The sequence below is a fragment of the Tinamus guttatus genome, unplaced genomic scaffold, assembly GCF_059628265.1.
Source record: "Tinamus guttatus ecotype Peru unplaced genomic scaffold, ASM5962826v1 Tinamus_guttatus_pri_ptg000915l, whole genome shotgun sequence".
Taxonomy (NCBI): domain Eukaryota; kingdom Metazoa; phylum Chordata; class Aves; order Tinamiformes; family Tinamidae; genus Tinamus; species Tinamus guttatus.
Genome location: NW_028289449.1, coordinates 158,598 through 230,104, shown reverse-complemented (window position 1 = coordinate 230,104; position 71,507 = coordinate 158,598). Strand labels below are relative to the sequence as shown.

Genomic DNA, 71,507 nt, shown 5'->3' with positions numbered 1-71,507 from the left:
CCACGCGAAGGGCAAGCGTTGATGAGGTCTTACAGTGCTTCCTCCTCCCGAGCAGAGGCTGTGCCCTCCCGCTGGCACAGGTGGTGAAGTACACGGAGTGGTGTCAGCATCTCTGATTCGGGCAGAGAGGTTTTCTGTTTTACATCATGGAGTGAGGTGGAAAAATAATGCCAACCAACAATATCTATCGTTATAGTTTTTATACATGTATGTGTATCCCTAGTAATTAACAGATTTCTCAAGAGTTGAGATCAGTAAAGAATGTGCAAGTCACCCTCCTTTGCCCCGGGCATCCTGCACAGCTCATTGTATTATCTGGTCCTGGCTGAATCAATTATGATTAATAATTCTGGAGTAAAATGGTAAATTGCTCTTGCTAATATCCTGTTCAAACATTCCCTCTGCGAGTCTTTAGCATTTGAGATGCATATCCATTCCCCTGCTAGATAAGAAACATCAGCTGCCCCCTTCTAAGCTGTCTCTAAAGTGACTGCTAACGTGCACATTACAGCAAGGAGGGTGGAGCTGGTGCTCTTTACTCCAAGAAGTCTGGCAATTCTTAGTCTTAACTAGAGAGAAGCAAAACCCTCCTTGCCAGATAGGTTTTTTCTAAACTCTACCTCTCTGTGAATCCACCAGTGAGTCCACTGTTTCTGTACAATAGTTTTTAAAATTGACTGTTCAGTCTTAATTGTTATAGGGAATGAATCAGAAAAGGGCTGGACTTATTTTGCAAGTTATTGCATACATGAGTCTCTAAATGCAAAGTGCTGTGCAAGCGTGTGCTTGAGGGCAAGCTGCAGACTAGCACGGGGCTGCTGTAAGCAGGCAGCTCTCCCTGCTCTCTATCGGGAAGTAACCGCTGTTAGTGACTCTATCAGGGTTGCAACACAACTTAAACGCAGTGGCGTTTCCCCTTATCAGCACAGTGTGTACAGCTCCGTAGGCTGCTAGTTGGGAGTGTGTTTTTAGTTAGAGACTGTAAGGTCCTTAAGAAGACAGAGGCTGCCAGTTCCCTGCAAGCGTTCCGTCCTTCGAGCCTGCTCTCTGTTAGCCCAAGTTTGCATCTCCTCTGCAGGTCAAGGACTGCCTGGATCACACTGTGCTCCCGATGGATGGGGCTACCTTGGCAGAGGCCATGCACCAGCGGGGCATCAACATGCGCTACCTGGGCAAAGTGATCAGCTTCATCGCCAAGACTCCTGGCCATGCTCAGCTGGATCACATTTATGTAAGCATCACCTTTAGCTTCAGACTGTCACTCAGAATTGTCTCTGAATCATTGTTCTGCATAGATCCCAGCTTAGCTAATTGTTTCCTCTACGTAAAAATAAGCAGCTTCAAGAAGGAGGAGGAGGAGAAGGAACTCTAAGTAGCAAATACAAAATTTCACTCTCAGTCCTTAGTGTTTTTCATTATATTAGGGAGTCCAAGTGTCCTTTGGGATATCAAAGTGTTTTAGGGGTTCCCAAGCTCTTCTGACATGAAGAGCACTGTCAAATAAAGTACGACGCTGGTGATGGGCAGGATCCTCTGCAAATGTTGCTCAAAGTCCATTTCAAAAGCAAAGTGTATCTGTCACTGATGTTATTGACTTACTCTTGGCTTCTTTCTCCCTTGCATAGAAAATAGGAATCAGTGAATTGATCACTCGATCAGCGAAGCACATCTTCAAGACATACCTGCAGGTAGGAGCTGCGGTCTGGCCGCTGGCCCGGTGCCTGCTCTTGCGCCCCAGTGGCTGTTGAGTCCGTCCTCTTGTTAAGACAGCTCGTGGGCACTGCCTAGGAACCCAACTGCAGTCCCAGTGCAACTACAGCAGTGCAGACCTAGGTGTGAGGGAAAACGGGTTCCCACTTGAAGATCACTTTCCCAGAGAATACGCCTTCATACTTTGCTTCCCCGGATTCTCAATCATTGTGTTTAAATCTTCTAGAAATGAAATCACAGCTTGCTTTCCTTGTAATACTTTTTCCTCTTAACGAGGAAGCTTCCTAAGAAGCTCTTTTATAGCGTGACCATCCGGGCATCTGTATACTTGCATGCATGCAGCACAGTAAATGCCCAGTGTGGTGCCTGTGCATCTTGCCCAGCGCAGCACACCCTGCCTCGCTTGCTGTGTCTCCCTCCTGGTGATTCCCGGTTCCTGGGGGCACGGGGGTTGTGTGAGGCTCAGTCAGAGCAGCGCCTGTTCGATGGAGGGTGTCATCCTTGACGGATTTCTGTGTCTTGCTGCAGGGTGTGGAGCTGTCGGGTTTATCAGCAGCCATCAGCCACTTCCTCAATTGCTTTCTAAGCTCCTTTCCAAACCCCATTGCCCATCTTCCAGCTGATGAGCTGGTCTCCAAGAAGAAGAATAAGAAAAGGAAAAACAGGAACCTTGGAAATGCTGATAACACTGCGTGGGCCAGCATGACCCCTCAGGAGCTTTGGAAGAATATTTGTTCGGAAGCAAAGAACTACTTTGATTTTGATCTTGAATGGTAAGGAGAACAAATGACTCTTGTGCATGAACTCGCACCAAACTTCTGTAGCTTTTATTGTTCTGAGGCAGGATGTGCCCTTTAGGTTTGTTTTCTGTTTAAAAGAATTTTTTTTACTCTTCAGGGAATGTTACACATTTAAAATGGAAAGAAATCAGGCAAGGAGCAGAAGGGGGATGTGTAGGGAAATCTGAATGAGGATGAAACTCGGGAGGCAAAGCAGCTAGGAAAGCTGAACAAGGAGGCTGTATGGATGTGCAGTTCTGTAAACTGTAACAGACCATTAGCATGGGATACTGCTTTCTAGCACATGGCTATAGCTTGCTAGCTATAGCTAGTGCATAGTTGCAGAGAGACCTGTGCTTCAAACAGGCCGTGGAGAAGGGATGTGGTTGTGAGCTCACCGTGTGCTTTTGCAGTGAGAATGCTGACCAAGCAGCTGAAGTATATAATCTACAGAAAATCACCCTCCTTCGTGAAATCTCCCTCAAAACTGGAGTCCAAGTAAGATCTGCATCTCTTCTCCCTCTGCATCATGGGTCTGTATTGAGGAACTTGAAGATGAAGTGCTGTTTGTTCAAAGCTTTGCAGGGCACAGCCTTTCAGAAGGGCAGTGCCTGCACCAAGGTCTTCCTGGGGCATTAATGCTGGGATACAGGTGTCTCCTGCCAGGGTTTCTAGTGAAGTGCCCATAGAGGGTGGCTTATGGTGCATGTCTCTGGGAAGATTTGTGTGCCCCGGTACAGCTCCTGTGTCTGTTCTGTCGGACAAACCAGCCTGCTGTGTCTAGTGCTCGTGCACAGGCACCCACAGCCCCGTCCACGCAAACACGAGCGGCTGGTTGGTGAATTCAGCAGGACCTGCTTGTCTTCATTAGGAAAGCGGCTGGTTTCCTCCCCTCCCCGCCGCCTCCTCGCTCCTCCGGAGCGCGCGGGATCTCGGCGCGACGCGCTCTCCCTGTCGTGGGTGCTGCCGTGGCTCTGTGGTGCTCTTCCCTCTGCAGCACGGGGTGCACGTGGGCTCCTGACCTTCCTCTGCGCTGTCCCCAGTAGTGACACAGGAAGGTGCGGGCTGTGAAGCCAGGAGCAGAATTAAAGGCTCCTTTTCCCCTCTGTTCTTGATAAGACCTATGGAGGTCGTCACTGTGACTGCTCTTTTTGGTTCCTGCAGATACTGCTGAAAGAGTACAACTTCGACAACCGGCACAAACCCACCTTCACAGAAGAGGATATTCTCAACATCTTCCCTGTAGTGAAGCACGTAAACCCCAAAGCCTCAGATGCTTTCCACTTCTTCCAGAGCGGGCAAGCAAAAGTTCAGCAAGGTACAGACCCGAAATGCTCTTGGCTCTTGAGGTCAAGGGGCTGCTTCGAGCAGGGGGTATGTGGCCTCCTGCCCGTCCAGTGTAGTCCTGCCCAGCTAGTGGAGAGAAGTGGCATCTCCAAGACAGGTTTGCTGTAAAGTCATCAGCTATGAACAAGGATGGATATAGGAGAGTTGTTTTTTTTTTTTTTTTTTTTCTTTTTTTTTCTTCCCAAGTTTTAGTCCTTATACAAGGCAGTGACCTGAAGCTACTTATCCCACTGCTGTTTTTTTGAGCCATATAGATTTCACTGCATGCATAACACATTACCCTGTAGCATTAGGGGTAATTATTCTTGTGGCTGAAGACTTCGGTGAAGCAAATCTGCTGATTTTTTTGATGGTAATTTCCTTCTCAGGAGGTCGCAAGTGAATGCTTAACAAAGTCTAATTTTCTTGGTGTGGGTTTTCTTTTTTTTTTTCCCCCTCAGGTTTCTTGAAGGAGGGCTGTGAGCTCATCAATGAAGCCTTAAACTTGTTTAATAATGTGTATGGTGCTATGCATGTAGAAATCTGTGCCTGCCTGAGGCTGCTAGCTCGTCTCAACTATATCATGGGAGACTATTCAGAGGTAGGCAAGCACACACAAGGGCTCCGTTTGGTCCTTCAGTCCTTTCCCCTGTGCTCCCTTGTTCATGTGCATGGCTTCTGCATGACTTGCCCCTTGGGTCTTCTGTTCTGTTTAGGCCTTAAGTAATCAGCAGAAAGCGGTGCTAATGAGTGAGAGGGTCCTGGGTATTGAACATCCCAACACGATTCAAGAATATGTAAGTACACGGTGCTGGGGGAGCAGCAGCATCTCATGGATGCACCTGGCATCTGCAAGCCTGAATTGATGTCTGAACCTAGCAAATACCTGCAGTTCTCCTTCCTTTTTAGCATTCTTCCCAGAAGCCTCTGTTTTTATCATAAGCTCACAATTTTTCTCTGAATGCCCATGGTATCCAGGTGACTGCTTTATTAGGAATATGTGAAGCCACCAGAGTATGTGGTCAAAAGAGCTTCTGCAAGCCTGAGACTTTGTGGGTTCTTAGGAGTTAAGGAAATGGTTTCAAGTATGGGTTTTAATAGTGTATTTGAAAGAAGAGCCCAGATAGACAATCAGATATGTACAGAACAACTTTGAAATATTCCTGGAGGTGTCTAAGAAACACTGAAATGAAATATTTCAACAGTTTCTCAATACTCTATCTTGTGTAGATACCTCAGTAGAGCTGTAAAATAATTAACGGGTTAGTATAGTTTCTGAGCAGTTGAAATCCTTTATCACATTAAAGAAAGTTGTAGGTGGTGTGGGTTTTTTTTTTTTTTTTGGTGAGACTGTGGGAGTGAAATGGAGAGATCACTTGGCTCTAGAAAAGTGGTGAACAGCATTAATGCTTGGTTATTTCTTATGTTATAGATGCACCTTGCTCTGTACTGCTTTGCAAACAGCCAGCTCTCTACAGCATTAAACTTACTGTACCGTGCACGCTACCTCATGCTGTTGGTGTTCGGGGAAGATCACCCAGAAATGGCGCTCTTAGATGTAAGTAATCACTTGAAGTCCTCAGGAAGCCTCTTGGCCTTATCAGAGAGCTGTTTAAAACATCCTCATAGGCATTGCTCTCTTCCTTGTGTTTGTTACCACTTAGTACCATCATAAGAATGGAAAAATGGAGTTTATAACTATTCAGCTAGGAAGGCCAGCAGCCTTCTGTGGCCAGACTTGTGCACTGGGACATGAGTCCTGTAATCCTCAAGGGGAGTCCTGCATTCAGCCAGGTCTTGGTTCCCTGCTGTTCCTTACCTGTGTCCTGCCTGTTTCGTGTGCTCTGAACTGCAAAGGGGGAGCCTCATCTCCTGCCGTGTGCCAGGCTGTGGAGACGCCTTTCTGCAGGCACCTCCAGGCCTCACCTGAAGCTCTAGGCAGCCTTTCCCTGCAGTGAAATACCTGCCAGTGGTCTTGTTTACAAAGCCACAGATGCTGGATTGCTAGTTGGATTTTGCCTTTCTGAATGTCTGTTTGCCTTTTCTTGTGGGGTGGCTCCCTGCAGAACAACATCGGCTTGGTGCTCCATGGAGTTATGGAGTACGACCTGTCTCTCCGGTTCCTGGAGAATGCCCTGGCCATCAGCTCCAAGTATCACGGCTCCAAGTCCTTGAAAGTTGCACTAAGGTGAGGCAGGGCAGAGCGCTGGGTTGGGGCACGGGGCCGCTGGAGAGTGACTTCATTCAGCCTTTGCTCACGTGGGAGGGCTCCGCTCTGGCCGTGTCCGGCCGTATCCTCGGGACTTAGGGACTGTGCCTGGTCCCAGCCGCAGTGCCGGGCTCCTTGGCTGCATGTGTTCAAGGGGCCCTAGAAAGGTCTGGTGCCAGTCGGGCCTGAGCATCCAGCTTGCTGGGAAGGATGGAGATCCCTTGCTTCCTTGTAACACTGTTTGCCCCAAAACATGACAAAATGACCCTGGTCCTTGTGGACCACTGGTAGAAAAATGCACATAATCAATCTAGGAGCCTGGGGAGATAGATAGGGAACGTCTGTATTGGTTTTGGCCCTCAGGGATGTGTCTTTGAGGTGCATATCATTTGTGCTTTATTATTACGGGCCTATGTTCGAGTTAAGATACTGAGCAGCTCCGTGGTGTTTCCAAGGGAGCGGTGAGTGGTCGGCACCTTTAGCATCAGCTCCAAGTACCCAGCGCTCGTCAGGGCTGTACGGCCTGTCCTTGAATGCAAAACTGGCTCACAAACAACCATAGCAGCCCCCTCCTAATTACTACTGCCACGTTGTCACCCATCTGTTCTTTGTCAGAGTGAAAATAAGTCTTACTAGGCACACCTGAGAGTCCCATTTGTTTCCAAGGAGCTGATTGATTTGCCTTCTGCAAAAAGCATCTCCTTCCCTCTGTAGCATTAGGAGACTTGATGAGATCCAGCACCTTCCATGGAGTAATGTTGCCAAAAATAGAAATCTTTGTTCATTCCAAAACCATTAAAGATGCAAAATCTAAGTCAAATCAATGCTCCTGCCTGGAGAAACACCAGGTGACTTGGATCCCGGCTTTGTCACTCTTGCTAGTTGTTCCGGTAGCAAAAGGTTTATGACTTTTGGCTGAACTAATCAAGTTATTCAGGCGTTTGCTTTCCAAGAAACTAAAAACCCTTTTCCTCTGGGAATGGCTCGTGGCTGCCTGCTTCTCTCCCACTTAACAAGCGGAGGCTGCGGGGATGTTCCTGTGGACGGGCTGCAGCCGCTCAGTGTTGCACTGGTGCCTTCATTCCTGCAGCACCCAGAAAATGTGGTTGGCTGTCGAAACCCCCAGTTTATCTCTTCCATAGATCATTTATCGCTATTTCATAAAAGCCAAGTCCAAATCATTGTAGTATATTAATCGCAAAATGGGAAGTGGAAGGAACTGCCAATATACTGCATTCAGAGTCCAGTATTGGTGCGAGTAGTGGGATTTCCAGACTCCGTTCTGCTAAAACTGTGTTCTGTGTAATGGAGAAATGTGTCTGCTCTCATCATGGTCCCTCTCCTCGCCCTTGCAGTCATCACTTGGTCGCCCGAGTGTACGAGAGCAAAGCAGAATTCCGCTCGGCTCTGCAGCACGAGAAGGAAGGCTACACGATCTACAAAAACCAGGTGACGCGCGGGCTGCTCGCGTTTGTCTTGGCGCTTTCTGGTGAGAAGTGAACGCTGGCATCGCAAAATAAGCACACAGCTTACAGCTCAAGGAGGCAGAATTGCTGCCCTGTGGCATAAGTGACAGGTTTTTTTACACCAAAGCAGTTTTTGAATGGAGTTTGTCTGCTCTTGCTGTGCCCTTGTCATGGGACAGAAGCTTCTGCTGGGGGCTCAGCCCTGGGGGGAGCACGAGACACTTCTGCCCTGAAAGGCAGCACGTTCTGGCAGGGCACTAAAGAGCTGGGGTTTCCTTTCCTGTTTTTCGCCACCTGCCTCAAACGCAGAGCGAAGCCAGGGCAGAGGCTGGGCTGCTCCGAGAAGCAGCGCCCGCCGCGCGCAGCCCTCGCGCTGCCCGGACTTGCCCGCGACGGCCCGGCCGTGGCCGCGGCGTGCGGAGGGAGCGCAGCGGCCCCGCGACGTGCTCCTGCCTGACGGAAACGTGTGACTGGCAGCGAGGCTCCCGCAGCAGCAGGGGTGGGGTTGGTGGTTGCTTCTGTTTGTTTGTTTTATTAATGTCAAGGCAGGTAAAATCCAGTTCCAATAGGTTTCTCTGAGGATGTTAAAGCAGCAGCAACTAGGAGCGCACACGGGTTTGGGTCCTCTCCTGACCTGTAAAGTGACTTCTGCTCTTTTCTGATTAGCTTGGAGAACACCATGAAAAGACCAAAGAGAGCTCCGAGTACTTGAAATACCTGACTCAGCAAGCAGTCGCTCTGCAACGCACAATGAACGAGATCTACAAGAATGGATCCAACGCGAACATTATGCCACTGAAGGTAACCTCGTGCTTTGAGAGCCATTGAGAGCACTTGTTGCGGTGGCAGAGGTTGTGGAGAGCACACACGTGTCAGTGTGCAGACTTGGGCCGGTGCAGGAAACGGGGACAGCCACAACAGCAGCTGCAGCCACCTCGCAGGCAGGAGGTTCCTGCAAGGACAGGGGCTCAGACACACACAGGGAGCCTTTGCTCTCTGGGCCTTTGAATGTCCCGGGCTCCAGCTCTTTCTCCTGAGCTCAAGCAGCCGATGGTGCTGCAGGACAGCTAGAGAAAGGGGGCGACTGAGCGGGCAGCCGCTCTGCAGGCCCTGCAGCACCCGCTGCTCAACCTGCCCCTGCTGCTGACTCACCAGCTGCAGGCAGGTTGCTCAACCCAAAAGTGCCGGGGTTTCCTCATCTTAGAAAGTGTTTGTTCTCCTTCCAAGAGCGGTGCGGGGCCGGCCCCGTGCTGCCCGCCCGGCTGCGCCGGGACTCGCCGGCCGAGCGCCGCGCTCTGACCTGCGCGCGCAGCTGCTGCCCTGCCAGGCTGCCCGCAGCGCTCCCACCGTCCCCGGCAGCGCGGGGAGCAGGGCCGCTCGCGTGGGGCGAGCTCGGGCTCTCCTCTCGCTGCCGAGTAACGTCAGCGCGAGGACTTCAGACGAACATCAAGATCAGCAGAGGGACTCAAACCCTCACAATAGCACTGAAGCATCTGACCTCGGCTTTACAATGCTCAGTGGAATAGTGGCTAGATTTGGGCCAATGTCACACTTCATACTGTTACTCCTGGCACTGTCATGCTCTGGCCCTAGGAGCCCATCTGTCTTTGGAACCCCTTTTGCACTGTGATCAGAGCACAGTTAGCACCATGCCCCGTGCACATGGGGATAGGGGTGCTTGTAACCATGTATGTGAACACCCAAAACCAAGACAAGGGGAGTCTTCCTCATCTCTGCACATGGGATAATGCATGTGCAGAAATATGTTAGTGTGTAGTGTTTGAAATCAGTGTGTTTGAGGTCTGGTTCTTCTCATGCATACGTGGAATTCAACTCAAGTGCTATGGAGTGCAGGGGAGAGGTTGCCCAAGGGGACTGGGGCCATTCAGATTTATTTCTTTTTTATCTTAGAGTAAGGAGGTGGAAAATGAGTGATGCTGTCTTGCAACTAATAAAATTAGTGACTAATGTGAGTTGTAACTGTTAGTAACAGCTATGCCTTTCAGCATAGGAGGCACAGGTGCAGGGGAACAGCCGTTGCTTGGTCTAGATTTGCTTACGAGCTCTTACTTTTCTGTGGGTTTTTTGTTTTGCCTTGTAGTTCACAGCTCCCAGTATGGCCAGCGTCCTGGAGCAGCTCAACATCATCAATGGGATTCTCTTCATTCCACTAAGGTAGCGTGATGCTGTGGCCTAACGCCCGGTTTGCTCAGCTCCGGTCCCGAGAACGGTAACGCCCGGAGCTGGAGCAGCCCTGCAGGCAGGCAGGGAGCAGAGGGCCCTGCCCGGCCGCGGCGGCCAACGCGGGGCTGCAGCTCGGGCTGCTGGGCTCCGGGCGGGAGAAACGGAGTTAGGAGCCCCGTGCTAGCCCTTGAAGAAGGGCGCTCGCTCTGACCCGCGTGTTGAGGAGCGTCCTTCCCCGCAGCCCAGGCCTTGGCTACAGAGAGCACGGGGTGAGACCAGAGTAATGACCTTGATCATTACTGGCTTTTAATGACCGCTGCGTAACTGCAATGGTCTCTTCTAAATTTATATTTCACTTGAGAATCTTCCTCTCTCACACGGTAGCGGGGGCACTGAGAAGAGGGCTGAGCTGGGACCCCGCTCTTCAGACCTAGAAGCAATGGACGAAAGTCCAGCTGGGGGCTGGTGCTACAGGCAGGATTAGCGCCCGTCTTGGCGGCCCACGGGGCAAGGGCTGCTCTGTCCCCGTCACTGCAGGCTGGTGCTGAGCAGCCAAGGGCCAGAAACGCGTCCTCATGCTCCAGACGCTGCCTCGTCCTTGGGCTCTGCTCCATTCCTCACGCCCGTCTAACACCTGCTCCCCTTCCTGGTTTCCCCTTCAGCCAAAAAGACTTGGAGAACCTTAAAGCAGAGGTGCAGCGGCGCCAGCAGCTCCAAGAAAGCATAAAGAGCGGTGAACAGCTGGAGCCTGAGGACAAAGCCCTGGAGGAGAAAGAGGCTGCGCCCAGCATGCCTTCTGCTGCCATCCCCCTAACACAGAGCTCTGCTTAATGTACCTCGCTTAAACAAAAAAAAACAAAAAAACAAAAAAAAGTTTAAACCACCCTTTTCTGAACCTGAACTAGGGTCTTGGACTCCCCTGGAGCAGCTCCTCCTTTTTTTGACAATGTTATTGCACTGGTACAATTAATACACAATGCAAAGAACTAATCTGAGAAATGTAATGTGTCTGAGTGAGCGTGTGTCTGCCCCGCGCCGGGGGCGGCCCCGCGGGGTGCGCGTAGCATCACGGCCCTCCTTTGTACATACCAATTCCAAGCAACCTGGCTGGAGGTAGAACATTTCTCAGGTCATTTTATGTTGACTAAGGACACTGCTTTGCTAAAACCAGTACACCCTCCCTGCCCCTCCGCTGCTCGGTCACCTTGTGAGACATGGATTTGAAGCCAAAAGATTTTTTTTTTCCCCCCTATCCCTCTTCTAATTTGTGCTAAGAAAAACTAAGCAGCCATATTTGTAGTGCTCAGATGATTTAAGCCTGTAATGTGTGTGTGTATGTGTATGTAAGTGGGGGAATGTACAGCATTTTCTACATCAGGATATAGCCATTGGATTCCTTTAACCATTTTTTTTCTACTTTTGGTTGGCAGGTTGGCTATTTAGTAGGGTTTTTGTAACATTCACATTCTAATTTTCAAGAGATATATATATATAGATATATATATATACTTATTATATAACTTGCAGTTCCACCTCTCTGCTCTGCTTGCAGCTGAGTAACTTCGGATACTGTATCCAAAGAGTGAGGGCTTGATGTCAGAAAATAAAATAAAATAAAGCGCACAAACTTGCATTGCAAGGGAAACCCCAGTGCCTGGGAGAGGGTGACCATAAGGGACTGACCCTGAGTCAGAAGGGAGAGCGGCCCTATGGAAGCAGGGGAAGGAGATCAGAAGTAGGGATGTGAGCGGATGGGAAAAAGCACCTGTACTACCCAGCTAATCAACTCTAACAGGACTAGCAAAATTTACCTGATTTAAATAACTAGTTTCACACAGTCTAAAACGACTAGGCCTTGGGGAAGGTTCCCTAGCATTGAACTGTGTCTAACATCTTCCGAACTCTTAATGTTTTGCACGGGGGGTTGCAATGTTCCCGGGGAGCTTCCATTGCTGGCAATGGAGGGCACTGAAGCGGCTGATGCCACTGGGCGAGCAGTGACCCCCTCTCCCACCGCGTCCTTCCACCGTGGTTTGGAAGCAGAGCATGCTCTTTACCTTGACAAAGTGAGTCAGATGTAGCCACCGCAGACCATGGTATGCCGACAGAGTTGAATGTTCCTTTTTTCCAACATGATCAAGCTGCAGAGCAAGTTAACGATTGCTAGCTGAAACCGTGCTGTGCTGACGAAGGAGTCCAGGCTCTCTCTTTATTTGTCTGTCACGGGTAGTACTCTGCTAATTTGCATTGCTTCTTTTACTGACCTTCTGGAGAAACAAGTGCTGTCACTGTGCTCTGTACCCTTGGGCTCCTGTACTACGTTACAGGCGGTTGTAACTTGCTGGGGGGGAAGGGAAAAGGGGAGCTGCCTCCGAGGTGTTGGAGGTGACAACACAGGAGGAGTCTTTACTGCAAAAGAACTTGCTCCTATCAGAAAAATTGAATTTCCTGGAAAGCAATCAATAAATGACTACAGTGCATCTTTCCTACAAGATTTTTCTTTTGCTAGTGTCTTTCAGTCCTTTAAGAGCCCTTTAACATATTGGAGGCAGTTTCACCATTTCTTTAACACTTAAGAGAAATTTTAAGATACGTTAACCCAAGCACCATCATCTTCATCACATCTACCTTTAAGCAAGAGCCATTAGGAAAGCCCAGACACTGGTGAGTGCCACCGTTCCTTCCCTTTGCACAGGATTTAATGACCTTACACTCCTACAACTGCAAATTTGTGTCAGGATTAGGGTGATGTGGGTGAAACTGGCCCCTGGTGCAGGGGCAGCAGGAGCGGTGCTGTGGCCCTCTGCACTGCTAAAGCTCCTGCACTGTTTCTCAAGGGGGCAGTAACCTGTGCAGCACTTCAGTAAGCTGCATGGCAGACACTGACCTTTCACAGGCTTGTGTAGTTTAATCCTGCCTCCTTCCTCCACACTACTCTTCTTGTCCGCTGCGCTGTCCTTGTGCACAGACTGTGGGCCAGAAATGTGCAAGTTGTGGCTAACAGAAAACAGCACAACCAAAAGCAACCTGAACAGTAGCATTTGTTAAACGCAATAATTTAACAACATAAGTTGCACAGTTCTCTGCCCCTCTCTGACTTTGAATCGAGCACGTGGCAGCAGCCCCAGCTTCGACAGGAGAGCTAACGCCGAGGGCTCCGGCTCCAGCGCGCTCTGAGCAGCTACCGGGTCCAGAAACCCAACGCAGCTCTCCTGCACGTGGGCTAACTGACATCTGCTGGGCAGCTAACTTAGTAATAATTGACATAATTAAGTTTAATCCACCTTCTCATGAGATTACATCTATTCATATCTGGGCCAAACAGGATTTAACATGCCATATATATGTATCAGGCAGAACTACTGACCTTATCTACTCACATAACTAGCAGGTAACCGTATGGCAATTCTGCAGCAAAATGAAGTAATCACATCAGAGGAAGATTAAAACCAGCAGCAATCCTGAAGGAAGCATAAAGAAAAACATGGTTATTTTTAATCTTCCTTGCTTTCTTTCCCAACAAAGCAATTCCCAGGAATTGAAATCATCAGGCACCACATGACATTAAAGACAGTTCTGTTTTTGGAAGAGTCACCAGGTAAACTTGTGGACAACAAGGTGACCATGAGGCAGCAGTTGCCCTCGTGGCCAAGAAGGCCAATGGGATCCTGGGCTGCATTAAGAAGAGCATCTGCAGCAGGTCGAGGGAGGTGATCCTGCCCCTCTACTCAGCCCTGGTGAGGCCACATCTGGAGTATTGTGTCCAGTTCTGGGCTCCACAGGACAAGAGGGATGTGGAGCTGCTGGAGAGAGTCCAGCGCAGGGCCACAAGGATGATCAGGGGCCTGGAACATCTGCCCTATGAGGAGAGGCTGAGGGAGCTGGGCCTGTTCAGCTGGAGAAGAGAAGGCTGAGAGGGGACCTGAGCAGTGTCTAGAAGTACCTCAAGGGAGGCAGTGAGGAGGATGGGGCCGGCCTCTTTGCACTGGTGGCCACCGACAGAACTAGAGGAAACGGCTGAAAACTGAAACACCGAAAGTTCCACAGGAACTTAAGGAAAAATTTCTTACCAGTGAGGGTGACAGAGCCCTGGAACAGGCTGCCCAGAGAGGCTGTGGAGTCTCCTTCTCTGGACGTCTTCAAAACCCACTTGGACACAGTCCTGTGCCACATGCTCTAGTGACCCTGCGTTCTATGGAAAACTGCATTTTCCATTTGTACCATATTGAGAAATGTCTACTCACTTGAATAAATTACCTTCCTGACAAGGAACAAAATTCCTATATCTGAAATTCCTTTTCCCATTCAATCCTGCCATCTACTGAAAAATGCTTTAAGATCCTTCAGCCTCCTATGCAAATAAGCAAATGATGGAAATGTGTCTCGTACACTTAGAAAAGCTCCCTTGAAGCCTAATTGACATAAATCACAGAACTGAAGCAGAAAATGAAATTCCTCAGCTGGTCAGAGCCCTCTCAGCATTCCCGGCCCTGCTGGTGATACCCTCGTTTTCCTCTAAAGCCTTTGCTCAAAGGCAGCAGGTCACCTCCCTGCTCCTGCACCAGCGAGGACAGGGGTATCCCGGAGGGAGAGGCTGCTCCTGGCTCCAGGACAGGGGTATCCCGGAGGGAGAGGCTGCTCCTGGCTCGGAGCGGGCAGGGCTGTCCTGGCGCCGCCCGCTCCGCTTCCACACTCGCTTCACAAAGCGGCTCCTCCACCGCCACTCCGGAGCAAGCAGTTCTTCAGAACCGCACGCTCGTTTGCGCCCAACGCGCTGGATAAACCATGCCCTAAGGCTACTGCCAAGAACCTCAAGGATATGAAATATTTACATGGCCAGTCTCGAAGAAAAGCAAACGTCTACCGCGGAACTAGTTCCCATGCACACAGACCGCTCCAGGACCCCCTGCCGCACGCGGAGGATCTGAATTCCCACAGACTGCAGGGAAGGCGGGTGGGTGCACAACCGCCGCGGCACACAGACAACCGCCGCGGCGCGCACACAACCACCGCCACAGCACGCACAACCGCCGCCACAGCACGCACAACCGCCGCAGCGCGCACAACCGCCCCGCCGCGTGCACTGCTGCCGCTCTCCTTCAGCGAGACAGGCGCCAGAACACACGGGGTAGGGCAGCGAGGACAGCCCTCTAGACCACACACAAAACTCTGCCTTATTGAACCTGCAGTCAAACAAACACTCCTTTTATCGTATTCACAAACACAACTGTACAGCATTCTAACTGTAACTAACTGCCTTAAAAAGCCTTTCTATTTCTTAGTCAAGCATATTTGGAATGAAAGCCAGCTAAAACCCAGGTGTGGAGCAAAAGCTGAAGGGGGAAACACCAATAGCTTTTTTTTTTTTTCAAAATAGTTTTAATTCTTGCATCCAAGGAAACAAAAACACATCTAGTTTTATATGCATTTAATAGTTTACCAATTGGTACAATAAGATTTTTTTAATATGCAGAAAACATGGATAAATTTTGTTTTACACAGTCTGAGAGCAACAAATCTTACTGTAAAACACAGAGCAGTATTATATACATTCCTTTACTGATTTTTTTTTAATTGTGTCAATATCTTTAGTTAACTCCTACAGTCTGGGAACTGTTTTCTCCAATTGCAGCCTCTAACATCGTTCTTACAAAAAAGATCCGACGTTTGCCTTCATGCCAATGTCAGGATCAACTTCTAAGACGTGACGATTTTGCTAACTCATCTTCCGAATGAACCTGGGAAGCCTGAGGAATAGGTGGGACAGGAAAGCAGCTACTTACATGACACAGTGGAAAGATAAAAAGGCCAGTTAAATCCAGTTGTGACTTGCAAATCCAACTCAACCTTCCCCACACCTAATGTTTTTTTTCTACCATTTTATACATATATTTTACTTGCTAAAATATTCCTGGTATTGACTTTTTAAATACACTGGACTTTATGCACAGCTGGACAGCAAATAACTCAATTCTAAGTGCATTTTTCCTCCACTCAACTCAGCATTTTTATATTCAAATCATTAAAAGGATTATCAAGCCACCACTGTCTACAAAAACAAAGTATAATCTTTTTCTTTTAAATAGCTTTCATGCGAGTCAAAAGCTATTTAAGAGTGGTATTATCAGGCAGTTCACAGAAAAACAGGAGGAGGCAAACAGGAGAAGCAGGGTACTGACAGCATAAGTAGACTGGGCTTGGTGAGTCTATAGCCAAAGCTTTCAAAATACTACAGTGCTCCTCAGCCCTTGGACAACTTGCTAGCAACTATTTTTTTTTCCTTTTTTTATTTTTTTTCTCCTTTTTAATTAGTGCCCCGGGCACATCATTGGTCACACCATACACAAAAGCAGGACGGTTTTTTAGTCTTCTAAAGTGCAAGATGCTGTAAAAGATCAACTTCCAGATTATGCCTAAACCACAATAAATGTTGCACTTTTCAGAATGCACCTAAGACTTCCTGGGCACGTTACACTTGTGTGGCACTGGAATGTCTGTCTGGTTTTACACCAAAACAACAACAACAAAACTGTATTGTCTATTAAGTAATGGTTTCTATAGTTGTGTTTGTTTTTTCAAAGCAATGCCAATTTTTTAGGGAAAGTGACAAAGCAGCAGTGAACCTCTTAAACCCTCCAATAATTTATTTTGTAATCCAAACCAGTAAGATCATTACTGTATTTATCACAGGAAAGGCACAGGATTAGACAGCTGACAGAAAACATTGCAAATAGTGGAGAAGTTCAACAGTGTAGGATCAAGGAGCAACACTGCAGGAAACATCCAACTCCTGTGTTGTGGCTTTTGCTTTTTTTTTCTTTTTTTCTTAAACAGGGCTTTAACTTTTGATCCGTTCAGGACCATCCCTGAGATTATTCACTGCTTAATAAAGGAGAAGGTTGCAAATTGTAATGGAGAAGTACTCGGCAGGGTGCTTCCTACAAGCAATTAAAATGCTGTTACGTGACTTTACTTAGCTGTTTGTCCCCGTAAACAGCTGTACGCTAAAGGGAGAAAAATGCAGTGGACAATTTCCACTTAATAGGTACCTGTAACTTCGCATTCATGTCTAATGAATTATGTACACAGTGCGGTTTGCTCTACACGCAGTGTTCCTAGGTCGTATCTGGAATTCGGGTGACGTACAGGTTACGACGCAGATGCACTGAGGAATTGGGATGCACCATTATCTGGAATCCTCAGATAGGACAGAGAGCAGCAAACTGTTCCAGTCCCAACAGCTAGCAAAGCAAAAGACACTTCATCTGTGCATGCTGAACTGCAGAACACACCCCTCAGACCACACGAGCCACCGGATTTGAGAGCCCAGCCTGAATCTTGCTGCGCCGGCTCCAAACGCGGCCCGCGCCAGAGCCCCGTTCCCGGCCCCGCGGAGCGGAGCCTCCTGCGCGCGCCCGGGAACAAACCTGCCCTCGCGCTTCCCGCGGGCGCCCGGCCCGCTCCGTGCCGGCCAAGGAGAATCGCTTCTAAAAGGGACAGTTTTAAAAGCCATGTATTAAACAAAACAAATAAAACAAAGCACAAATTCACCTGTTAAAAATGTCAGACTGGTACTTCATTATACTGGAAATTTTAAGTGGATTTTTAAAAAGACCTGGTTAGTTCAGTAAGTACTGGAACTCTTAATTATCTACAATGGAATTTGTCACAAAGATGCTGATTAAAATATTCACTTATATCTTCATTCACTTCAGGTCAAAATAGGTAGCTTTAGGGATAGGCAAATTAAAAACTGTATACACCAACAATGCAAATACTAATTACCAATTCAAGCTTTGTTTTTCTTTTTTAATGTTTACTTGATAGCATCATTCCCACACATGGATTGTTCAGGTGTTTTTTAAAAGCTTGTTATCAATTTGAATCTGCCATTATAATCTGATGTACAAGGTTTTTAGTACTTTTCTTTAAAGCATTTAAATACTGTATCCCAAGATATTTCTCAATATGCAAATCAAAGTAAGTTTTTATTCAAGCCACATTACGTCTTCAAGGTATATATAACCTCATTTTCCAAAGGGTTTCCAAGGAGGCACTAAAATAAAGAAACGTTTGTATACCCCAACCTCCTGCATGTGAATACGAGGGAAATGTACTTTATACTGTTGTGTAATGAGAATTGCACATTTCTAACGAACATTGAAAGCAAACAAGTTGTACCATGGCAGTCATTTGGGAGATTCAGCTCTACTGGAAATCAGGTCACTAAATTCTAGTGTGATGGACAACTCCTCCTGGAAGTTTGTCCAGCATTAAGAGAAGAAAAAAAAAAAAAAAAAAAAGGTTTAAACTTAGTTCAACAGCACAGCTTAACCATTGCATGACCAAATAAAAAATAAATACATTTATCACATCAGCTGCTACTAAGATTTGTTGTCTTATTTCAGTTTTACAGTTAGTTATATAAATATACCAACCCTTGTGTGATAGGAGGCCAAAACAAGTGTATTCCGTTGATTTGGCAAATGTTTCATGACAAATATTCCAAAGTTTAATTAATTTCCATTAATTATATATAAGGTTCAGAAGATTCTGAATTGCAGCCTTATTATCTAGTATCCTTAGAGAAGATTTATTAAGCACACTTAAGTGATGTTACATAGATACACATTTCTGAAAGAGCCCTACAAAACTTTTCCCAAATGAGGTCACCAATTCAGGCACCAACAGACAGCAGAAAGAAAAACAGGTATAATTATCCGACATAGAACGACACTGTCAACTATTCAGTTAAGTGCCCTATTTCAGTTATCCAACTTCTGCCTTCTTAGGTCTGATGTGACCAATGCCAGCCCATGTTCTTAAACCTATGGTACTTCTAGACAACGTATGTAAATTTACAGTATACAATTTGGATTCACCATGCATGAATACTTTGTGTGTAACATTTAATAAGCTCAATCTACATCCAGAATAATTTACATGAAAGGACAATATTTATTTAAACAGAGCTCAATGGGTAACCATGGTATCTGAGTGCATCCAGAGGAAAAGGGGGTCAAATGTGAATTCAATCAACGGCACTCCCACACTTTTACTGTTTGATCTACACTTCCAGTAACCACATATGGTGCCGTCTTGTGGAAATCTGTGGGGAGAGAAAAGCTGATGTTAAGGAGGATTCCAACAATTTACTGTTTTCCCAATCTCATTGAAGCAGTAGTTGATGTTACACATGTTCTTTAACTTGGAACTTTTCCTAGTCTCTTATTAAACTGGCTTCAGTGATTTAAGAGTAAAGTTAATTCAGAAGAATTTGATTGAAAAAAAACCTTAGCAGCCCATGTCAAGTGCACTGCTAACTTAAGTTCACTGAAGAAACTCCCAGTGGAGAATAAAGAAACAAAGAGGGTTCCCAAGTAAAACCAGTGTTATTGAGTGGCGGCTTTTTTGTGCATTTTTGCTGTCTGGGATTTTGTTTCACTTTGATGGGGCAGAAGGAAACCAACATCTATGAATCTCTAGTAATACTGAGGAGAAATAGCCATGAATTTGCAGTAAGAATTTTTCTGACTTTTTGCCCCTGCCTTCCCCCTCCCTCTTCCTGTGGGCTGACAAGCATTCCTAACACGGCATTCCTGCACATCCCCACACACGCCATGGTGAAAGGCTGTAGACCACTCTTGCAGTTCATTTCTTTATCCTCTGTACAACACTGGCAACAAAGTCAAAGCACGTGAGATTCCACCCTATCCTTATTTGAATAAAATACAGATAGCACAGAAACTTAACAGGTTCCCAAATGCAAGTATCTAGCCTGGTGCTCAGCCTAAGTTGGTGAAGATGTGGAAAGGAAACGCACCCCTAGTTCTGTTTTGCAGTGAGCACTGCAGAGCAATACGTACCCAAAGAGGTAACAAAGTGTTCGTGCGCATTGAGGGTTTTCATGCACCGCTTGTTCTTGAAGTCCCACACACGTAGGGTCTTGTCATCAGCACAGCTCAAAATAAACTTTCCCCCAGAATGGAACAGAACGCCACGTACCCAGTTATCATGGCCCACCTTATATACAAAGGGAAAATTGGTGAAGGGAAGCATGTTTTAAGGATTAGATCCTCTACATTTATACTAGGGCAGACTGAGTAACAACATTCTCCTTTCTGCAACAATAATATTTAGTTTTCTAAACCCTATTAAATTCCAAAGTTTATCTTCACTTTCTATTATTACATTCTAACTGTGCTAGCAATAGTGCAAGTTCCTGTCCTTGAAGGCAAGCAAACAGGCGTCCCCCTGGGCTGTGCACCACGTTCTGCTCCCCCCCAGCAGCTCTTCTCCAGCCTGAATCCAGGTGGGAACACCACAGCCCAACGACAACACCAGCACACTGCATGCACAGGACAGCTTTTAAGGCAGAAATCTGAATGTTAGGACCATCTAGGTTCCAAACAAAACAAGTTATTCATCCCCTAACCACACCATAGTATGCCAGCATCTATCATATACACATAGAGATTACGGAGCATTTCCTAGCAACGACGAAAGCTGAAACACGGAAACCATCAGAACTGCCTGCTTATAGTATTTGTAGTATTTGAGACTGGCAGCTCTTCAAAATGCAAAGAACACATAAGAGAGCTCATTCCTTTTGCTGGTGTTACATATGCAGTACAGCCACCGAAAAGGCCCAATACACTTACAAGGGTCATAAGGCACATGCCAGTGCTAATGTCCCACATCTTAATGGTCTTGTCTCTGGATCCAGACAACAGAAAAGGCCCAGGCTTGCCGCTCTTCTTAGTCTACAGAAAAACAGGATTTAAATTATGGCATTTACCATTAAAAAAAGAGAGAGAGAAAAAAAAAAAAGCGCAGATTTATTAGTAAGAAAATTAGGTCGCATAATACCATAGCTAATAAAAACATAATGCCCAAGTGGAGATTCAAAGATCGTTATCAACACTAGAAGAAAAAGGTAAACAATGAAGACAGTTAAACAATTAATTCAAAGAGTGGCTCCATTTCCTGCTAGCAGGACCAAGCCAAACCTGACTTTGAAACCAAACTTGTCTATTGCAAGACAGTTTTTTAATGTGCTTTGTTTGTTTATTCTTCTTAAAACATGGGAGGTACAGTTCAGGTAGATTCAGACAACTCAGAACAAAGAACATGAACTCAGAACTTTTGCATGTTCATTCTTCACAAAAATTAAGAATTTTTGAAAACTCCCTACTCTGAACCTATTTCTGCTTGTAATCATAAAAAAAAAAAGTATGAATTAAAGATTTAATTCACAGAACTTGAAATGTTTCAGTTAGGAAGCTAGTGTAACTTGCTCCAGGCTCAACGCTAAATACTGCAGTGTGATGTGTGGAGGTGATCAGACCAGCAGAGGGCAGGGGAGACACCACTCCCGATAATTAGCACTGCAAGAGGAAGCGAAGATTTGGAATTTCATTATTTTTAATTAAAAGGTTGGAAGGATTTTTTCAGTCAAGTTTTGCTTGCCTAAATAACCTGTAAAATCTACCACTTGGCAAGTTACAGATTGTCTTCAATGAATCTACTTTTCCTCTTTAGTTCACATTCACTTATAGCAGGTTTCCATAAAGCTTTTTCTTCTTAAATCTGAGACAGGTCTTTGAAAATACTTTCAACATAAAACATATAATGACAAAGCAATATTAGCATAGTTAATTGGGTAAAAATGACCACTGCCTATATGAATTCAATTCTAAGGCCTGGCTGGGACTTCAAACTCAAAGAGTTTATTTGCTTTGAAGCTTAGGTTTTGGACAGAGGTGGGGAGGCAGTAAAGGGGTGGAAGAAATGCCTTTTTAAAATGTTTTTAAATTGATTTTTTTTTCTATGTACTTTTGTCTTGTCCTTTTTTCTGCTCCCTTCGTCATCCATGAAAGGAATTTTTTGCTGACCCTTATAAGCCTTCCTTAAAGATCTAGTAACAGAACCAGAAAATATTGTACACATGATCATACAAACAGGGATTTTAGAGAATGCATTCTCTTGTCATTAACTTGGTACAGAAGAAATGTGTGGTCAAAGCTTAATTCAATCACAATAACATTCTGTATAACACCCACAGTCTCTCATGTCTGCATTTCTGTCTCACTACTAACCCCAACCTTCATCTGCTGTGCACCCTTACCATAATCTTCAAGTTATGTCAAATAAACTACCCCCATCCTTCTTTGAGGAAATATGTGAAAGTGAGCTCATGCTTCCCCTCCTCAGACACAGGGCATCCCTCTAAACTTCACTTCCACCAGTCAAAGCAAGCTCCCCCCGCTAAACCAGGAAAGCACGGATCCCATAAAGCCAAGACACGGGGTTAAGAGTACTCAGGAGAGGACCACACACCTGCTCTACCGTCTGCCAAGTACTTTGAAAGCAGAGCTTACTAATTTCAGCACTATCCAGTAAGCTATGTTTACAGCGCAGACTAAATGTGACTGGTGTGTACAGAGTTATAAGCACCGGAAACCTTACCTCTGATCCCGTAGCTTCTGATATGGTGGAGTATGAGCTCTCGGGAGCCCAAGAAATGCACTCTACCACGTGCTCATGCTCTCGGAGCTCAGCTTTGCATTCCTTTGTCGCTACCACCCAAACACGCACTGTCTGGTCATTAGAACAGCTGGCAATTAAGGTGCCATCCTGGTTAGGCCGCACCATGCGCACCCATTCTCTGTGTCCCGTAAAAGTCTTCACACAATAACTATTTAAAAGGAGAAATACAGCATGACCCAATCAACACTGCAGTTAAACTACTACATATGTGCCTTTGAAATGTAAGGACACTGGGATTTCTTCTCAGACATAAAGACAGGCTATTTTCGAAAGGATATATTGATTCTGGCTGATGTACAAGACCATAAAGCCACGAATTCATGGATAGGGAACTCATAGGATAAGGAAAAATGAGGAAGTTAAAAACAAGTAAACCCTTGATAAGATATAAAACAGTATGTGGGCAGCAGGGTGAAAAAGACAGCTTGCATTAAGTAGGTATTTAAGAACAAGTCGGAATTTACAAACAATTTGGTATTTAACAACAACTCTAAACAAACAAATGGATCAAAGATACTACTGAAGAATGAAACAAACAATAAGGCAAAAAGCAGAGGCAGCACCTTGATTTGTACCAAGAAAGGTAACATCTCTTCCCTCCTTTCATGTCCCCTTAAACTTGTGGTTATTCATGGCATTTACACTCATACCCAGTCTTCAGTCATGTGCTATACCTTTGTAGCTCCCATAAAGATAAAGCCAGGTACTTCTAATTAGTGGCTATCAAGGGCCTAAGCTTAATGATTTAAAGCAGAATCCTTCAGCTGTTGATTGCGAAGGACATGATATTGCATCTCAATTCTTGAATGTCAGCAAGACATTTTTGTTGTATGTCATTCCACTCCCTATTAAGAAGTGGGCTATGTTTGTTTTCTTTAGATGGTGTTGTTTAACTTGGACTGCACTTACCCTGTTTGAACTTCCCACATTTTGATAGTTTTATCCCTTGAAGCAGAAACTATATGATCTCCATTGGGCATGATGGCTACTGAAGAAACATTATGATCATGACCTAAAAACAAAATCAGATTTTTAGTAAGCGATACTCTAATACTGTTTTACACAAAAAACAGGACATACTATTTATTTTTTCTAGACAACTATCTATAGCAGTAGCCTGTAATGCATATTCTATAGGATAATCATTACATGTAAACTTGAAGATTTCTGAAAGAATCATCTACATTTTTAGAAACACATGGCTCCAGTCACTGACCATCATCTGGGATCACTCAAAAATTTCTTCTGAAGCTGTTGTAAAATCAGCTACTTGCCATTACGCAAGTGACATTTTTACAGTTACAAAAGCCGGCATAGTTTAGAAGATACAGCTACTACCAGCAGTTCAGGGAATTAAAGCACGTTCTTTAAAGAAAATTCATTTCCAAAATTATATAACTTGCAAATAATTAAAACTTCATTTTCCAAGTGGCAAGCATTAGAATCAACTCTTCTGGAAAATTATTTTATAAATGAATAAGTTTGTTTCTGCTTTTCGGGGGGGGTGGGGGGCAGTATTGGTGGTAGTTGCAGTAGTTTTACTTTCTCTCCCATTTTTCCTACCTCTTTTGAGTCTAATGCAAAGGGCTTGTTCATTTGATGTCAGACAAACATGAAGCAGAAGGCTGAACATGTATTGCTTCCTCCTTGGCAAGTACATTAGAATGGTGTGGAAGAAGGTAATTTAACTTGTTTGAGCATTTAATTTTTAGTGCTAAACCCATCTAACTGCCATTTCACTTCCAGATCATTATGGAGTACTACACAGAGTATCAGGTATAACAAATCTGAGATGCTATTTCCCTCTACAGGCACTAAGTATATACTTTCAGAGTACTAAAAGCATGAAGATATTCCCCTTTCCTTTAGGGTAATACTCTGGTTTATATCACCTTTCCACACCAGCAGTTTCCCTGCAACAAACAAACAAATGAAGGAACAACAATAAAAAACAAAACACAAAACCCTCTTCATTTAACAGACTGCTAAATCAACCCCCTTTATACCTTACCATGCATAGTTCTGATGCACTCAAAGCCCTGGAAATCCCATAGCTTAATGGTCATATCAGCAGAACAGGAGGCCAACAGTTTGCCAGTGTGGTCAAAGGAAATATCTTGCACAGAGTCTGTATGCCCCTTAAGGGTTCGTTCAAAGTCTCCTGTCTCATAATCCCACACCTGACAAGCAAACAAATTCTGTTAATAGCAGCATATTACTTGTTGTTTTCTTCAGTCTTACATTTGCACGCTGCAGGCTAGTCTGGCACCTTATTGAATAATTAAGAGACAAAGAAAGACTGCCCTAGAAAAGCTTTACAACATAGAAAAATAAGCACTATATTTTATACAATTGTTACTTACACATTAATTGAATTTGTATATCTTAAACTCCTGTTTCAGCTAACATTATAAATATAGCAGGAAAAGTAAGTTTTATTATATTTTTCAGGTTTTAACACCCCAAACCCTTACAAATAAAGGATACCAATTCAGAAACCACTGGATAGAATGAAAACCACTTTGTGCAGCTTGTTTCTATACATCCCTTTCTATACCAGCTCACCAATTCCCACAATGCAGCTAGGTTTCAGCAATGAAAATATTTGTGAGTAACTCCCTTCCTTCCCCCTCACAAGCTTTACTGTGGCTCCAGAATTTTTTTCTGCCCTAGAACCAAACAGCAAATATTCTACCTACTGCAAATATTCGGAACATGCTAGTTTAGAAATGATAAACCAAATCAATTCTAAAAGTTAGTATCTGACATGCAGACATTAGCTAGATTACAGATTTTGTTGGAGATTAAACAAACATTTGTCATTAAAAACTACAAGAAGGCGTGAAGTCCCCATTCTCACCTCCTAATTAAGTCAGTCTCCTATCATTTAACCACAGACAAAAGCTTTTGAAACAGCATGTTCCTACAGATTTAGTGGGGGTCTCACATAAAATCAGACATTTCATTTTAAAGACGGAAAAAGAAGAAAAAAAGAAATTGATCCCTCAATAGATTTCACTGGCAAAACAAAGCTGACACTACTGGGGACGCCAGAGTGAGAAATGGGGGGTACAAAGCTCAAGCTCGAGAATAAGGCAATTTATCCTGTGTTTCCATAAGAGGCAGCAAAGAATAAACAACGCTAATTAGGCTCCTCTGTAACCTCTAACACATGCACATTTGCACACACACTTTTCTAGTCATTACTGCAGATTACCTCAAGTATTTTTCTCCAGCTAAAAGATAGTAAAAGTACCTTGAAGCTATTAATGGGACCAACACAAAATTAAAATTTGTCTATGGCACAGGGAATCACACTTTTAAGCTGGAGCAACCTGTTATCAATAGTGAGCATGTCTAGTTTCAAATGCTGATGTTACATATTAAAGTAAGAGGATGTGCAATTTTCTTTGGCAAGCACATACCTTTATTGTGGCATCCTCTGAAGCAGAGACCATAACACTGAAAACTGGATGGAAAATTACTCGAGTGACAGGACTCCTATGTCCGCTCAACGCGTACTTCTCTGGAGGGCGGGGAATCCACTCTTTAGGGTCTCGTTTCTGACCGAGAGGTCCACCTGATGTAAATTCTTCCTTAGCTTCATTCAGCTTCGATTCTAATTCCATAACCTAAGTTTATGATTTTTCAAAGAGATTGTTTATTTTTCAGTCTTAAAACAAGGTCCAACTCACCTTCAGTCATTAACAGTCTAAATACCAACAGGCTCCCCAAAACCACAGCAGAGCAGAGACTGCAAAGATGCAAACCAGTTACTGAGATTCGGTAGCACTGTTATTTCTAAAAATTAAAGCTAAATTAATCATAGAATTTATTCTCCTCCAACTCCCCAAAGTGCACACAGATGTTTGAGTAACCAGACCAAAAGTTTGTTAGAAATTTTGACAAACTATTGAGAGGTCTTGCTAACAAAAGAAATCCTATTACTGCAATCAATTTGTGTATCCCGGAGAAAGCATGCATGTTAACCAACAGTAGATAGACTAAGGGCATAATAAAATCCGAGATATGTTAGCATGCTGTGATTCTTTTTAGTGCTATTAATGCACTGCAGACCTATTGAAGCATTTTAATCAGAGTTTTGTATTGTCCACTTACAGTAGAGTCACTTGCTCTAGGGCACTACAGTTAATGGTTTATTCCCTTTAAAGTAATGGCCAAAGACACTAGCAGAAAAGGTTTTTACCTTTTTCTAAACCAGCTAAGCCTTCTGGAGACAATTCAACCTTCCTATTCACAAACTGCCCTAGGGCACCTCTTCCCAGCTTCATAAATTGCACAAACAGTTCAGAACATCAAATCAAGAAATGTTTATAAAAAAAGCTGGGAGGAAGTTATGTCTTTGCTAGTACTGAGGCAGATGGAACAGTTTCTAAAGCAAGGATTGTGCTATTTTCTCCTACTCAAGACAGTGAAATTTATCTTTGGGGCATCGTTCACCAATTTCTGCATTTGTCTGACAATAAAAGAAGCAATATTCTATTCAGTGATGAATGTTTTGTATAAATAAATCCATTGGATCTCTCCACTTACCTTCTTTTGTAATCTTATAACCGACGTCCACTTTTTCTCCAGAAGTCCAGCATACTTCTTATCTAACTCTTCATTCTGGAGGAGGGCGAGCATTGAAATGAATAAGTATCAGTTCTGTTATTTATCAGTTTCTTAAAAGCAATATAAACAGCTCATCTTAATAAATTTTCATAACTGCTTCAGGAGCATTTGTAAAATCTTATCTGTAGGAATAATCAATAGAAAAAAAGCAGAATTCCTCTTTACAGAGCTATACTGAAATCTTTCAGGTTTACTGAAGTCATTTCATTTCTGTCTCAGAAACATGAAGGGAGGCATTTCTCATATTTTCTTGTGAGCAAGTCCCATGGAACTTTTAAAAACTGCATTTTCTTATTTCCCTCAGGACTATCTAGCCTATTTAGATCACCTCTTTAAACTCTGATAAGACTTAATTAGCTTGATGCATAAGGCTGATAAAGGGATAGTATTAGGATTTTCAATTATAAGTATGGTATTCCAATTTATCAGTTCTACTTATATACTAGAAGGAGAAGGAAGAAATTAAGACATACCTCAATCAAGCATTTTGGAAAAAGAACAATCCAAGACTTTATTAGCGAATAGGCAAGGATTTATCAAAAGCCAGCACACAGAAGATTACTGCTAAATCCAGAACTCTCCAAGGAAACTTAAATTTAAGGAAATGCTCACCTCTAACACTAGTAAATGACAAGTTTAAGAAACAAGTAAGAATCAACTATTACAAAAGTAAATCACTGCAATGAAGTTGCAATAAATGATGGCACCTGCAGTTTGCTGTATTATAAAGGAAAAGACAAGCACAATGCTATTTTGTCTTCATGTTTCTTAAACATTAACATGAGAAGTAAGTAGTCCAAAGCTGCATAGTCTTGCATCATTTCAAATCAAGTTACAAAAGAAGTCTTCAGTTTTCTGCTTTTGTATAGCAGAGAGTGTTTGCTTTTATGTGAACTTCCATATTAAGAATAAGCACAGTTAGCAATTGACAAAGGAGTGAAGGGACAGCGGGGAGAGCAGGAGACACAGACCCGGCAGCAGGAAACAGAAATCCCACGCTCTGCAATTAAACACACTCCTGTGAACATGTGTGTTATCTTTTGCTAACAATTAACCGCTAGCTTTGTTTTCCAGCACCCTGCATTTTGCAGAATCTAGCCCTCCACGATTTAGACCCTTAAAATGCCACTAAAAGAAACAATCATTGTATAGGTGAGTGGCAGTCAGACAGGAAAAATTAAGGTAAAAAATATACCTAGATGATGACTAGAAACTAAAGAGTTTTGCTCATAAATCTTCAAGTCAATCAATGATTATTCCTGAACTTTATGCTAAGAAAATAAACTGCATGAGCTCATCATCTCCAGATCTCACTGTGTATGACTGAATGGGTAACTTTGTAAGGATATGTTCAGAATGAAAGCAAGTGTCATCAAATGCTAAATTCCTTATTTCACATATAGATGGACAATTTTGGTTTTGACTCACCACATCCAATTCAGCTTCCTTTTTAAAAACTGAATATGCCTCTTCATAGCCGTTAGAACGAAGGTAATCTGCTATCGCTCGATTTCTAAAAATAAAACAAAACTCAGTATCTTTAGCCACAGTTCTGAATAAAAGTAGGTCAGAAAGTCATTTATACACGGCATTCAAGACAAAATTAATATCTTAGCCCAAGTGAAAACAAGCACAGCAGCACCTTTGCAGGGATAAAAAGGTTCCTGCTAGCTCCAGGCTGAAACATACTTCATTCACAGAGTTGCGCTGCTTCTGGATCCAGAGCAAGCGGTTTCAGGCTGGCGGCAGGAGCCGCTCCACGTCCCACGAGTTCCCCGCGGCTCCGGCGCGCGCTCCCCGAGCACCTCGCCTTGGGGTCCACGCGCCGGCTTCTCATTGAGCCCCTTTCCTCAGAACAGCTGAATATGCAGCACAAACCTGCTGCAGCACCAATATGGAAAAGCAAGTATCCAAATACAAAATACCTACAACTACAGAGGCACAAATAAAACAAGTATATCCACTAAGAAAGCATCACTTTTGGACATTCTTCCTTTCGGACATTCTTCAAGAAAACAGCCTTCACGGTAGGAGTACTTTAGAGCTACCACCTTATATAAAGTGGAACCAGTCCATTCTTTAGCATGGCAGATGTTGCATGATTTCACGGTTGCTGTATTTCCACACAAGCAGTTGGAAGATCTCAGATATGTGGCTGACCTTCCTTATAGCTGCCTCCTGATTCAGGTTTCCCCATATCTTGAGAATTTCTTATTCGGGAGAAATTGGGCTTTCCTCTTAATGCCTCCTTCCTAAATATTACACATACCCAATCTCTCTCGCACACTCAATTCTAAACATGTCACTGTATGCGAGTAGAAATTTCCTCTTCATAAACACTATTTGCTAAAACAAAGCACTGCCTCTTCTCAATCTTCTAAGTAAATCCCAAGTCACTGTTCACTTCCTACTTCCAGTCATAACAGCTCATTATTTCCACTTCTCCATTAACCTATTTACTCTTTAAAGCTTTTGCCAAGAACAACTTTAGGGAGTTGCCAAAAAGGCATAATCTTTAGTATGTTTAAACCCTAGACATGGTACTCTCTATGCTGTACAATTTAAAATTTAAAGAAAACTTGCACAGCACTTAAATGCAAGTATTCTGTGTCTTAAGACACACCAAACTAAAATAATAAACTGCAATGCAGCACATCCTGATCACATACTTCTGATAACAAAATTGTTATAATTTACGCAAAAGAAAGTATCCATTAATCAGTTTGGATTAAATATTCCTGCTTACTTTAACCCCTTCGGAACTTTTGGTGACTGAAACTGAAACAACATAGAGGAACATGACCCATCTTGGACACAGTTTCTAACTTCGAAAGGCAGCTTTCTTATACCTTAACACTTGATTTGAAACAATTAAGACTACATGGTTTTCTTCTATTCTTTGCTGTACTTTTGCTTCATACAACAGTTTTAAGCTTATTTTCATTATTACATGAACATGGATCATGAACAGCAAGCATGTTAAAGATCTGTGTGATATTCACTTTGCATAAAACCAAACCATCTCTTCTTTCCAGTCCATATAGAAACAGAAGTTTTGTAGATTAAATGTTGGTTCATTCCTACCTACATAGCTATTTGCAATGAACAGAATACTGAAGTGCAGTGCTAATCCTTTCTCCTCTAGTCTTCTAGGTCCACCATTTCACACTTCCATTAACTCCAGAGTTTATATCAAAAACAACAGTTCAGAAATCAAAACCATTATGCACAGTACTTGAGTAGGATGTGAACATGACTACTCTGTAAAATCTAATTTACTAATGAGGACGAGACATAAACAAAGAGGCCATTCCTTACAGCTCATCTCGTTGCCTTTGTGACAGCACCATTGTGGCTGCGAAGTTGGGTTAGCGCAGTTCAGCAGCGGCCGCCTCCTCAAGATCCAAAGTCCTAGGAATCCTGGATCCACAATTCAGTCTGCCACAGAGTGACTTGAAGGAAAAGAGTTTCTCCAGACGTGAAATCCACTAGGAAACTGGGAGGCATTCAACAAGGAAGATTCATTCCATCTACAAGGAAGAGAGAGAAACTGTTAAATTTTCTTTAAATGAGTATTCCCAGACCTCCTGGACTGAGGCAAATTCAGATCAGAACAAACTAGACAGAACAAACCCAGTACACCTGTAAACACTCACTTGTGTTGCAAGGGCACAATCCAGAACAGCAATAGCCAGTCTGGACTGAGCAGCCTGGAGAGGCTTAAACATTCCTAATCCTCCCTCTCCCTTAGCATTTCTCCTTCAAGAACCAGGGGGTTGAAGGGGATCTCTTCAGTCACAGCTCTGTCCCGTTTCTTGGGTCACTGTATCAAAATTCCTTTTGATAGGGGAAAAAAAAAGCCTACTTTTTGCAGACCTGTCTCCTCAAACCAAGAGCAGCAAGGTTCATTTAAGTTCAGCCGCCACATTCACTAGAGATCAGCTAACGCTCTCCTGCATCCCTCAAATTTAGGGGCAGAGTTTAAGCAAAGAAAAAAGCGTTCCCAAAAGAGACTGCATAAGATGCTATGGCACACAGAGGCCACATGGCCACATGGCTAATGGCATAGACACACTCAATTCAACACAAACTTATCTGCGGCACTATACCTGGTGGTAGTCTTGGCTTTACCCAAATGGTGTCTTTGAAGACTATAGGTATAGTACAGCATGAGCTGTATTTAGACCTTTATATTACAAATTACTCCTTCCACCTACTAACAATATCTGAAAAGTGGCAAAAAATAACATTCTAAAAGACAGTACTCCTCTTCTTAGTCATGTGTTAACGCTGTTTACCTGTAGTCAAATCTAGCCTATATTTGAGGCATAGCAAAAATGTAAACAAGTACTAATCAGCGCAGCAAAGCTCCCTGGCCAAGGGCTGAGGAATGTGTTCAGACAGTGACTCCCTCTGACAATGCAAGCCAGTTCTGATTATTTCCAAAATCTGATGTGCTCAAGATAGGGTGGAGGTCAGTCAGAATTCTGCCTTTCACAAGCACACAGACAATGTTATACGCAGACTTCAGTATTCTTACTGTACAAACTACTTCTACCAGCTAGTTTTATTCTTAGTCAAGGAATCACCAACGAACAGTTTTAGCAGCTCTATAGGTATTCTTGTGCGAGCAGCATGATTAAGAAAAAAGGCCAAAGCCGGCACTTCAGCTGAGCTGGTTGACTCCACAACACGTCGCTCACTTGAGCCTTTAAACAAGTCTGAGCAATTGGCTTTTAGAAACAAGGTAAAGAGAACGTGAAAATACACAAGTTGCAGCAGGGTTAAAAATAAATAAATAAATAAATAAATCCAACAACAATCCAAATATTCCCACTACCTCTTTCCTGCTGCTTCTCCGCTAGACACAGAACATTTATAGTAGCAAGTGGGTAGCAATTTTGGTAAGAGGCTAATTTCATAACAGAGGCTTTCTTACATGAAAAGAAATAAAATATTAAGCTTTTATTGGACACTGGAAATCAAAGGGTTGCTTTCTAAACCTATGTGGTATTTATCTAGGCTTTGTTTTCTGCTTCAAAATAAGCCTAAGCTGCAAGTTACTGTATTTCTCTCCTGTGCTGCACTTTCCATGTCAGATGCCGCAATATTGCGTTGTGAGCTGCTTAAGGCAGAAGCACTCTGAACAGGCAAGGCATTCATCTGACCTCCTCCCTAGCGATTTCAGAAACAAATTGTTGAAAACTGATAATACTGCCCTGTGCTCACAGCGAGCGGAGGCAAACGCTCCCCTCAGGCCTGGCCCGCACCTAGCTTCCCAACAGGCAGGGACGAGCGCCTTCCAGTAACTGCAGGTTTTTGAGTACAAGACAGAAATGCTGCGTACAAATTAATGGAAATTCAGTTAATACAAAACAAAACAAAAAAACCCTACTAAAATGATCGAAAGTGCCCTCTAGAGGGCAATGCTGCTATAAAATTAAGTACTGAAAAAAAACCAGAGGCTTATAATGGCTGAATCTCTGCGCTTCAGTCTGAACGCTGCAATGGTTTCATTAATAACAACGTTGAGAATGATAAAACAAGGTACTTCTATCACATGCTGCAACCCTTACAGGTTGATGACCATAAGAACTCTACTAAGTTTTCCCTCCCCATTTGCCTCATCCTCCAGTGCTGAATGATACAAAACTACCAGAGCCTCAGTACATGTTCGCTGCCCCGCGCCGCTGTAGTTATTCCTACACAAGAACTCCAGCGGCCGTACACTTGAGGAAAACTACCACTGGCACAAGCTGCATTGCTAACACATCAGTGACAGTGAATTTAGGTCAGAGGACTCATAAGGTTTTAGTTTTGCTATGAAATACTCATAGGCCATTATCTACACCCCTTTAACAATTAGAATTAAGACTATTAAAGAAGATAAGGGAGAGCCCTTTTAATAATGCAAAATAAAACGCTTTTTATTCACTACTAGTAAATACAAATGCCGAACTCTAGTCATTAGAAACTCAGCTGATTAATTTATGTTTAAACAACAGTTAATTACTTGTATTAGCCTCCTTGCGAAGCGTTTGTCACTTGAATAACACTAACACCATAAACATTACTGAAAAGAAAATGACATGGCAGTTAATTCAATGAATATACTACCATATACTACAACATGCAAAATTCTGCCAAAAAATTAAATTCCCAATTGCAATGTTCTATGAAATATGGTAACACGTCCTAGTCACAAGTTTGCTAAACGAACAGTCAAATGTAAAATTACAGATTGCTGACGTCAAAGTGAGCTTCAGTATCAGCCTGGGGCAAGCGTTTGAAGATCTCATTAACTCCACCCACAGTGGCTTTGTGCCCTCTACAATTACAAATAACATTTTTTTAATTTGTTAGGTTTAAATCTTGCAAGATATCTCGAACATAACATCAATTCAATTTCTTCAAATCAAGTTACTGAAGCTGAACCACAGCACTTCCCTAAAAATATATGAGGGCCTAGGTGAGAATGAATTCAAAACTGGAAGTCCTAAAAATGTGATGCATATTCAGAAAGCAACAAAAGCTCAAAGTTTTTTGTTTTTTAATTTAATTTTTTGTTTTTTAATGTTGTTTTAGTTTGTTTTTTTTTAATTTAATAAAACTTTAAGACCAAGTTTGCACAGAAAGCAGTGTTTAACAAAGAAAGCACTTAATATTCAGCTCACCTGGTGGCCAAGAGGCAGTGATGACAAGGAACAGTTACTCCTTACCTACTTTTGCACTGGTGACCAGGTACAGAGGTGAAAGTGAGCTAGAGGTTGAGGGACGTATTGCTGTACTGCAGTGGATACTTGTGCATTAACAAGGCGCGGTGCAACCCACTCTTGAGCAGGTGAAGCCTATCCAGGCCCACCCAAGAACTGGCCCTCCTAAACACTGAGCATACATTATCCACCACCTTCCAATACTAATTTCACACAGCCTACAAAAATCTAACCCCCCTATGACATTAGGATATGCCCAACAGCCATTCATGGGAAGCAAATGCTGAGAGCCCACGATGACACTATTTTGTAGCAGCCCCATGCTGCATACTGGCTATAAAATTATGTGATAGCCCAGCCATCTAGCAGGTGCCACAAGTACACACAGAGACACCGTTTAAGCAAGGGGTCATACTCGGTTTGTCTAGAAGTTACCACCTTGGTGAAATAAGTTTTAATTGCCTTTTATGTTAAAAAATGGACATAGTATTGTGCATGTGCACTGACCTTTAGTAAGTGATGGCTTTATAACACATGAAACCTCAGTGGAGCAAGACTAACCAGTCCTCCCCCACTGCCTACCAAGGCTCAGAGTCACCAGCATTACAGGCACACTCCTCCCCACACAACCTTAGTGAGGAGAGGAATCAACTATGCTGAATAAAGGGAACCCTCAGAGAGGAAAAAAGTTCATTACGTCTCACTCGACAGTGATGCTTATTATCAACAGCTTGTTGTGGATCATGTGGAGTGACATAGGTCTTAAGACCTATTTAATTCCATATTGATAATGCACACATACACAGAAACATTGAGAGGCAAACCTCTGCAGGCGCAAACTCGCAAGAGAAGTGGGCTACAAGTGTTTACAGCAAGATCAACTGATTTTATAAGCATTTCCAACTCAGAGCTAGGTGTGGCTAAGCGCTAGCACTGCAAAAGGTATGATACATCCAAAGTTTGCCTTAATTCCTGCTTGGAGTAGAGTATCTGTTTAGTTTTCTAAAATGTACAGGTACTTGTTGGGAAAAAAAATATACAGTCTGCTGTAAATGAAGGAGGCTACTTCATCAAACTTTGCAACACAAACCAAGCACAAAGTATATGCAATATCCTGCTCGGGTCTATTAAGAGCATCATATCCTCAGCAGAAAACTCCATCTCATCGCAACCGCTAACTTTTCCACTTTGCTAAAGATTAGGCTTTTATACTAAAAAAAGACTTGCAGAAATGCCTGAGCAATAAAATTCTGGAGAAGATTCAGCATCTCAGAATGTTTTTGTCCTTTAAACTGCACTGCGGGAATCTCACCACAGGCAGAAACTACTCTCACCGCTCAGCCATCACCAACCTAAAACTATTAAGCTGAGTAACACCCCTGCTAATGTTGCTACTAAGAGGGAGTCTGACATTAAAATCTGAAGTTCTTATGAGGTCCTCCAAATTCAATCATTATGATTATACAGTTGCACAGACAGTAAATCGTGCAACTGCAACCTTACCATCTTCCTTGGTATGTTTTTTAGGAGCAAAAACAGCTCAGAATTGTCCATGGTCTTTCCTTTGCTCCAACCAAATGTGTCAAAAATACTGCTTAAATGTCAAAACTCTAAGTAAACCATGAAATGGATTAATTCATTAACAATACTCACTTCTGCTCTTCAAAAGAAAAGGTAGAGTCAAAAATATTCCCAAATGAGATAAATTCTGTCTACATCACAACAAGTTATGGCAATTACAATTCTTATTAAGAACATATAAACCAGTAAACGAAATATATGAATAGCAATTTACTACTGTTGTCAAACCCATCTTTCACTCGTGGCACATACTTGTTTTGTTATGATCAGTTGAGCACACTTCAGTAGCACGGTGGAGGTCCCATTTTCCACGTGTGCATCAAGATCAGCTGATTCCCTTTGAGTGAAAATGCTACAGAGTAAAACCAACTGTATCCATGTCTTGATGGGTGGCAGGTCTCTGGCTGACACGGGAGCAGTAAGTTTTAAGAAAATCTAGACAAAAATCATAGGGACATACATGCAGTCATACAGCAGAAAAGCTTTTCTGAGCTCATGTGGAATCTAATCAGATTTTTTTTTTAATCATCTCAGTAAAACTGCAGAGAAGCTTACAGAGCTAGACCTGCTATAATTAGGCCTTTAGAAGCATCAGAATTTTAGGATTGTTTCATAGCCTAAGTTACTCTGATTGCTTAAGGGAGAATTCCCTTAGGAGCATCACACTGAAAGCCAGTCTTCCCCCACTGGAACTCTTTACCATTCTGGTCATTTGAGTCCTCAAGCCTACAGAAACATTGCTAATTAACGACTATAAAATATGCTCAGCCTTACTACATTCCTGAGCACCCTTCCTATCTCCCATAAGTATCAGAACAGATCCACCCCAGCATCTAAATTTTTATGAGCAAAACCAAGAGAGCTGGTCTCCCTGCCGGCTCCTAGCATCCTCGGTTCACACCATCACAGGAACATTCAGTTAAACCAATAGGTTCTTAGAATGGATCCAGATCATCCTGAGTTCACTCTGCTGCTGTTTAGAAAGCCCAGACAACCTAGCAGCTGTTGCTGCCCAACCTCTAATTGAAGGTTTTGAAATACATGCCCACAACTCCTGCAGGAACTTAAGAATAAATAATATTTCTGCAGTCTGAATGACTGCTGCTTAGGTTCCATAACCTTACTCACAAAAACTGCACACATAAATATGTAACTGCAGTTCATTATATCTGAAATTAGTTATCAGAAGAAATGGCATGAGTTTCTTTGGAGAAGTATACACATCTGAAGTTATATTCTCAGAGTATCAGTTTTGGAATGCTTAATATTAGGTTTGCCTAAAGTGCTCTGAAAGTAGAAAAACAGCAATTATTATAACCTTAGTTCTTCAGCTAGTCAGTTGCACCTTGTGGTCACGATGGTCACATGTAACAATACATGTGAAATCATTCACATTATGAAATCATTCACAGAATTCTAAATTGTTCCCATTCACCATGAAGTTTAAATCTTAACATGCAATCACTTCAAGCTCCAACCTATGTAAAACCTAAAATAGTCTAGAACGTCCATCTACACATTACCAATTTTCAAGCTGATCTCTAACATATTCTACAATTCCAAAAAGTTGTCTTAGCTGAAGAACACACGTCATGCATTTTTCCCCCATTTGTGAGTGCATGTGAAACGTATGGCTTGTCTAGTCAGCTTCCTCTCTTTAGACAACTTCTTAAGCGACTCTCACCGGGATTGAGAAGTGGTGACACCCCAGGCCTGTCATAGGGCTAATTAAATTGATACATTCAAAACTGAATTCCATACTACACCAAAGGTGAGATTGTCCATCTATGCATTACTAAGCAGGAAGCTATTGTTACACTGACACTTGCTACATAGCTAGCACATCAAACCTTCACAAGGTTCTTAAATAGTTTACCTTGTTTCATAATATATTAACAAGAGGTCTTAATAGAGATAAATTATAGTCCTTTTTGGCTGAACTCAACTAAGTGTTCTTGTATATCTTTAGACTACTACTCCAAATTTTTATATGCAGTACATAAAACCTAAAGCTATTAAAAAGCTGCTTTACCGAACTCCTGCCACAAAATAAGGAATTCTTTACACAAATGTACTCTAGAAAGACTGGACAAATGCTGCCATTTCCATATGGATCTAATTAAAAATGATACAACTACCATACTCCTGGACATAACCTACAAAGGTTTCTTAAAAGTCTGTCATGAAAAAACAGTCCTTTCCCCTCACCGGTCATACACAGACTCCCATCACCAGAGAAGAGCCACGCAGCACTTGGAACCCCGAGCGTGGCACAGGCCACGCACCGCAGCTAGAGTTGTCAGAATTAATCAGCTGCTAAGCCTGCAAGACAGAAGAGCCACTCACTTATGAGCTGGGCAAATCTTTCCACTTTTCAACTTATAGCACAAATACAGCACATCTGCTGGTGGAAGAATTGTAGAAAAAGTGAGCTTCAGCAAAGGCCTATTTTGGGGGGAAAAAAAATCTGGTCTGAAATACAACTCTGAACTAGATTATTGGTTTGAATATTTAATAAGTCAGTGCTATTCTGCAATTAAATGAAGTCTTTAAATGGTTAAGGTCTTGACTGGAAATATTTTGCCATATAGCTGTGCAACAGTATACCAAATGTACCGCTAGATACAACATTGCATGTCTTGCACAGCATCTTCAGGCATGCTTTTCACAGCAAGTCCGTTTGTTTGGGTTTGCTTGTTTGTTTTTTTGAACAGAGGCACACGTGATCTCACAACGTTAGCTCTACCCTGCCTGCTGAAGATGAATATTAAGGTTAGAGCTCCTCTGTTAGGCTTTCCCCAGATCTGTAGCTCATGTTTGCTGTCTACAAATCTAGTTGTGTTGGAACCATAAACTTCTACCATTACTGATTCAAGAGACACCATCTGTTTCAAAACATATACACTACAGTTAACGACATCATCCTCTTAATAGAATGTAAAGAGGCTAGGATCTAAATAAACGATATTGTTCATCAGATATTTTTCTTCACCCCCAAAAAAAAGGTAAACCAAGGACAAAAAGACAGTGTCACTTCTTTAAGGAAGAAACCGTAACTTACCCACAGCTAAACAGTGCATATGCTTCTTACTGATTTTCTCTATCCTTAAAAAAAGGATATATTTAACACCTCTGATTTAGAAATAAGCTATATCCAAACAGAGAAACAAGTGGAGGGAGAAAAAAAAAAGAAAGAAGGAAAGAAAAAAAGAAAAGAAAGGATATGCCTAGTTAAGCCAAGTGCCCTTTGACGTGGGTAGTAGAGTGAAGGTGTAAATAATTTCAGCTGTGGAAGCTACAGCGATATCTCGGATATCTCAGACGTAAACTAGAACCCTGCCATGCCATAAAAAGCTGGTACCTTTAACCCTACCTCAGAAGTGTACCAGCTGACTCACCAACAAGCACTGCAGAATAAAAGGTGTACAGAAAAAGCCTACGAACTCACTAAACAGGGACCTACTCAACAACAGTTGTGAGAAAATTACAGGACAGGCATTTGCTGCACCACCTATAAATCTCAAGCATGACAGATTTCCCATAACTGGAAAAAACTTTCAAGAATACAGCAGTCATTAACTGGTTAAAAATATCAGGTAACTCTTCTAGACACAGTAGAATTTTAAGTGCAGAGATTTACTTATCCTATTTAATCACTATCTTTACCAAAAAAAGTCCATAAATAGCCAGCTCAAACAGCTGGGCTCTTTCAAAAGTGGTACTTTTATGGAGGAAACAGTTAAAATACTTCTAAAACTATCAGCCAACAAATACTTTGAATTCACATGGTTTTTTTCCCTTGTAGGTAGGCATGCCCTTAGTGCCCTTGATACTGTTTGGTATGACATTGCTGGGCACACGATTGGCTTTGAATAGGGTTCTAGGTTCATAGTAGTGATGCAATGGATCAGAGCTAGACATAAGTACAGAATAAATATGCTTATTTTGGAAGTAGCACAGAAGTTTAACATTTTTCTTTGAAATTTCCTTAACAGTACATCCCAGCATTACGTGTTATACTAAATGGCTTCCATGACAGTAAGCTTAAGAGCAAAACAGCATCAAGTCACACCTACCTAATTCCCTGAGGAGAAAGCATGATTTTTTTAAAAGATGCTAATTTAGAGAGGCATTAATAGTCAAGACAGAGTTCTGCCTCAATCTGTATTAGAAAAAAAAGGCCCTTCCCTACACAACTAAGCAAGCTATACCTTTATTTGGACTCACTTGCAGTGTCTAGATCTAGTTTCAACCTGCTAATTGCCAAATTATTCATCCTCTTCTGAAAACCTAACTTGCAGGGTAAAATATCTCATTCCAATAGACAGCTGAAATGATTTGCCTAGCACCTGATAAAAGACAAGGTTCTTGAAAATGCTTCTAATAGGTAATACTCATCAGTAGGTCTCAAAGCACAGCAGGAATGAGTTTTTTTGTTTTGCCGTTATTTTAAAACAGACATTTAACTCAACCTTATCTAGGGGCACCACAGTGAGGCTGACATAATACAGCTACAATTCAAATCCAACCATCTCATTTTCAATGGTGGCACAAACCTTGCATGCAGAAGATGACTGCACAGGCACTCTGCTAGCAACTGCAGTAAGGATTCTGGAGCAATTTTATCTACTCGAAAACCAGTTTCAAATGGGGCAGAATTATTTGTTAGTACAAATGCCTATCTCTAAACCTTATGGCGAGGTGTCACGTAGCCTGTTAAGCAAATCACAAGACTAAACATCGGTCACTAATAACCTAGAAACCCTATTCCTCTTGTGCTGAGTAGAAAGTACCCCCTGAGACAGCCACTGAACCTAAGCAAAGTTTATTCCACTGACTAAAAATTTTTCAGAGATAGCTTGTTTTGTCAATGACAGAAAAACTTTTTTAAAAAGGAGATCAATTATACCTTCATTAATAGGTCTTCATTTACAGACAGTACATAACTTACCACCTCTTTACAATAAATCTGACAGAAGAAACCCAGAATCAGTTTAGATCAACGCACATGGCTCTTGGACTTCAGAAATATCTTCAATCATCATCACAAATTACAAATATTATAGACTGACAAAAAATAAAACCCTCATACCTATACAGAATCCAAAATTATTATTTATCATTAACAATTACTGGGTTTTGTCATCTTGATTTTACACAGCTAGGCTTAGGTTGTTCTCACTTTCAGACTGACAGATACTTCAGTGTTTACCGCAGAAATTTTAGCAACCCTCCCACTATCCTGGCCTTTAGTTTAGGAAACCAGCCTGAAGCTTACAAAAATATTAGAAAGCTGACTGAAACAGAACTATTCCAAAACTGCTGCCCTTCATACTGCAGCAACTCAAACCATTCTAGCTCATGACTACTCTTAAGCAGCTATGAAGAGTTGTAAATAACCTAGGTAATGAACACCATGTATTTCAGGGCTATAGAGAGGCACAGGCTTCTCAGCCAGTGTTTGCTCAGGATATTTTATAAGGGGTTCTCCCCACATGTCATGAAAACCTTAAAAAGAGCCTCGATGGAGACTTTTAAAGAGCTCTTGAAGGTAGACAACATTTTGAGTGTTGAGCAAGACAGTCAACAGATGCTAATTCAAGAGCCGCCTCATTTCCAGTAAGTTGGATGGATGAAAAGTGGAGGGCAGAACAAGAACAGAAACTGAGCACTCGAAGCCAGATAAAGCATAGAAAACAATGTAAAAGGAAGTGTCCTGAGCAATATACATAAGACAAACAGAGTCCTAAAGGTAAGCATTAGCATCTTTTTCTGGAGCACAGAAACTAACAAGTTTCTCCTATCCAAGCGGGTGACTACCAGCATTTCAGGCCAAAAAAATGACAGTTCTACAAAGGCATTTTATTGGATTCCTCATTGTTCTTATCTGGTATGCTTTTTAGTGAACATATACACCAGACAATACAACTTCTGCTAATCCGGTAAATAAGTCAGCTCTCCTTAACAAAAAAGCAAACAAAAACAAGAACAAAAAGTCCACTCTAATCGAATATGGGGCAAATTAAAACCTGAAACAGCCTAATCTATGTGCAACTACCAGCAAAACCCAGACTCAAAAAAACCCCACAACCTCACCCAATCTTCCCCTACTTCAGAATTGTTCACATTCAGTGTCATACTTGCTCTGAGCAACCCTGAATACAGGTGGGACAACCACTGGGGACCGCTAGAATTGCAGAGTACTTCTAAAATTGGTCTTTCCTAGGCGCTTCATTTGATCCCTATTGTATTCCCCAAATCCTTTGTTCTAATGCCTTTCCTCTACAACTTTAAGCCTGAACAGTACCATTATCCCCATGATGCAGTGGTAACTGAGTGATATGGGAAGGTTCTTACAGAGCCTCCCATTCAAAAGGGCCTCCAAAATCACAAGGTGTTATTTTATTCAAGCTCAGGACACAAGGAAGGGTAGAGTAATTAAGTCTATGCACTCATAAGAGCTTTCTACTGGGGACTGTAGAAAGCAGGGATTATTATTATTTTGCATCCGTCAATAACCCAGTTTAATCAAGAAGTTATACGAAGAAATAATAGAGCAACTACACACAATGAAAAACTTGGCTATATTTCACATAATCTGGTATGTAAAATTCTCTGTAAAAAAACATGTAATTCTTACCTAAAGTGTAAATAAAAAAAAATCAACAAGTGAGTACCTAAGTCAATATATTGAAATGGACAAACGGAAGGAAAAAGAAGGATGCTTTCTGACAGTGACTGGCCACTTTGCACTGTCAGACAAATCAAGATCCACCCTGCAGAAAAATACGCTTCCAAACAGAATGCTAGATTTGTTTCATTTCAGAAGGCTCCTGCACCACTAGATTCTTCCCTAAAGAAGAGACTTCATTGTTACAGCAATTAGTATTCCTCCACCCCAGCAAAACGCAAGCAACGGGAGAGGGGAGAAAAAAAAAAAAAAAAAAGGGTAATCTAGCCATTTCGCAGCTTTGCCTCCTTACTCCACCCAGTCTCTTCTCCGCTCAATGGCTGCACACAGCATCCACAAACACGGTCAAATCAAAAGAGAGATCAAATCAAAAATCAGATCCCTGAAAACAAGCTAGAATTTTGCAGCAAATCCTTCTGTTTAGATGTATTTTCTTTGTTTAGGTCGACTAACACAATTTTCTTTTCTTTTTTCCATAAATGATTCTAAGGGCAAACAGCATTCTGGAAGGAGACCCTCCCTCTTCCCAAAGCCAGCCGAATGCTGCACAATCATTTATTAAACGATCATTACAGAAAGCAGCTTCTTTACCACCCCCCGCCCAATACTACATAAACAACAATGTCATAAGAATAAACACTCAAAGAAAATAAATAAATAAAACCCATATAAATACATAATCTAATGATGTCGATATGCCCAAACACTTACTTACAGTAAGAGCGCGTTTACGGAGGGTTTTTAATTTGTCTCCTGCACCCCGCCACCACCCGGTTAGGTAATTCATTACGAATTGCCTTGACCTGCGACAGCCAAGCCCTCCGCTGCAGCACTGCGAGCGGAGCAACCGTCCCCGGACGAGGGCGAAGAAAGGGGACATGTCACGTTGTTGTGGGCACGAAAGGTCGCACCGCGCTACACCCACCCCAGCAGCGACAACAAGGGAGGCCGCCAGCCCCCCCGGGCCGGGCCGGGCAGGGCCGAAGTCCGCGCGGAGGCTCCGCGGCCGCCCCCCACGCGCCCCGTGCAGCTGCGGGGAGATCACCGGGGCCGCAGGGGCCTTTTAGGGAGCGCCCCGGCACGGAGGGCTCGGGTTCCCGGTACCGCAGCGGCGCCGGGCCGGCCCAGCCGCCCCCCGGCTCTGCCCCGCGCCGGCCCGGAGCGAGGCCTGGCCTGGCTGCCGGCCGGGGCTGGCGGCGAGGCCCGGCAGGGCGCCCGGAGCAGGGCTGCTCGATGCCGGCAGCCGCATCCCCGTCCGCGCGGGAATTCCTGCTTTATTTATCATTATAATTTATAATAATCATCGTTATTATTGTTATCTTGCCCGGCCCATCGCCGCCGCCCGGCATCTTGCTAAGTCACCGCGGACACGGAGCGGCCTAGGGCGGCGGGGGGAGACCGGGTGGGGGGCCGGGCCGCGACGCTCGGGCTGCCCGCGCCCCGCTGCCCCCGCGCCCCGTCCCGCTGCCGCAGAGCGGGGCGGCCGCGCTGCCGGGCGGGCGGCGCGCAGGGCGGGAGGCCGCGACCGGGCAGGGCGGGGAGGCGGCGGGCGAGGCCGGGCGCCAGCGCCGCAGCCCCCGCCCGGCGGCTCCGCTCGTTCCGGGAGGGGGGCCCCATCGTGTCCCCGTCGTGTCCCCGTTTCCCTCCCCTCCTCCCAGCTCCGCCGCCCGCCTCCCCCCGGCTCCCTCCTCACCAACGGGCGCGGCGGCCATTTTGAGAGCTGAGGAGAAGGAGGGCGGGGGCAGCGGCGGGGAGGAGCGCGCCGAGCACCGGGCCCGCCGGGCAGCCCGCGCGGGGAGGGGGCCGCGCTTACCCGAGCCGCCGCGCCGCGCTCCGTGGGGCCGCGGTGCCGCTCGGCGGGGCGCTGTGGCGGGGCGCGGGACGGGCCGGGACGCAGGGCGGCCCCGCTCCGCTCTGTCACAGGCGCCGCGGCCGCCGGAGGAGGGCGGAGGGCGGGAGGAGGGAGCGGCGCGGCCCGCGCGCGCACTGCGCATGTCCCGCGCGGAGGGCGGGGCCGGCGCCCGGAGACCATCTTGGGAGGCTGCGGCGCGCCCGGCGTGCCCCGCGCGCCGCCCTGCCGGCGGCCGCCCTTCCCGGCGTGCCCCGCGCGCCCCGCGCGCCTCGCCGGACCGGACCGGACCGGACCGGACCGGACCGGACTAAAGCGGGCGGAGCCGGCCGGGCGCGGTGACGCGCGCGCCTCGCGGCGCCTCAGGAGGCAGCACCGCCTCCTCCCTCACACCTCGCTGGCACGCGGGAGCGGGAGACGCTGAAGCGGCCGCCGAGGGAACCGAAGCAGCTGCCGGCGAAGGCGCGAGGGAGGGTGAGGGAATGGCACCAGCCACAGCAGCGTGAACGTGGCAGGGGTGACCGCACTGGGCTGCATCTCCCCTGGAGAACAACAAAATGAAAAAATAAATCGTGGCTCCCGCACAGTGCTGGGCTCAGTGAGTAGTATAGCCCTACAGAGTTGGGCTGACGGCTTTGAGGGAGGCATGTCCGTCATTCCTGACCCTGCCTGGGGCAGGTGTGGAGCCGGGGACTTGGCCTTGTGCACTACAGCTCACCACTGCAGGGTCATAACAGAGCTGTATGAAAAAAAAAAGTACTTTGTGCATGGAATAGAGTGTTTTACCCAAGGTTTCCATAGTCTTCTACAAACCTTGTTTCATTAAATCTCAAAATATCCTCAAGTTACTATGTCAGCATAATGATGGTAAACTGAGGCATAGGCCCCTGGTAATCTGATCCTCACAGCCAGTGACTCACAGGAGGAGACAGACCCATAAGGAAACTGCCAGCTACCTTAATTGCCCTGACAGCACACGATTGGGCAAGTGCAGACAGCAGAAGCCAAATACTCGCCTCGCTTTGTTCTGCAATCCTTATGGTCATCATTGATTTGTGTGAGCATCAGCGAGATGCTCAGTCCTCGCCTGGGTGCTGCACGAGGTAGTCAGCGCTTGGTGGATGGCAGGCGTGAGCCCAGAGTAGGCCCAACCAGTGTAACTGCCTCGCCGCAGTTTATCCAGATACAAAGCAGGAACAGTCCTGCTGTTACAGGAAACGGTTAACACGTGTCGCTATCAAAGACTGGTGACCAAAGTCACCTCTAATGTTGGCAGGCATAGCAGCACAATCACACCAGCCACATATGAGGCTTAATGTGAGCCATAAAGTTTTCTAAAGTGTTGATTTGGGGAAATGGAGCAGTACCTGTTGGTGTCCCATACCAAATTTTCAAGAGTGTGTTCAAAATTTTAAATCCCTGTTACCTTTAGTGCCACCTAGATACACAGAAAAATGATACATGCCCAACCGAAAGTTACTACTCTCTATTTTAAATCCTAAAGGGTATTAGCCATTGTTCAGTTGAAACTTCTGAAATTGTTATTTTGCAATTATATTTTTGATGTTTAAACATGCTAAACCAATTTTCTTATCTTTTAAGAGGCCTGCAGTCACTGGCTCAAGTTTTGTGATGTGCTGTTTTTATCTGGACAGGCCCTGAAGTGGCTTAGTGCCTTCCACTCCTATTTTAAGGTAAAGGATATTAGACTCTTTGATATTCCAGCTAATTATATGTTAGAGTATTCACCAGTATTTGTATATGTTGTTGTGCACATTGCTTACATGCACAATATGACTACCATCTGTATCTAGTAAGGCTGTCTAGTCCATATTCCTGCACTTTGGCTGTAATGCTGTAGTGGATACTATGTCAAAAGCGTTGCTGATGTCAAGGAAAGCCACGTCCAGTTCTCTCCCCTTATCCATGGAGCCAGTCATCTGACTGCAGTATATCATGTTAGCTGGGCAGAATTTGCCCTGGTAAACTGTACTGGCTGCTCCTAGGCACTTAATGTGCCTGAATGTGGCTTCCAGGATGATTTGTTGACCTCTGATCTCTAGAAGTGTCCATTATATTAATTTCATGGAGTGAACAGGATATCTGCAAAAGAGAAATTAAAATTTAGACTTCAGAATGGTAAGCCAAAGATATTTTCTCCACTTGCATTTGTTCACAAAGATTGCAGAAGATTAAAAGTCAGACTTGCTCTGAAGTTTCTTAAAATTATAACTATATCAAATATTTTGGAATGCATGTTCTTGATAATGTTAGCTTTTCCTCAAGAATTTCAGTCTGTTTCACAGAGATTAATGGATATCTCCAACATCTTTATGAGATAGGTATTATATTACCCTTTTGTAGCTGGAATATCAGAGATGCCAGAAGTCTAAGTCATGTTGAGATAAATGTCAAAAGAAGAGTTTGATATCAAAATCCTTGCAATCCTTGTGCTTGGTGATTTGCTCTTGGTGTAGGCTGCACTTCATTTAAATAATGCAGTATTAAGCTTTTTTTTGCCCTTGGTTGTAATGTTATCATTTGGTGTTGGGACAAAAAAAATGACAGTTTAACTGTGAGGAATTTTAGGACAGGAATCAAGTATTTTTCTTGATTTTCTATGGTGTATCTTGATAATAGAATAAAGCATTCCCTCGGATAACCTCAGCTAGGATGTAGAACCGAATCGCACAGCTCATTCCAATTCCAGCTTCATTTTTAACTTTGTGGTATTCCTTAAGTAAATGTTTATGAATTGCACAGCCATGCCTCAGTGAGCTGTGCTTCTTCAGTGTATTTTTTTACTGTAGAAGATAGCACCCACAGGATAGCACCATATTTACTACACTGGAGATTGTGTATTTGAGAATGTTCCATCAAGTTCTGAGGAACATCCTTCTGCAGACATTCTTTCTCCTAAGCATTGAAAAGTTCATTTGTTGATTATTTGCACATTGTCTGTGAATTAATGTTGTGGTTACTATCTGCTTATATGTTTGCGTAGCAAAACAGTTGACTATGCTACTGTAACAGTGTCATTTACATGCTGTAAGTCCATCCCAGGGCCTGAGCTGCAAACAATATGAGCTGTTAACCGTTACAGATTTTTGAAAAATGGGAACTCTGCACAAAAATGCCTCCACAAATTTGAACTGAAAAATCAACTGAGCTTTAGGTTGGGAATAAATTCTGCTGACACAAATATTGTCATAACTAGATGCCCAAGTACATGGCAAAGAAAAATTAACTCTTAGATGTGTCTTGCCATTCAATTTAATGAGTCAATGGGCATGTCTACCTGTGTCATTAACCCTGTCATTGGAATATATCACATGAAGTGAGTATTTTCTCATTTTTTAGTCAATAGTGACTGTGTGGCTCAAGTACGCCTTGTTTCTAAACCTGCAAAGTTTTCTGCTATTGTATTTATGGATAGAACTATGTGTGTATTCAGATTTTAGAAATTCTACTTCCAGTACAAATGTGGCTCGTGCTGTATACTAACAACATAAGTAAGAGAACAATCTGTGACTGCATCCCTTTCTACCCAGCCTGTCTTAAGAGCATTAAAAAGATGAACAAATCTGGGCTCTAACATATTTCAATAATGAGAGTTTGGCCGTATGTAAAGTGTTTGCCCATTAGTAGAAATTTTTACTGGTGAGCTCTTTTTTGAAGAAACAATGTGGAGTGATAGAATTTTTAGCAAGTCTTCCAGGAGTTCACATCCATGTGTCTATTCCATACTGGTTATCAACCAAACTGGTCACCACACATAGGTTAGAAGTAGTTTGAGCTAGTTACAGTGACGGTCTGTCTTCACCTTGACCAAGTCTGTGTTACTGGGGATACTGTTTTCAAATGTTTCTTAAAAAAAAAAAAAAAAGTGTGTGTGTTAGTTCAGCCCCTAGTTTTCCTAGAGCTAACGGATGAAGGTCCAGGTACAAGTAGCATTTCATCACCTAATCAGTTTTCTTTTTACTGGCTGTACTCTGACGAGGACCTTATATAAATATGTTGTTCGCCTTTGAAGTGCAGCTTTATCGACAGCTGTAAGTCAGTTTCACTTGTTGAGTCACAATTTATCCACTGCCTCTTTTGCATTTTAGCAAGGGTAAGATCAGATAATGCTGTGCTGCAAGTTCAGCCTCCTTTGTCACCCAGTGATATATTGGAAGTATTTTTTGTAATGCTATGAGAACAAGTATTAGATATAATGATTTTGACAAAGTTTTTTAATGTTACATTATTAATTGCAGATACTTATTGAGATACATGAACAAGTTTTCCATTGCCAAAGTCATTAAAAAACATAAAAAATAAATGTATTTAAAAGATATATATACTTAATTTAAAAACTTTTATTTCATGTTTTCAGCAAGTTGTTCTTTATAGCTTCAGAATGATTTTTACGAATTAAAGCTAAAGCTCTATCAGTAATGTGTAAATTTCAATTAAAAATACAGTAAAGCAATGCAGAAATAATAAAAGATCTAATTTTCTATCTAATTGAGCATGCACTTTGGCATGCAAAAGATGTACACAGTTATCATGCTAATGCAGACGTATACTATAGCTGAACATGCAGATTAGGTCATCATAGCCTCCTGTAGCTAATTAGAATAATTTGTGTGAGTAAGTATCTGATTTGCATAGAAAACTGCCACAGATACACATGAAGATATTTTAAATCAGGTGAATCATTCATCAATCTTATTTCTAACCGTATTGCAACTGAAATAAAAAAATACTTATTTCAAGCCTTTGTTGTATTTACGCTTTACTGTTTCCATTCACACCCATACATTTAGCAATCACCCTTTAGAATGAAAGAGAACAACTGTGTAAACTGTTAGAAGGAATGATACAAGGTGCTTCGCCAGTTTGTTTATCAAAGTAAAAATAGAGACTATAACACCTAGGTGCTCAGAGGACAAGAGTCCAAAGCATATTAGTATTAAAGGAGGGAGAACAAACTAAAATGAATGCATTCTTAATCCATAGTTATCCCAGATTTGGATTAAACCACCTTCTGGAGTTTTTTAAAGGCCCCTTTCCCATTGAAGTGTTTACCTTTCGTTATGCTGTTCCTCCTTTTAATGAGTTCAAATTAAAAAAAAAAGAGCGGGATACACTCAGCAGAGAAGTGTATTTATGGAATCACTTCTGAGTCAGAAATGTTGCTAAGAACACAGCAAATGTGTTGCTTCTTTAAATTTATAACCTACCCTGCTAATTATAGTAATGTGCAATCATGTATATTGTTTTTTCTGCCACTCTGCAGACCCTCTTCTAAATTCATTCTCCTTCTCTCCTAAAGTAGTGAAGCAATACTGGCAAAATCAAATGACATTGCTCGCATTTTATATGATCATCGTACAGCCAAGGGTATTTTCATTACACCTAACCTACTTTTAGAAAGTCTTCTCCTGTTATTTTTCATACTTTCACAAATTTGTTTGTTTAGATGTAATCCATAGAAATCTGACACTGCTTTTAAGTTAAGCGTTTACTTCTAAAACACTTTTAGCCATGCAGTTTGGTTTGTTATTACAAAGTCACTGGAAACTCCGCTTAGTTATAACATAATTTTCATTCTGGATAAGAGGAATGAAAAAAAAAGATAAAAAACAATTGTCTTAAGGATATTTTGCTTCTATTTTAATAGTTTTAGTTGTGGTAAGATACATAGGTAGACTGTAATTTGTGGCTGCTATAAAGGAAACTTATCAGCAGTAATTGACATTTTGTGGTAATTACATATATTGTTGACATAATATTTTACTGTTCCAGTCAGAAGCAGCCATAAGCTGAGCAGCCTCAAAGACTGAGTTGCCTCTCCGAAAGGATGCTGAGCTTGCAGCTGAGGTTATTAACAAGGTAACAGATTTATAACATATATGATAAGGTATGTAGGAAACCTGGACAGTAGCTACTCAAAGGAAAATTTTTAATCCTGCGTGTCTTGTCTTTGAAAGGCAAATATTCATCCTTTAAAAATGAAGGGAAAATGAATGCTCTTTTCTTGATATGCAATCTATTTAGTTGTTCTAAAGTTCAATAAACTGATAATTTATTAACCTATTAGAATCAGCAACATTTCATAAACAAAAAAAAGAGCTATTGAGAAGCTATTGCTTAGGCAAAACAGAATTGTAAATATTTTATTGAGTCTTCATTAAAAAAATAGAATGTTTAATATTAATAAGCAAAATTAAATTGTCTTTTATATGGGAAAAATCTAACATTTCTTTTTCTCTTTCTATCATGAATGTTACTTGCAAAAATAGAAAGTTCAGAAATTAAAATATATCTGTTCTAAAATTGCTGTCAACTTAAAAGAAAATGGACCATTTCTTGGTCTGTTCAACATTCACAGGAATACTGCAGATTCCTGGCTGCCAGGAGGTAGGTGGTTTATAATACCTTATGAGTCACATCCATAAGAATCCACCGTGCACAACCCATGGACAGATACTCACACGCCCTAATCAAATTATATGTTTGACACATTCTTAAAATGAAACTTTCTGGATGCAGTTATACTCATTGGCTGTGCTGTGATTCACTATTAAGGTGGCTACAAAGTCTTCAGTGGAAATTGGCTATTCCTTATTGTGTACTTAAAATTTTAATGCACACTACATTTTTTCGTTAGAGATTACTTAATTAACAGCAACAGTTCATATTTGGGATTGAGAAAAAAATTCTATTGAAACAGGCTTATTAATTCTTAAAGAAGGGGGAATTAACTCTTTTTGGGTTCATATGCAGAATTCCAGGAGTTTGCTTTTTGGCCTCAAGAATTCTCAGCCTCAAGAATTTTCTCTGTCCCCATTTTCAGGCCTCATTGCGTTTTCTGTACTGACTATTTTATCTTGTATGGTGGCTTTTTTATTATTCAGGTTCCATGAAGGATCTACCAGGTTAGAATGTTTTTGTCGTTTTACAGCACAAGACGGTAGAAAATCTCTCGTAAGCTGGTACTGTACCGATAAAATAATAAAGCACAGGATTTATTGATGTAAAATGTATCTAACACATCCAATCTGTAGTTCTTTTTTGAAATGTTATATTTACAGAGCTACTTTCAGCTTTCTGTTTCAAAAATAAGCAAACACTTTGCTCCTTTTAAAGACTCGTTCAGAAGAATACGAAACCGCCAAAGATCCTGACAAGTCAGCAGAGACCAAGCATTCCCTAAATAAGAAGTTTGGTTTGCTAAGTTGTTTCTTCTGGTAGCAATATTTCTTAGGACTCTGGATGTTTGTTCAAGAGGATTTTTAAGCTCTGTGTCAGTGAAAGCTAAGAATTCATCAGACAGACAATATGTAGCACAACAAAAAGAAATACACTTTTTTTTTCCTTATTAAATTAGTAAGGTAATCTTAATAAAGTGCATTCAGTGTTTGCAGCAGGCAACCAATTGGCATATGATGACAGAATAATTAATTTTGATAAGGCTGGAAGAGGACAGGTTACAACTGAGCTGGACTTTAACATAGATGAGCAGTGAGTTCTGTGAATTCACCTTTGCACAGACATCTACACGTGGGCAGTCATTTGCAGAGCTGGCAAACAGCTCTCGAGCTTGATTCTGAAGCAAGGGTATGTAAAACTGCCTCGATCATTTGTCTTGGGCATCAGTCTCCAGAGGTTTGACCTGCTAGACTGTTGCATGTTCACACGTAGGTATCTGTACAAACCATCTCTTTTAGTGCAGTGTATTTATTTTCCCACAAGAGATTCCATCTACATTTTTAGTTAATTATATTTCTCTCCTCTTGAGTTCTTTTGCTACCTAGAAATTTAAGCTAATGCAATCTGTATTAGGTTATTCGAAAGTGCTTAGTGCTGTAATACCTATGTGCTATTTTAAAAAGGTGATCAATACCTCATTAGGAGAGGTAGGAGGACAGCTAGGGATCATCCTTGTTCCCACAAAATTTATTTCATCTGTCTTAAATAGTCGTCCTGATGTACTACAGTATTTGTTGTGTTGAATGTGTACATTTTAATGAGGTGAGTTATCTCTCTGTTCCAGGAGTAGACATTGGTAGCATTATCTGTCATTACTTGTGATGCTCTATATATTAGATTGTACAGTTATTCTTGGATTGCCAGACCAATTAAAGAAACACAAGCTTTTAAAGGAAACTAAAATGTAGTACCATACAAGTTACTACTCAGTGTCTGCAGTATCAGAAAGAAGAAATGACACTGAGTTTGCAGCAGGGATGAAACAAAGAAACGTGCGGGTGGTGTTGGACTAAGCAGCAGCAACTCATAGGCTTTTGTGAGCTGCTGGGGCTCAGCAGCGTGCAGCTCCCACTTGGGTCAGTATTAGTGACAGCTAAATAGCAGAAAAAGCATCATACACTTTACAAAAACAATGCCAAGCATTGAGGTTTTATAGCAACTCCCCTGTCCCACAATTATGATTGTTGTTGTCCACACCTGAAGCCTTTCCAGCCTGTTAGCAAACAGCAACAAGTATTCCAATGACACACAAGCTGGGGGAAATAAAACACCAACAGTGCTAAATGTCATGCTTGGAAATGGCAGTAGTACTTGTTCAGCAGCCCTTTACCAGCTGAAGATTAAATATAATGTGGGTCCTTGCTGAGCGGATGCATCACCAGTCAGAAGAATGGAAAGCACTTTCAGATCAAAAAGAGCTGAGGCTGCTGAACGCCATGGAGGGATCTCTGTGCCAGTGAGCTGTTACCTAATAACTTGGCAGCTCAGGCACTGGGGATGCAGGCCTAGAGCTTCTTCTAGCCTCATGTTTGGGCAATGGAAGCTGAAAATCAACTAAGGTCATTGGATTTTAAAAATATTTTTAGTATTTGGTGTCCAGTGAGTCTGTGAGCTGTGAGCCATGAAGGGGAGCAAAGTGAAGCCATGCATGGCTGTAAAGCCAGAAGGGAGGAATGGGGCCAAATGGGCAGAAGTCCCTCTATGTAAACTGTGATCAGTAAGGGCTCCATAGTTCAGTAGAAAGAGAAATTGCTATCAAGAGCAATGTGCTTCATGAGATGTGCCTTTCCAAAGGTGATGGAAATATAGAGGAGAACACTAAAAGCAGAATTTACTCCAGTGTTTTTGCCCCCGCGTGACAAGAGAGAGCCCTGGCCTGAGCAGAGAGGCGGTTGGGCTGCTGAGCACCAGCGAGCTCCGCTGGGGGCAGGAAGAGGCTTCCGGAGAACAGGGGGCTATTTCGGTGTCTGGGATGTTTGTGGTTGCTGTGTGGCTCCTGAATCACCCACAAATTCTTTCAAAGATTGACGGGAAGGTTATCGATAGACGTTTGCTGAGTAGATGAAACACGTCTCAAAGATAGTTAAGGATGGTGATGGTCATGCTGATTAATGGCTCCCCGAAAAGTGTCAGAGTTTCCTGATACCTTCCTGAGTGGGTTGCAGGAAAATGAGCCATCTAACTGAGAGAATAAACTTAATGTGAAGCCAGCAGTAGCACTAGCGTAACATTCCTCTCTTTACGAGTATCTAAAATGTTTTCTTCCTCCTTTAAATCATAGAGAGATATTCTTCCTATAATTTTAAGGCCATAAAAGTGAGAAAAAAAAGTTACAAAAGATAAGCAGATTATTCCTGGAAAGTTCAGTCACATGGAAGAGCATAGGTGCTCTATTTGTGAAGAGGTATCAGCATTTTGACTAAATGTGTGTTTCTGATACGTAGCTGAGATGAATATTACCAGTGAGTTAATATGTTAACATTTTGCCTCAGCGGTTGAAGTGCTGCTCATAGCATTGACCCCCTGAAACACCATCCAAAGCAGGAATAAAATGAAACGTTAAAGTCACAGTCAGAAGTAGAATTTTCTGACCATGTTCCTTCCTTGCCTTTTGTGTCTAACGCTTCTATCAGGGATGATAGAGTATAAACGTCTACTAATTTATTAATGCAAACATATGTGTGTATTAATATTTTATTTAAAGTATATACTATGCGGTATATATGTGTGTGTATATACAAATAATACAGTATAGATACTTACATCCATGCCTATGATGCTGCCAGAAGCTGAACTTGCCATGCAGATTCAGAAAATGGAACAGAATTATTTTCATGTGAAGAGACTTTTCCAGGATTAACCACATCTGCTACTTCAATGTAATACTGTTTTGCCATTTTTTCAGTGCACATTTTCAGCTAATAACATCTCTTTTTTTCTGCTAAACTCGTCCTCGGAACACTTCCCTGGTGCAATAGTTGTTTGAACTATTTATCTCATGGTTTCACATTAAATTTTAACTACTTCAAGCCAGCACTTGCTGCTAAAAGAAATACTACCACCTTCTGCAGTTCCCAATCTCTGCTTCTGTCCCCATGCTGTTCCCTCCCTCTTGCCAAAAGAAATATTTGTGTGGTGAATGAATTGGAGAACTGATCTAAGATAAATATAATCAAACTGGATCAGGTTCCTGATGTGGTTCATCATGAAGCCACATGAAACTTTGGGACGTATGAAAGGGCTACATCAAGGTAGAAATGAATGGATCCTGCAGCACCAGTGCCAAAGTATACTGGTTTAAACTCCAGTATTAGATCTACAGTATACTGTCCTCCAGGCTTCATATATGATAAAAAGAAAAAAGCAAGTCCTATAATTCCCACTTTGATAGTCTTAATTTATATCAGCATTTTTATTAATTAAAAATAGGCTGCAAACTACAGCATTCAAAAACTGTTGGGAAACTCATTAGCTAATACAAGTGGTTGAAAATCACAGAAGCAGAACAGGATGGAGCGGGGGAAGGGAACTGGGAAGAATTTTAAGAACTTGGAGGAGAAGGAGACAAGCTAATTTTATTCTCATTTGGCAATTAAGGGGGGTGTCTTCATCCTTCGTAGCAGACGGGGAGGAAAGCAGAGCGAGGAGGGGGCGCTGGGCATGCCTTTGCCAGCCCACAGGTTGCAGTGACAGGGATGGAGCGAGGGGGAGGCTGCCCTGGGCATCCACAGTGCAGAAACGTCCTGGCAGGCGGCCGTCCGCTGGCCAGATACCCTGTGGCCCTGCTATTAGCCAGGTGGCCAGTTCCCCACTTAGGCTGCCAAGCGAGTTGATCGTCAGCTCGGAGCCAGACAGAATGCCAGGTGGCCAGATCCGTCTCTGCGTATCCAATTAACGGTGACACTGGTTCACAGCCAAGCACAAAGGCAGCGACGACGCAGGGAGAGGGAGCGACTCTGTGCCACCAGTCCAATCCCTATGTCAGGGCCAGCTGCCTTTAATTTTTCTATAATCTTGATATTTTGAGTCCTCACTTCAAGTTTACTTTGTTTTTACTGAACTATCCGCATCAATCTTTTGGTTACCTCTGCTCTTCTTCCTTAGCAGCAGTTCTGTGCCTAAGAACAGTACTAGGCACTACTGTAAGGGATGGGCACTAGAAATGAACTGCCCAATTCATTTAATTTTTGAACTTTGATTAACCCAGAGCTAAGGGAGTACTAGCTCATAAAGGGATCTCATGGCACAGTCAAATCTCACCTGATTCTAACAGAATTAAGTAACCCTTTACCCAGGCCTCATTGAGAGCTTAGATATAAGGTCAGTTATTGAACTCAGCTTTTCGTATTGCCTTACTGTTTGATAAAGCCAGTTGTCATTTAAAGACTTTTTAACTTCGGGGGATTTTGTAAGCTGCTTTTTATTACATACACCCTGCGATACACTTAAGGGCTTTGTTTTCTCTATTGAAATCTGCCACAAAATTGCCATGGTTTTAAATGGAAGTATGAAACTCTGTATACGTTGTAATTCCATGTGCATAATGATGCATTCGCTCAGAAAGCATTGGAAGAGAGTCAGAATTTAGGAGACAGGGTGGCCTGGTAAAACTGATGGTTGGAATCATTCTGCATTTTTAAGAAACAGTTTTTATCCACACTGGTGACTCTCCTGATGCCTACACAAAATTTACCTGCTATTTATTGGCCCCACATTTGCTGCTGTAGGAGTGGAGCCAAAGGTTGAAAATGTTTCGACTTGAAGTCTTTTCCAGTCCCTAGGAGAAGTTCCATTAGGTTGAAGCATGTCAGTGGGAGAGATTTTGATCAATATTGTGTGCGTATTGTGAAAAAATAGAGATATCCACTTTAAATAGGGGTAGCCTCTTAAATAAGCCTTAAGACACTTTAGAAATGGGAGGAGAGGGAGTACCTAAGATGTAGTCCTCTCCTGGAGCCCGCTCCGAGCCTGAAAATAGACTGTTCTGCCTTCACATTGGCAGTTAAGGCAAGATAAACGCTCATGAATGAAGCAGTGTGACTGGCCCAAAGTGAGATAGCAGTTTATAGGAACAGAGCTATATATAGCCCGAAGGATGGAGCTGCAGCCGCGTGTGACTCGTGAGCAGCCCGGGGAGCCTCTACAGCACTGTTCACATGGCAGCTATCAGATGTGTCACATCTGGCTGCTTCATTAGGTGTGAATACGAGAACATACGTGCAAGGACAGTTGGCTCTGCAAGGCGCACATGCCCTGTTATTTAAAAAGAGATGCTGGGTTTCTCCCCTAACAGGAAATAAATAAGATCAGTGGTGTTTTCCAGTCTCTCTGAGACTTGCTTTGGCTAAATCATGTAATGCAAATCATGTAATACTTTCCTATTAGTTTTCTCAGTGATAGGACAGGAGTAACAGTTTTCATGCATAACAGCTTAAAATAAACAAACTATCCAAGTATTTTTGGATAGAGCTAGTAACCTGTGTGTTGTAAGAGGGAGTTCACTCAGAATAGCCCAGTGACCTTGAGTTAGTCCTTGTCATCAGTTTCCATAGATGCAAAATGAAGCTAACAGTGCTTAATTATCTACTTTATCTACTAAATAGGGTTAAAGCCAGGAACATTATGACCATTTAATTACTCTTTGTAATGAGCTCTGAAAATAAGTGACTAAGAAAGGAGTTGTTGGAGTAAGTCACGTAGCTTCTGGATAAACTCGGGAGAGCGGGATGCGAGGGCGGGTTCCCTGTGCAGCGGCGGGTGCGGAGCAGCGTCCCCTCGGCCGGAGCTGCCGTGCGTGGGCACGGCTGCCCTTGCTGCTCCCGAAAGGTGCAGGGCAGCGAGTGCCGAGCGCGCGGCCGAGCGCCGTGCATCGTCCCGTCTGCTGCATCGTCCTGTCTGCACGGCTGTGGCAGGAGCGGTTCCGCTGGGAGGAGGGTGCCTGTCTGGCGGTTTCTGCCGTTTGGTCCTCTCCGGCAGTCACACGGAGGTTTCTCTCTTGCTGACGTGTCTGTGTTTTTGAACAAGGTTGTGGTGCTGCTCTGCGGCGGGCGGCACGGCCGGTGGCTCTGCCGAGCGCTGCCGGGCAGGGCCTGCAGGGCCCCGTGAGCCCCGGCAGCTCCGCGGCCCCGCGCGGCTGCGCCGGCTGCGCGCGGGAACGGGCTGTTCTGTCCGCGAGGGAGGTGGGAGAGGCAGAGGCTCCGTGGGGTCGAGTGCCCGCGCAGCACGGCAGGGCGAGCGCGCCCTCCCGATGGAGGGTGTATCCGCATCCATGCGGTGTGCATCCCGAGAGAGGGTGTATCCGCGTCCGTGCGGTGTGCATCCCGAGAGAGGGTGTATCCGCATCCGTGCGGTGTACATCCCGAGAGAGGGTGTATCCGCGTCCGTGCGGTGTGCATCCCAATGGAGGGTGTATCCGCATCCGCGTGGTGTGCATCCCGAGAGAGGGTGTATCCGCGTCCGTGCGGAGCGGATGTGCTGCCCAGGCCACGTTACTGACGTCAGCTGCGTCTTCTGCAAATGCACGTTCTGCAGCAAAGCAGAGCACGGCTGGAATCCTGCAGGGGACGTTCAGTACTTCACAGTGCTCTTGCAAATGCTTTAGCTCTGGTTAGTACTTGCTTAACAAGGAGAGCATTTTTAGCCCCTGATATTCTGATTCATTTTGGAAAACAAAATAACCAATTCTGCATGCTGAATAGGTTCAGAAATGTTTCTGTCTTTGTCTTTTCTTCAAATACAAGGAAAAGGAAAGATTATATGCCTTTTTTAGCTTATGTTTTGATGTAGCTGCTTTTTGAATGATGCCATCATTTTGGAACAGAAGGAAGATGTTTTCGTAACAGCTTCCGAAGTGCAGTTAATTCATGCAATGGTAGTGGTATGCAAGGATGAAATCAGTGCCCACTTAAAAGAAAACAAGAAGAATGATCAGCTTTATGCATTTCAAAACAAAAAGTCCAATCCAGGTCCTTATCTCAGCGTTTTTTTACCATTTGAGTCAGTCTTTAGTCTCTACTGATGTGTTTTACCAGCATCATTAGCTTTATCTATGCATTATTTGCATTTTTTCATTTTAATTTTAAAAGATCTGATAGAGAATATGTGAAACAAGAACCAAATGAAAATGAGTTCAAAGGTATAATCACAAAGGTATTACCAATTTATCGCTAATGTAATCTGGGGCTTTCTTATCAACAATCTGACGTTCTCTGATGCCAATTCAAAAGCTTCTCTAGGAGGATGGAATTGGAATGGACAATCTGCAATTGAGCCAGGCAGCCCTCACAGGTGATCATGCAGTCTTGTTCATAGGTGTATGGAATGCTAGAGATATTTTTTATTTGTTTATTTATTTTATTTATTTTATTTCCCAAAAGAAGATCCCCAAGCTGTTTTCTCTGTTGTTTCAAAGCCCAGACTGCAAGCATCTGACTGCACCCTATCTGCTGCATAGGGTCCGAGGGTACTTTGCGATACTATTAAGGGTAAAAATAGCAATTTCCTGTGATTACAGGTGAGTGTTACTACAGTCATGCTAATTTCAGTGTGCATTTCACGTTACACCCTCTGTGTTTCCAAGGATGCAGCCAGCAGGTTCAGATTTCCTTGCAGAAGCGCCCGCGGTGCGCGTGGTGGACGCGCCGTCGCGGCAGGGCGGTGGGATAACCGCAGAGCCGCGGAGCTGCAGAAAGCCCCTGCCAGTCACCGTAAGCAACGCTGCCCCGAGGAAATGAAAAATTGCTTGTCTGTTTTACAACCATGTGCTTTGCAGATTAGAATATGGCTCTAGGTATTTAGGTGCTTTAAGCCTGACCGTAAGAATTTTTTTTTCCACCATAATAATGAAGTGGAACTAAATGATCCATTTTCCAATATGCCACAAGGCTGATTAAATAGGAAGCTTGGAAGGGGTTTTAGAGTCAACATTTAGCTTTGGGTCTTCTTTTGTTTGTTTGTTATTTTTTGACATTGGTTTGGAGAAGATTACAAAGCTTCAAATGAATATAAATAGTTTCCTGATTAGAAAAAAAAAAAGAGAGAATTTAATTTAAACATTACCCTGAGGAACTGGCAGCTGAAAGCTGACAGTGTGGACTAGTGTAGTAGAACTGCAAAGAGTAACTCCTCACAAAAAGAAAATGAAATCAATCTAGCTGTTTTTGCTTCAAGATGTTCTTTTAGCCTATTTTTTGTGCTCTTACTAACATAGTCAAACTAGGAATTAGGAAACAATTTGTAACAGTAGCGCCCACATAGCTCTTTTCAGCTTCAAAATACCTTCTTAGCATCAAATAAATGATTTTTGCAGCACTCCTGAAGTGGCAGAGTAATGATCATAATTTACTAGTACTCCTTGTCTTTGAAACGCTCGCAGTCCACCCGGGGATAGGCAGGCTGCTGCTCCTGCGTGCGTCCCGCGCAGGGCTCCGGAGCGGAGCACGGCCCTGCGGCACTGGGGGCCGCCCGTCCCTGCCGCTCCGCCGGGCCCTGCCAGCCGCGCTCCTCGCTGTGCGGAGGCGGCTCTGGAGCCGCGGCCTAGGAGTGCAGGAGGCAGCGCGGTGCAGAGGGTGAACCGGGCCGGCTCCGCTGCCGAGGAGCGAGGAGGGCCATGGTGCGGGAAAGAGCGCAGCTCGGAACTGCTCATTTACTTATAGCATTAACATTAATCAACGTAATAACTCCCAGATCGTGGCTATTCCCCATGGGACTTAGATGGGAAGCAGTTAATGTCCATTTGATTCACAGCTTTGCAGTATTTTTGAATTCACATATATATATGAATTATATAGATATTTATATTACGTATATATAAACTATAAAAGTTTACACTTATCTATATATACACACACTTGTGCACACATACACAGTTAAATCTAGTTTTACACCACTTTGGGGAAGATGGGGATCACTCTGACCCAGTTTTTCACTGAAGTCATTAGTAGTTACTCAAACTCGATGCCTTAAAAGGTGCAGTCTTTTTAAAATTTTGCCTTCGATAATCCAGCTTCTTTGAGCAGCTGGTAATTAAACAGTCCCAAGTAGGTGCCTGAAGAGTCACTGTCTAATTTCTGAATATTTAGGTCAATTGATTTTGTAATTTCTCATTTTCAGCTTTTAAAACAGAACCTGGTGCACATAGTATATCCATTATGAACTCATTTCTGTTTCCACTAAAGTAAATAATTCTGCCATTAATTTCAGTGACCAGGATCTTTCTGTAAAGGTTTTCTTTATAATTATTACAGATAATCTGTTTTTTCCTAATCCGGGGGACACGTTTGCGGGGTGTGTAGAGCTCCCGTGATGTCGGCGTTCTGGTGGGAGGGGAGGATGCTGCCTTGCTAACGTGTTTGCACATCCTGAGGCTTGCACGTCTCTTGCCGTACCCGAACACCGCGCACGCCTGCGTCTCAAGGGCCGGCTAGGAGAGAAGGAGCACAGCAGGCCTGTAGTTCCTACAAGCAAGTAGCAGAGGGCTAACGACAGCATTTTTGGTGAAAGGAGTGGTGTAATTTCCTTTTCCCCAGAGTTCGTGTGTGCCTTTTGCTGCAGGTTTAGCTGGAGGGGCAGCGTCTAGCTGTTCAGATGCGGTGTGAGTGGCCGCGGGCGCAGGCACCGCTCGCGCAGTGGCTGAGCTGCAGCGTCTGCTGCGTCCGGGGTGCGCAGCACAGAGCCGGTGCCGGGGCGCTCCGCGCGGGAGGAGCGTACGGAACAGCGCGTGTACGGAACGGCGCGTGTACGGAAAGGCGCGTGTACGGAACGGCGCGTGTACGGAACGGCGCGTGTACGGAATGGCGCGTGTACGGAACCGTGCGTGTACGGAACCGTGCGTGTGCGGAACGGCGCGTGTGCGGAACCGCGCGTGTGCGGAACCGCGCGTGTACGGAACGGCGCGTGTACGGAACGGCGCGTGTACGGAACCGTGCGTGTACGGAACGGTGCGTGTACGGAACGGCGCGTGTGCGGAACGGCGCGTGTACGGAACCGTGCGTGTACGGAACCGTGCGTGTACGGAACCGTGCGTGTACGGAACGGTGCGTGTACGGAACCGCGCGTGTACGGAACGGCGCGTGTACGGAACGGCGCGTGTACGGAACGGCGCGTGTACGGAACCGCGCGTGTACGGAACGGCGCGTGTACGGAACGGCGCGTGTGCGGAACGGCGCGTGTACGGAACGGCGCGTGTACGGAACCGCCCGTGTACGGAACCGCGCGTGTACGGAACCGCAGCCTTCGGCACCGGCACTGGCGCCTGTTCCTCCGTGCGGTGGGGACAGCCTACCTGGGGAACGGCAGAGAATCCCTTTAATCTTTTTAAGGATCATCCAGGATTTATGCAGCTGACTGTAAGGACAAAACCTTATTTGGGGTTAAATGCTTTCTGTTCACAATATAACTAATCTAGTGCTTTTTATTTTTTAGCTTTTTTTAGGAATTAGGAGCATGCTGATACAGGATTCTCAACTAGAGGTTACTGTGACTTTCCTTTTCAAAGTGGGAGCAGTGCCCCCGTTAGTGGTAAGCTCCTATTGCAAAGCCTCCAGCACACCTGGCGAGTCGGTGCTGCCGGGTGCTGCCATCTGCCGCGTGGAGCAGCCCTGGGACGCGGCAAAGCTGCGGGCGGAGGAGGCCACCAGTCCGGAGGCTGCAGGACCCCGCGTGGGTTTGGCACGTCCCTGTCTGCTGGTCCCACGTCACTGCTAATGGACACTGTTGTATGGCAGCAGTGGCACTTCTGCACATTGGCCTGGCCTTCAAGTTTAAATGCTGCAAATTTCATTGCTGCCGTTGCTGTGTTGTATTTTAGGGCTCATCTGTACATTGTTTCCATACAAGCCCACTTACTTTGCTTAGTTAGGAGGGTTTTTTTAGTGAAATAGCTATGCCAGTATCAGCCCAAGATGGATTAGGTTTTCTGGAATAACCTCTTTCCACTTCCTTTTCTGCAATGTCAACCATATCTGGACTGGGGGATTTGCTCAGCTTTGACAATCCCATTACAATTACAGCAATGCAATTTGCCTGTAGACAAGCTCCTAATGTCATTTGCAGTGATTATACCTGTATTAAAACTGCAGTATTGGTTCAGAACAATCTAATTATTTTAAATAATTATAAAAAAAGAATAGTCATTCTTTTTAACAAAATGGTTTCATCTATTTTTTCTTCAAATACTTTTCCTCTCCTCCTTGGTGTGTGGATATCAGGAGGCCTCCCGTTGCTCTGTCTAAACGGCTGGCCAGTGCCAATCTCAGCGTATGCGTTGCAAACACTGCGGGTGGTCGCGCGCCTCTGCAGCCGGGCAGGGATGTGACCGAGCTGCTCGGGGCCGGGAAGAGCCGCGTGATCCTGCTCCGGCGGCGCCCGCCGCGCTGCCGGGTGAAGAGCCCACTGAAAAGCTCTGATATGGTGGCAATGGGGTCATTAAATAGGCTTGTGTTTCAGGGGTAAGAGGCGTGGTGAGAAATCCTGCAATTGCTTTTACAGTTGGAAGTACGTCCTCTCGATTGGGATGTTCTGTGTGGTGGTGACTCTGGGTGCATTTTGGTCAGTCAGAATCACATTTAGAATTTCAGACATCAAGGCGTCTCTTGTCTAACTGAAGGACAGCGCATAAACAGCTTTGTATGGGCTGTCCATGGGAGGGAGACAGCGAGCTGCGCCGTAGCTGTGAGGAAAGGTGCTCTTGTCCTCAGAAGACAACATCGGTTTAGCTGGTGATAAATCAGGAGCGCTGGAGAATGCCTTGGAGATGATGCAATCTTGTTCTGCTTAGCACATGGCACAGGAAACGATCCTGACTATCAGCAGAACAGTGAAACTGAGAATGTATCAGTTGCTATCGGATTTAGGAAGGAATCACCAAAACAAATCAGGCATTTCTCACACTGCTTGAAAGAAACATGAGCCTGCAGCAAATGAGACACTCGCACTCAGCATCTGGAAATATTATTGTTACTTGGTATACTCAGTTCTCCAACTATTTTTTAATGCTAAATGCTGTTTGGGTTTGTCTATTTAGGCTACTAGTGACATCCAGTGGCTGATCAACCTAACCATGGGAATAATAACAATCATTTCAAATGGAGCATCCAAAAATGATGAGCTTATGTTGATTTAGATCATACGGAGTTTGTGGTAAATGTATGGAATATTTCCCTTTCGAGACTGTGTGACTGGCAAAACCCGTCGCGTTTGTACTACTGCCCTTCTGGAAACCCATCGGGGAAGCTTGCACCATACCTGAAGGAGGCCTTGCTCGAGGTTGTCGGTGCTCGTGGGCAGCTTTGACACCAATTTCTCTTTGGATTTCTGCTTCTTTAGCAGAAGCATCTTTTTAGCGTCAGGAAGTTTTTATATTTCCTAGTTTTTGTAAGGAACAAATTAGACCAGAGATGCTTAATTGCATCTCGCCAATGAGTTGCCGTTCGTTTTAGGAGTATGACGCTGAATTGGCATGAATCCCTACCAGAAGCTACTGCGAAGCTCCAACAGCAGGACCCGCCGGTGCAGGAGGGCAGCGCTGCGGTGCCGGCGCCGGCGCCGGTGCCGGTACCGGTGCGAGCCCGGCCTCCTCGCAGGCAGGTAACAGACAGAGGGCCCGTTGGCAGGGCCGTGCGCGCTGGGCAACGCGCGGGGCTGCGCGGCCTCCCGGCGGGTGATGGTTGCTCCGCGTGCTCCGGCATCCCCCAGACCTGGAACAGGAACCTATAAAGCAGATGGCACCAGTACAATTAGCAGTGCAGTGTCATAGACCTTCTAGGGCTTCTGTGTGCCCCTAATCATCTGATGTGCAGCTGATGCCCTGTTTATGCTCAGGTATTATTTATTATTGGTCTTGCTGGTCATGACGATTGCAATCCTTTTTTTCTGATTGTAAAATGCAATTACAGGGTCAAAATCTGGCATGTGCTAAATCATCTGTCCTTTTACCTTACTGCTTAGCTTCTTGAGAGATGATTTGCATATTCTTTCCCAAAGCAGTCTACAGGTTAAAGGAGATTTTAACGATGTGCCGTTCGAAGAGCTTTAAGACATTAAATATATTAATAATACTGTGTTCCAGCTACTGAACAAGGTATTTCAGAGAAACCTAGCACAAAAGCTGTGATGTGTTCCAGAAGTCTTCTACTATTAAGTGTACAAATAGCTTGATAGAATAAATGGTTGCTTCCAGCATGGACGGAAGCAAGACTAATTTTAGACAGGAGTGCCGAATGTGCCTGTCAGTACTCCGAAGGGAATGATTGAAAATAAACCCAGATTTGTAATGTTTTCACTTGTGTTGTGCCTCATATCTGCGGGAAGTATGGTGTCCACTTGCTGAAAAGCCCTAATAGATTCTGGAAAAGATTTCACGGTGTCTATTTAGCATAACTAATTGCATTGTCAGCATTGTAAATGTTTCCAGTGCCGGTGACAATTGCAAGAGGCACCTCGTAAATTTATTCTGACTTTTCTGTCTTGTGGTTAATCTAAAATCAGGAAGTAAATCACGTTTTGCGACGCCCGTCTTCTTGTTTGAAGAGCCTGCGGCTGGGGCGCGCGCCGAGGCACCCGCTGGAGCCCGCGCGGCGAGCGGGTCCGCAGCGCTGCTGGCCACGGCACGCAGGGCCACAGACCTCCCCTCCTTCGTGTATCCCGGACGGCGCACGGCCACAGACCTCCCCTCCTTCGTGTATCCGAACTGCCTCACGGAAAGGTGCAGCACACACCTATTTCAAAAGTGCAGATTGATCAACCTATAAAAAAGTATTTTAAGAAGCTTGGCTTCATGTGCTGGAAGCAGAAAGGAAATAGGATTTTTTTCCTCAAACCTACTCTTTATTTACTTATTTACTCTAACGCAATTTGTGTTGATAGTATTGCTTTACTAAGCATTTTTATTCTAAAGTAGCTCTATTTCACTTGCTTCCATCTCGTGACTTAATTCCTAAAAAATAATACCAGAAATACAGAGTTTTTTTCATAGTGCCAATAATTTAAACATGTTACTAAAATGGTATTGGAAGTTTTGAACATGAACATTTTTAAATAATATGCTGCTCACAAGCCTGAAGCCATGCAGCCCCCTCCTGAACATGTTCAGGGTACAGGAAGAAATCTTTTGCCTCAGGCCTGGAAAGGAGGCAGCTCCATGACACCTTCTCATAGGGCCAATGCTATCACTCTTCTTACGGGCACATAATTTATCCAAGGAGCACTGACGAGTTAACAGATCTTCTATTTAAGTGCCTAATTAGCACCTAAAGAATAAAGTCAGAAAAATTCAGTTCATTATTTGTCATGGATACAGAGTACATCTCACTTTACTATGTACATTTATATTAAGATTTTACACTTACAAGATTCATAGGTCAAGATTAATCAGTTATGACCTTGGAACACAGCTCTCCTCTTCCCGAAGTAAACGCTGAGTAAGGGAATCTGAAACAAGAGTCCATACATTTATATATAGCTTGATCCGATTGAATGGTTAAAATGTAATTGAACAGCAAAAAATCCTCCTTTTCAGAGGAAGAATTAAGGACCTCAGGAAAGAGGGAGGTGATTTTTGCAGTAATTTTTCAGTGCAAGTGACATTATGAAGTTTTATTTCATAGCTTCCAGGCCCTGCAATTCCACCAGCACTTTCATTATATTCACCTTTTTCTCAACTTTGGAGGCAAGTTTTTTTGTTTGTTTGTTTTGAATCCTCTTGTTGTTGTTATTTTAGTTGTTGATAAAGAACTTGCAGAGATGACCCCACTTAACTCACAGGCTCCCAGATTAGTGGGGACATTACAAAATCCCGAAGTCTAGCAGTTTAAAGTGGTGTTTTACCTGAAAGCTTAGTCAGTGTTCATCCCGTAGCTGCAGCAGTGTCATTAGTGTCCCGGCATGCTCCGGCTGGTCCGTATGAACGCGCTGCCTCCGCGAGGGCAGGAGGAGGCCCCGTTCCCGAGCGCCGGCGCTCCTGGCTGTGCCGCCGCGGGTCGGCTCCTCGGGCAGGAGCTTGCAAACACCCTCTTGCCACCTTCTTTTCCCACCATGCTGCCGTATTGCTCGCTTGCTGATTTTTACATTGATGGGTATTGCTTGAGTCCCATTTAATGTTTCCACTGTCTTTTTTAAAAAATCCACCAAATCACTTATGTTTGTATTGAGCTTTGAAATCTTGTTTTGGAAAAGGAGCAGTGACCTTTGGCCTGCGTCGTTTGGCAGAGTTCCCCTAAGCTATCCCATCAGTTACCATGGGGTAATGAGGTGGAACAATTTATTAATCTGTCATCTCCGTGCAAATGAGTTACATTTATTTTGAAGCCTTAATGTAGTGGCCATAGGTTAACCACCCTGTAAAATCCCCTCGGCATTTCTTTTCAGGTATGAATAAACGGAGATATTACTGACTTACCATATATCAAGGAAAACAGTGGGTGAAATCCATAATTAGTGTCACAACTCTGTGGATTTTCATAGGGTCAGTAATTCACTGGCAGTTGCAATCCTACAATTCGCTGCATTCGCAGAGCGCTGTACTGATTTTAGAGGTCTTTCCAGCACTACAGTCTGCAGGTTCATAATCTAAATTGCCTGATGCGTTCACTTCTTTTGACCACAGGGCAATCAGTACTTTCAGACATCATATCTATGCTTAAAATAGTTCAGTGGTGTTTTTTTTTTTTTTAGCATACTTTTATAATTTTTGCATCTTTAACTTCAGCAATTATCATAATTCCTGTGAAAGTGATTATGTGACATTGTCTTGCAAATATTTAGTATTGCTAATCAAATTAGAAATGATCTCAGAAAGAATAGAGTTTGGTTGTAATGCAGGGTGAATCAATGCTATACAATGCATCCTGATATACATTTAAATATTTCCTCTGTGCACATAAGAATAATGGTTATATGATGTCTGATACCAATCTCCAGAAAACACAGTTTCCCCCGGTCTTGTAGCAAAGACTTGTTCAGTTCGATCTGCTTGGCAATTTCATACATGTTCGTTCTGTGGTATTTTAAGAGCTGCTTAGAAACAAAAATACTGTTTGAAAAATTAAGTATTTTCAGAGGAAGACAAATATCACTGTATTTTATTCCTGAATTTCCAGTGCTTTTTTTCATCTTCTGTCACACAGACTATTTTCCTTTAAACATTTGCTACAAGTATGTGCATAAAGAGAATTTTCCCATGAAAACACCAGTTCCCAGTGTGTTCCGTGGCGCGCAGAGCATGTATGGTTTGAGCAGTCTGTTGCAGTCCTGATGAGCCTCCCTGGGAGCAGATGCTCTCGGAACTGCTGTAGCCCTTCTAGACCTGGTCCCCCACACGCTCGTGGCGTGCTGGGGGTGCACATGGGGCGGGAGCTGCACGTGGGGCTGGGGCTGCACGCGGAGCCGGGGCCGCACCTGGGGCCGGGGCTGCACACGGGGCTCCGATGCTTTGTTTTATCTAAGAAGATGAAGAACCAAAAAGTTGGTATCTTCTGCTCTACTTCCATCCATCTCTCATCCCGAAGAGAACTGAAATATTGAGCGGTCCATCCGCAATCTCTTCCCCATTGCGTGTGAGAAGAGCCCAGAGCTGCCAGCCCTGCCGGTGCTGCCCCTGCAGTCAGTGCTCCGTGGGCGCGGGTCCTCCCCGCGTGCTGCCCGCTGGGGTGAAGCGCTCCCTCTCAGCGGGACGTTCTTTTCACAGGCTCTTGCTGAATGTGCTGTGGACCCAGTGCACTGTTGCCAAGACGGAGCCGCAGCCTGTGTCACCGCTGACGTTGCGGCGTCGCGAGTCGCGCGCTTTGCCCGCCCGGTTGCCGGCAGCGCTGAGTGTTCTCCCGCAGAGCGCGCTGCCGTGTCTCGTGTCGGCAGTCATCCATACGTACCGAGAACCTGTGAGACTATCTGTGGGGTCCACTGAGACTGCATGTCAGGGATGCCTGTACAGCAAAAATATCTTGCCCATTTCGAACATGAATGAATCATTTTCTCCCCAGATCATACCTGTCAGAATCCACTTGCTGGATCAGACCACCTGGTTAAGTAGCCTAACCCTTTTTGAGTTCTTAAACTGTTCGCTATTATTCTTACAGTTAAAACATCATCCAGTATAAGCAGATTGGTTAACTCCTGTGTGCGAGTGCCTGAATGTCAGAGTACTTGCATTTTAAAAACCCAGTTCAAATAATGCTGCTTAAATGAAGAGAATCACCTATCATGTTTGGGTCAGAGATACAGCTAAGTTATGACATTGCTGACACCACTATTATACTGTGATTAAAATATGGGTTTTGAGTAGTAAACAGATGGGTTTTGATTTGCATCACGAACCTGAATGAATTTGTTGCCAATTCTTGAAGCGATTTGTGTTCTTGGAATCAAACTACCAAACAGTAACAGATGTGAGTACATTGAGCTGTCAAGAGCCTAATGAAGTGAAACCGAGATCAGTAACCAGTTTTAGGGAAGGGTTAAAGGGATCCTTTTTTGAAAGCTAATTATTTAGGACAGCACACCTGCCATTAGACAGCAGAAGATACCAAAAATTAACCATTGTCTCGCTTGAATTCTCGCTGGGCCACGTGTGGTTGAAACGATAGACAGGGTGGTAGTTCAGAATTAATTGAGCTTTCAGACCTGGAGAAGCTGGAAGAAAAATGTTGATATAAGGTTATTAAAAACAGTTAAAATCACTAGCACAGCATGCCTTCCAACCTTACAAACATTTTGTTTTAATTCTTTGTGTTATAAAGACACTGGTATTAATATTCAGCTCATGGAAGGCAGCCAGCCAGGCACTTGGGCTCGCAGCGCGACGCGTTGCAGCATCGCGTTGCAGGCGAGAACGCGCGGCCCGGGGATGGGGGTTCGCTGCCTGCATCAGCCCCGGTCTCTGCGTGGCCCCGCGGGAGTCAGTGAAATACAGGCTCCACGGTGAACGCTTCCTTCGCCTGCTCTGTTCACACTGTAAATTCGAACTGGGCAAAGATTTGCCTTCATGTCTGAGCAGAGCCCAGTACCCCTGGGCCCTCATCCAGCTGAAGGCTTTTGGGGGCAGTGTTAGCCACCATGCAAGTGAACAGAGACCTTCTGTATACAGAATTCCTTTACATTGGTCTGCGCTAAGTGCTAACATCTTTAGCAGTTATTTTTCACCTTTGGTACCAATGAAATAATCAAAATCTGCTTCAGCATAGCAAATAAGGATATACTCAACTCAGCATGTTCTCAGGGTCGTCTTGTAGCAGCTTTAGGACTTTTATTCTTCAACTCTACATTAATTTACTTACTCCTTCCCAGAGGGAAGTGTCCCACATATTAAATCAAGCAGAGTGGCAGACACAGAATTAGCCTCTCACTTCCCCCATGGAAATGTTGTAAAGTTTCTCTTGAATTTTGTTCTATTTCTGTTAAGCCTATAGAGTGGATTTTTATCTCTAAAATACATTTTACTGATTCTTCTGCTCCCAAAGCAAATATCTATCAAAACAGTGATTATTAACTGCTCATATTATATGAACTATTAAAATGAGTAGGGAAAGCATTATTCTGGATATCATCTAAATACATGGCAATAGAAAGACCTTGACATGGAGAACAAGCAGTCGAGACAGGATAAAATAAACAAAAACCCAAAGGTGCCAGGGGGAAGGAGGGCAGCAAGGGACTTGCCAGGGGCACACGGGCAGCTGCAGGAACCAGGTTCAGAGCTCTGCGAGGAGCCAGTTCCAGTATCCTTTATTCTCCTTTCACTCGTTACCTTAGAGCAAGAAGAAAACGTTATCTGCAAGAGTATCTTTGAGTAATGTGTAGCAGGAATTCTTTTTTTTTTTTTTTGTCCATATTTCTTCGTTCACAATCAGGAGATTACTGCATTAAAATGCCTTTACCCGGAGGGATTTGAAAATCATAGTAAACCTAGGGTCACATCACAGCTCAGATGACATAGATCACCTGCACGTTAAGCTGCCGTCCTCCTCGCCCGGAGCAAAACCCCCTGTAGAAGGAAGGTGTTACCACCTGCCTCCGGCTGTCGCCCTCCCGAGTCCGTTCCTGAGAAACGTGCTGGTCTTAACATTACGCACCTGGTGACGCGTATTCCGAGACTCCTGCGTTTAACAAATATCCTTGCTGTGTTTTTGGTGCCTGGGCAATGCGTGCTATGGACAAACACGCTTCCTCCATCGTTCTGCTCCCGTTCTCCCAAGTGTCTGTGTTTCAGCAGGACGATCCAGGCGGGGAACTACGGCGTGAAGTTCGAGGGGTGGCTGATGGCTCCGGTCCCTCACGGAGCCCCTGGGCCAAGGGGCAGGTGAAGCTCATCTGTCCACGCTGCCCTGGCCATTGCCAGGTCCACGCAAGATTTCAGATATTTCTTCTGTTTGCTTCTTTCTTTTTATGAGGGAGTCGTGACTGAATACAGGTAAAAATAGGGGGAAGGTGGGCTTTCCTCCCCGATGGATCGTTCTTATTTGTAGTTCAGGTAGAGCGGAGCAGCTCACTGAATATCTAGTAGGCCATTTGTCATCTACTCAGCTGTAAGAAAAAGCGTTTGCCCTGCGTGCCCAATCTGAAATGGAAAGTAACAAAGCACACATTCAGGGAACAAAAGAAATGGAAGGATAATTCAGGAGTGATCATTTCTGTCAAACTGTGGTACTTTCCAAAGGATGTTTTTTTCTAAGTGATCACAGCACAAGCGGACACATATTCCCTTTCATCCAGCCACCAATTCTTTAGCTGTCAGAATTACAGGTCAGATCCATCAGGGTTTGTAATTATTAGTTCTGCTGTTACCTACTGGAGTTACTTAGATGGAAAACATGTGGATTAGCAAGGCATAAAAGATCGGGTCATACATCTGTATTCATGCGCTTTATGTAACCCCTTCCCTCCGAGCATATCCAGCGGCTTTACATACATTACCAAACCACGCGACTTCCATCCTGCTGGGGGCTCGCCCATGTCTTACAGACCAGGAAACTACAGCACAGAGAAAAGCGGTTCATCTTAAATCAGAGGCGGCTGCGATAATCCCGGGTAAGGGCTTCGCCTTCAGTCTGCGCTCTGCCTTGGCCTGCCCGCCGCGCTGGTGTGGGGAGGCAGGAGGTGGCAGAGCACCGGGGCGCCCACGCCGCCATCCCCGGCCCCGTGCGCTGCTGCTGCCCTGCTGAGCGAGGAGCCCGGCTCGCCGGGACCCAGCAGCTCCTCGAGGCGCCGTGAGGCAGCCGTGGAGCCTGGCTCGCCGTGACCCGGCACCGTGAGGCAGCCGCGGAGCCTGGCTCGCCGTGACCCGACACCGTGAGGCAGCCGCGGAGCCTGGCTCGCCGTGACCCGGCACCGTGAGGCAGCCGCGGAGCCCGGCTCGCCGTGACTCGGCGGCTCCTCGAGGGTGCCATGAGGCAGCCACAGAGCCCGGCTCGCCGTGACCCGGCGGCTCCTTGGCGCTGGCTCAGGGCAGCCACGTGTGCGTGTTCGTGTGCGCACACCAGAGCACCTGGGCAAGGGCCGTCCTCAGCCGCAGAAAAAATACATAAATACAGCTGCTAACACAGCGCTGGGATCCAGGCAAGCTGAGT

General features: G+C 44.0%; 2 protein-coding genes across 3 annotated transcripts in view; one reads left to right on the top strand and one right to left on the bottom strand.

The window, feature by feature from the left end:
* Nucleotides 1-10,664, top strand: part of CLUH (CLUH binding protein of NUMT mRNA) — a 20,962-nt gene extending 10,298 nt beyond the window's left edge. The window contains exons 13-25 of the mRNA XM_088537992.1: nt 1,079-1,231; nt 1,626-1,688; nt 2,239-2,483; nt 2,903-2,987; nt 3,654-3,807; nt 4,277-4,416; nt 4,532-4,612; nt 5,248-5,373; nt 5,882-6,003; nt 7,380-7,473; nt 8,157-8,291; nt 9,592-9,665; nt 10,337-10,664. Coding sequence (XP_088394118.1) covers nt 1,079-1,231; nt 1,626-1,688; nt 2,239-2,483; nt 2,903-2,987; nt 3,654-3,807; nt 4,277-4,416; nt 4,532-4,612; nt 5,248-5,373; nt 5,882-6,003; nt 7,380-7,473; nt 8,157-8,291; nt 9,592-9,665; nt 10,337-10,505 — 1,641 coding nt within the window. The 3' untranslated portion in view covers nt 10,506-10,664. The remainder of the gene's footprint in view (nt 1-1,078; nt 1,232-1,625; nt 1,689-2,238; nt 2,484-2,902; nt 2,988-3,653; nt 3,808-4,276; nt 4,417-4,531; nt 4,613-5,247; nt 5,374-5,881; nt 6,004-7,379; nt 7,474-8,156; nt 8,292-9,591; nt 9,666-10,336) is intronic.
* A 7,333-nt stretch (nt 10,665-17,997) lies between these two features.
* Nucleotides 17,998-43,769, bottom strand: PAFAH1B1 (platelet activating factor acetylhydrolase 1b regulatory subunit 1). 2 transcript variants are annotated; one of them, XM_088537994.1, is made up of 11 exons: nt 43,657-43,769; nt 30,177-30,388; nt 28,287-28,371; nt 26,778-26,852; nt 25,649-25,855; nt 24,235-24,403; nt 23,133-23,235; nt 22,143-22,371; nt 20,336-20,437; nt 19,541-19,697; nt 17,998-18,783 (listed from the first exon to the last, which is right to left on the bottom strand). In XM_088537994.1, the coding sequence occupies exons 2-11, from the start codon at nt 30,206-30,208 to the stop codon at nt 18,710-18,712; spliced, it is 1,233 nt and encodes a 410-aa protein (XP_088394120.1). In that variant the 5' UTR covers nt 30,209-30,388; nt 43,657-43,769; the 3' UTR covers nt 17,998-18,709. The 2 variants fall into 2 exon arrangements, with proteins under 2 accessions (XP_088394120.1, XP_088394119.1); XM_088537993.1 differs by lacking the exon at nt 43,657-43,769 and adding an exon at nt 43,537-43,579.
* Nucleotides 43,770-71,507: the final 27,738 nt, after the last annotated feature.

Excerpts from the sequence above, each read along its gene's own strand:
- PAFAH1B1 (XM_088537994.1), bottom strand. The coding sequence starts at position 30,208 with ATGGTGCTGTCACAAAGGCAACGAGATGAGCT. Across the intron at positions 26,853-28,286 it reads AGGAAGCTGAATTGGATGTG|AATGAAGAGTTAGATAAGAA; the intron begins GTGAGTCAAAAC and ends GCCCTCCTCCAG. Across the intron at positions 25,856-26,777 it reads TTATAAGATTACAAAAGAAG|GTTATGGAATTAGAATCGAA; the intron begins GTAAGTGGAGAG and ends TCATAAACTTAG.